Raw genomic sequence first — 72,089 nt, forward strand, 5'->3', positions numbered from 1 at the left:
ATAACAAGACATCCCCTCCATAAATCCAACAAGAATGACTTGGTGATGCTCTGCGAAGTGAATCTCACCCAATGAGTAAATTAAAAAATGCCATGAAGAGCGTTTGACAATTTTCTCTCCAAAGCATGAAGTAACCAAGTAAGAGTGAACAATAAAGTTCCTTTTTTTTCGTCAATAGAAGCACTTTTCCAAAGTGACTTATAAATTAGGTTTTTATAATTATGTAATAAATAATTGGTCTTTTTCCAAATTCAAGTAGGCAATTCCAATTAAATTGGAATTCAACTATGACAAAATAGTCGATAATGAAATCAAATAATAAAAATAATAAAAATTCGTCTAACCCATTAAAATAACTTTTAACTTTTAATTAATATTTTCTACTACCATTGCAAATTTCTAAATTCATAGACATGCTTATGGATCTAGACACATATGCATCATGGATATGGATTTACCAATTACCAGAGGGTTAAAGTAATCAATATAAAGATACATCAACCATATAGGGATGGCATTAACTCAACATGAAAAGTTTGATCACTAACTCCATGTGCCATTGTTGGGGATATAATTCAAGCATAGTAAACTAACACAATGAAGTGTAGATGCATAATATATAATAGCTTAAGAAATGATCACACAAAATCATGTAATAAAACATCTAATTAATCTCATTTAAATAATCATTAATCAATCCATTTGCAAAAATTTATTGAAGAAGACAAGATAAATATTTGTAGAACATAACTTCATAAATCCAATGTGGATAACTCATTTTCTAATTATTTTAAGCATTTGATAATAGAAGTAATAACAAATTTTCAACAACATAAATAACACAATAAACATATAAGTCAACATGGTCAAACATATGAGTAAACATTGTTGCAAGAACTCAATAAGCTACAATAGACTAATAACACACATTACAACAATTGTTCACATCTCAAGGGTAGTCATGAAAAATATCATGATACCATATGAATCCAAGTAACCACTGGTGCAAACCACAATGAAACCATCAAATAGATCATAATCTCATGAACCAAGCATAAGCATAATTAATCCTATTGATACAATAACATAAAAAATCACCCCACGGGTGTAGACCACTCATGGGTTCTAACAAGATCACTCACAAAGCACAAGCATCACAGTTGCATCCTTCTAAATGACTTACAAAAACCAAATGGGAGAGGCACTACATGAAGTCAAATTGTGCACAACTACCAAAAATAGCTCTCCAAAATATGAAAAATCCAATGGGTCAAATGGAATTGAAAAATCCCTAAAAATAAGGGTATGACCAATATTGGCTTATGTGTATCTCCCAAAAAAGTTTCCTCAAGACATGTACAACCAAAAATGAACTCAAACTACTAATAAATCTACTCGTAGTCACCATAACTAGCTCCATCAATTGTAAGAAAAAAGAAACCATCCTTCCCTAATTAAGCACATGCACAAAAAATTCACTCCCACCTTTACACATTCTACCTTTTAATCAAACTCTTTTAGGCAATACGTTCCAAATCATGTAAAATCCAAAATCTCCTTCCTTTATCTCTTGAAGTCTACTTTATAATCAAAGATCATAAAAATGATTATTATTGCATCTTAATTTAATACTTACTATATATTATTTAGAAAAATATTTAATAAGTATTAATTAAAAATATAAATTAATGCCACAATAAAATAACTATCAACTTGTATTAGTATTTATTTAGTGATTTATCATCTATTATTCAATCAATATAAATTAATATTTATTAAGTAATAGATGTTTTTGATTGGTAAAACAAGTTTTACAGGGATCCTAAAACCCAAAGTTTTACAACAAAGAGAGCTAAAAGAAACAGACTAAACAAACAAAAGGCTGCCCCAAAAGGCTAGAGACAAAAGCAAGCCTGAAGCCAAAGAGCAAAGACCAAATACAAAAAAACAAAAGATAGGTGAACAGGCTAGTGGTTGTCCATGTCCATAGCCTGCAGGGTTTCTCCAGCATCATTATCCTTTTGACTGGCCTCGCCCTCTTGAATCCTGGTAGGAGTGTTCATCTTGTTCCCCTGATTCACCTAGTCGCTGGCCTCTTTCTGAAATTCATCCTGGTTAAATCCTTGCTCTGTGTTCTGCTCCGCATCCTTGTCAAGGCCACTTATAGTCAGATGTGAAAATATTCTCATTCAAGGTGTGAAGGGTGTCCACTATCTATTTGGTGATTATCTGGTGGACAAAATTGAGCCTCTGGACCTTCTGCTCAAGCTGGGTGAGTCTTTCATCGTGATGGTCTCTGTATTGCTGACCTCTGTCTTTCTCCTGGCTGCCCACCTAATTGTTGCTTCCTCTGCCTTCCTAGTCCTTATTGGTACTCTAGCTGTTGGGATGGTTTTTCCTATCCTTCAGAGCCTCAATTTCCTGAAAAAGTCACTTGATGGAACAAAAGTTGTCAATCAGACTGTTCTTTGCATTGTTCAGGAAGTTGAAGCCAATTTCATGCACATTGTCAAAGATAACTAGAAGAGCCGGGTCAATAAGCTTTTCGTAGTGGGTACTTCTATCAAGGTCCTCCAGCACCTAAATTTTAGTAGGTTCTCTAACAATAACCAAACTAACCTTGTCCTCATAGAAGTTCCTCCAGGCCCTCCTCTTGTTCTTTCTGATTACCTCCCCCCCTTTTTCAACCATAATTTCAATCATCTCCTCTGAAGGCGAAATGGGAGCCTCCTGAGGAGAATTGGGCAGGATAGGGCTAGGGGGCAAAACAACATGGTCACTGGGATATTCCTAGGGCAAGGCTTGGTCCACTTTTCTTTTCTTGGGGTTAACCTAGGGGTCCATGGGGGTCATCACTTCCTTGTCATTTTCTCTCCCCTTAACTTCTTCCATCTCACTTTCCTTCCCCGTCTCCTCCTCCTCCTCCTCAAACTCCATTTTAGACTTCATATCATCATCAATGGCCTCTTTCACCACCTTGGGATGAGGAGAGGGGGGGATAGGGGAGGACATCTGGGACTCTTCCTACTAGGGATGCAAGGATCATGGGTAACTAGGATAGCTTTGCCTGGGGTGTTAATTTTCTCTGATTTCACTACAAGCTCATCCCCAGAATTAGAATTGGCAGTGTCCTTCAAGGCACTTCCTAACTCCCCAATGGTTTTACCTCTAGTTTGGGTTTTCAAGAATTCATAAATCAGAATCAAGACACCCTCGTGGAGGGAAATATTTTTGACAGGGCATTTCTTAAATCCCTCTATATTCTTAGCCATAGAGGTGAAAATGTAAAAAGGAAAATAAATTTTCACTTTGTGTCTAAAGTGATTTAACAGAACAAAATGATGAGTCCTGATTCTATCAAACCTGGGGTCAAGAATGACATATTCAATGATAATCCTGAGAACCTACCTCCATATCTTTTTGATGGATTCAATGTCGTAGTAGGTGTCAATCTTGACTAGTTTTCTTTTCTCCTCTTCATTCTTGACAAAGTTGTTGACAGCGTTGGCAGACATCTTCTTGTCCCTGTAGAAGTTCAAGCCATCCTGAGAAAAGCCAGTCACCTCCGCAATAAAATCCTCAGTGATTTGGTGGGAAACACCATCAATTTTGACCCTACCATTTTGCCAAGAATCAACCATAACTTTAGTAACCCCTGCATCAAATCCATGAAGCTTCTCCATGAATCTGGTTATACTACCCTTCTGGAGCTTTCTCTAGACCTTCCTCTTCTCTTTCCATTCCTTCGCTTTGCCCTATGGCTCTCTTCTGATTCTTTCTCCCACCATTGCAATTTTTGGCTCAAACAACCCTAAACCACTAGCAGTATTGCCAAGTTCAGAGTAGCAAAAAGCACTGAGATCGAAAATAAAATTGTGCATGTATATGGGTTTATTTCTGGCTTGCTTCTGCTTATGTCTTCTGTACACATGATTATGGAATGGAGAGGGTTCCGCATAACTCCAAATAATTCCCTTTTTGAAGTATGATTTTGCAAATCCTATCATCATTAGAAAGACATTATGTTGGTGTCGTAGATTTGCTCCTTTTGGATTAGCTTAGTTGCCACCACTAAAAAATCATTTTTACTTCCCCACGCCATCATTGAGTTGCTAGCAACCGCTTCGTTGGTGAACCAATTAGCAATTGTGTTTGCTTCACGGTAAGCATGGTTGACATGGTAGTTTTTAAAGTTGCTCAAGTCCAATTTTAGGTCCTCTATTATGTTTTTGATGGTCCAGGAGGGTTTAGTGATTCCTAAAATACAATTTATTATATTTAAGGAGTCACCTTCAAGCCACAACTACTCAATCCCTGAGGCCAGGGCAATCTTAACAATGAGCCTAGCAGCACTAGCTTCAGCTAGATGATTGGTTTGGTGACCAATAGGGGAAGAGATAGCAGCAATGCCACCTCCTGAACTATTTCTTATGATACCTCTGCATCCAGCTGGACCAGGATTCCCCTTGGTTGCCCCATCAAAATTGGCTTTATGCAAGTTCTCAAGGGAAAAAGACCAAATAGCCTCCTGTCTTCTTTTGATCCTATCTTCTTTCCTGGCTTTACTATTCTCTCCAACCTTTATGTCTCCTTCACTAGTTGTGACATAGTTCTCTGTCATAAGGCTTTTAGTTTTCTCAGCTATTATAACCTTAGGAGCTTCTCTGTCTCTGAATATCCTATTGTTCTGCTCCTTCCAAATTCCCCAACAAAAGTGTGGGAGGATCCAGGAGCTCAATAACTGAGATTTTAATCCTTGGTGGTGGCTTCTCCACTGACTAAAGAAATCCTAGATGCAAGCTAGAGGGCACCAGTTGAAGTCCAGATTAGTGGTGAGGTGGCTCCACACCCTAGAAGAGAAGGGGCAGTGGATTAATAAGTGATTAACCACTTCTAGATCTTGCTTACATAGGTAGCATCTATTGGGTAAGATATGGCCTCTCTTGGCTATGTTATCCTAGGTAAGGATTTTGTCTTGTAAGAGGAGCCAGAAGAAAATTTTTATCTTAGGCGTGAGCCTAGGGATCCAAGCTTTGGCTCAGGTAGGTTTCTTCTCTTTACTTACAAGGGATAGATAGCCAGATGCCATAAAGTAAAGGCCCCCTAAAGAATCTCCCCAAACTAAAGAGTCACCAATCTGGTTTATGATGATGGCATTCAGAGAGAACATTAAAGGCTTGAGGTCCAGTGAAAGTTTAGCCAGATTGTGCCATCCATTACCATTTCTATAGTTCCTTACCTTCAAACCGTATCCTCCAATACACTGATCAGCCCACCTACCAAATATGGGGTGATTAATGAGGGGTTCCTAAGCCAGCCAGTTGTCTTGCCAAAAAAAGATTTTGTCTGCCATTCCAACTTTCCATTTAGCCCTGGATTTAGCAAGGGGGAGGGCCTTCAATATCCCATTCCAAATGTAGGATCCCATCAGCAACTTGACCCCTTGAAATATGGAATTAAGAGACAATCTACCTAGGTATTTCTCAGCCAGAATATCCCTCCAAACACCTGAGCTTTGGAAGATGCACCAAGGATGTTTAGCTAAAAGGGATTGATTGAGATGAGAAATTTTTATAATACCAAGACCTCCCTGGCTTTTGGGTTGGCAGAGTAGGTCCCAAGTGACCAGGTGGTATCTCTTGTGGTCATCACTCCTTGACTAGAGAAAATCTCTTTGAATCCTCTCCATTCTTTCCGCAAACTTAACCAAAATCCCAAAAAGACTGAGGGCATAGATAGGGAGGTTTTGGAGAATAGAGCTAACTAGAGAGCATTTGCCAGCTTGACTAAGGGTGGCCCCTTTCTAACCTGCAAGTTTCTTGTTGAAATTGTCTATAATGTTGATCCAGAAGGAATCCAGAGGTTTAGTTCCAAGAGGTAGCCCAAGATAAGTCACTGGCAGGGACCCGATGCCACAACCTAGGATGCGAGCGATTTTCCACTGCCTCTCCAAAGGGGTATTGAGGAAGAAAACTGAGCTCTTATCCAAATTGATGGCCTGTCTTGAGCCCCTAATGTAGGAGTTTAGAATGCTTTTGAAAGTCCTGGCCTCCCAGATAGAGGCTTCATCCCCCAAGATAGTGTCATCCACAAATTTCTGGTGGGTGAAAGTAGAGGGTCCCGAAGAAGGCTTTAGGCCTTTCAAACTCTTGTCCCAGATCTTCTAGATGAGACTGCTCAAGCATTTTGCTAAGATAAAAAAAAGGATAGGAGAAATGGGGTCACCCTGTCTTAAACCCCTTGAGGGGGAGAAGAAAGGAGTGGGGATGCCATTAACCAAAATAGACAAAGAGGGAGAAGACAACAGCTAAGAGATGAGCTTGCAAACTTTAGCATCGAGACTAAAGGATCAAAGGATAGCAAAGAGGAAATTCCAGTCGACCCTATCATAAGCTTTAGACATATCTAGTTTGAGAAGGAAGCCTTCCTTTTTTCTTGCCTCTAGAGAGTGGATGACCTCATGAACCGAGACGATGGAATCAAGGATCTGCCTACAGGGACAAAGCTAGTTTGCTGGGCAGAAATGATCAGGGGAAGAATGCTGAGGAGTTTGGAAGAGAGAACCTTGGAGATGATCTTATAGAAGGAATTGCAGAGGCTAATGGGCCTGAATTTGTCGAAAGAATCAGCTCCCAAAATCTTGGGGATGAGGACAAGAAAAGTAGCATTTAGTTCTTTTAGTAGATTCCTAGCCCCAAAGAATTCTTGAACCACCTTAACCACATCCTTCTTAACCACATTCCAAAAAGTATGAAAGAAGAAGGTAGGGAAGCCATCTGGGCTTGGAGCTTTATCCCCCGGAAAGGAAAAGAGGGCCTGGTGAAATTCGTCCAAGGTGGGGATAGCTTTCAGCATGGAATTATGGTGATCTTACAGCAGGGTGGCTTGATCAGACGCAGAGAGTGAGGGATCAGTTGTGAGGAGATGTTAATTATAGGTTATAAACATTAATACGAGCTAATTAGTAGTTACAAGAATGTCCCAAATCTTAGCATTTTGTAGGTGCTACATGAATATTTACTTTATTTTTAACTAACGCTAAAAAAAATTACATTTCACGGGGTTACTTAGGGTACCACAAACCCTAAAAAAATCTTGACCATTTCATTTTCTTCATTTCACATTTATCTCTTTGCCTAGTTCTACCTATAGCATTGACTTGTGAGGCTAGAGTTTCATTGTTCTAAAGATTTTATGGATCACTATAGAGATTCTAGCACAATTTTTCAATTTTATATGTAATTAATTCTTATTTATTGTATTGCATCAAATAGAAACAAACCTTTCAACTCCTGTCTAGGCCATTAAGGTTTCTTAGCTGTATTTGACAATTTTAGTAAACTTTTCTGTAGAAAACCTTGACACCTTATGATTCATCCCTCTGCATAGAGTTTAGAAGCTCATATGAAGATTGTAGCTCTAAAGAATTAAGTATAATCCATGGGTTTCAACTAAGTTCTTAAAATTCTTGCATTATCTTTGTGTCTCATGGGTACTCTTTAAAAATCTCAACTCTTTACATAGAAGATAATGAATATAATTCCTTTCACTACTTATTCTCAAAAATTATGTAGGCATAATAGAAATTTGAAACCTAGTTTTATTTTCCCATATTTGTATATTTGTATCTTAAGTGGGATTGAATTGATTTTACAATTAACATAAGATCATGGCATCATTTAGACATGAAATGTGACTTAATAATACTTTGAAAGTCATAACAAGTCTTCAAGGTTTTACTATTATGTGACCATGCTTTTCAAAAATTGCATTTATTTGTTATCCAAATAACCCATATCTATAAATAAAGATATAAATAAAATTAAGAGACAACTAACTTTCTATATGACCCTCAAATTTCTTTAAGGATTTCGACTTTCACATCATATTGTAGCTCCTAATTACTTATCTTTCCAAATTTCTATTTTCATTCACTTTGAGTTAATGAATGTTATGACATGGAATTTATAAATCCACTATTATATTTATTTGTTTTATTATCATTATTTTGTACACCTAGATTTTTTTTGTTCTAATTATAAATAAACATTCAACATTTATATAATTGTCTCTACTTAAATAATGTTTGTGACCATCCATACCTTGTAAATAGCTAATCAATGCAATCATGTATCATCTTTAATCCTCTTCTAATTTCCTAAAGATTGAACTATATAAACTACATTACATTAAACACATCTAGGCTATTCTATTAAATGAGTGCAATGTTACTCAAGAAAAATATAATGTTCACCAAGTATGAGTTGGAAGAACAAGTTAAGAAAGATGGAATTTGAGGCTAACTGATAATAAAGAATGTTAGAGAAGTTAAAAGGCTAAAGTAGAAGTTTGTTACAAGATCTACTACTAGAATAATGCAATGAAGATATGATGATGAAGATTAAAGTAGGGTAAGCATAAGCACACAGTGCAATAAAAGTTCTATTTACTAAGTTACTAAATGCAATGAATCTAAGATGTATGATAGTTGTTAAGCAACAAAATCTAGAGGATTACAAAAGGTGGAAGATTATGAATAGTGAAAATTATTTGGGTCACCGATCCTGGGTGATTTTTTCCTTTATAGGGTTTCCATGTTAAACCATGGTGATAAATGTGTGATTATTTTTATGTTGTAAGTTAATTTTCATGTTATTTTCTTAATATTGCAACTCAGTAAAAGCTAGGTAAAAGATAAGTTATATCTCTGTTACTTGGTAAAGCTATGAATAATGTAATAACAATTTGAATATGAATTGTGAAGTTGATTGAGATCTCCAAGCTATTGTTAATAAAGTTAATGAAATTTGAATTGGTACTAAAGTATTTGAAAGGCCTACAGGATAACTAGACATAATGGATTCACCCCCTCCCTTGATCCTCAATTATCTAACATCATATATATTATTATTGTGTTGTGCTTTAATTTTTGTATTCTTACTTCCACGTCAAGAAATCTTGATATCAACCTTGAGCTTATGGTCTGTAGAATTTTATATCTAAACTATTTAATATCTCCTAGACTTTTCCATTCATAACATTTTAAAACCTTTTATCAAGTTCATATCTACATAGATATCTCATGTTGTTTTTAGAATCCTTTATATTATAACTTGTAATTATTTTGACTAAAAATGCTACCCATTCCAACAAAGGCTAGCATTGTTACATTCCATTTAATGATAACCAACTACAAGATAGTTAGTGACATCTTTCCTCCATCCAAAACATCATTACGATAAATCCATTTTTCTCATTTCTAAACTCATAATGATCATAACAAGTATGTTTTTGTAACATCGTCATGTTTTTTCTTTTGGATTTTATTGTTAGTGCTAAAAGATAACAAATACCATATTAGATATGAACTCCATAAGAAATACCATATCATATGGAAATCACAAAGTAATGTTTTCGAATATACACTAAATGACAACTTAAAATACTATGAAATTATTTATCAACACCCTTGCAAAAAAATAAAATTGTTTGACATTTTAATGATTTGTAGCACCTTCAATCACTATGAAGTAAAGTTAAAAAAAATTATTGGATCACTTTATGAATTAAAAACCAATTCCCAATAATATCAAACAAAATAAAATTGTTCTCAAAGAAATCTATGTAGAAAAATAAAGGAAAGGGAAAATATGCCATCCACATAAGAAAAATAACAAGAAGTTTTGGCAAGAATAACTTTAATACATAATTATTCTCACCTCACAGAATAAAGTTCACCCAAGCTACCCAAGTGGGAATCAATTATGAATTGTTGTCTGAATCAACAAATGCCCATTAGAGTGTAGTTCTAACACACCAAGCACTACAACATTTGGGGTCAAACTATGATGGTATTTTGTAATGACAGTCTAGTTTTTGGTGATTTTTATGTTTTTTTGGCAATTTTCCTTGATGTTGTCACAATACCAATGTTAGAGTCATAACTATGACATCCGCGTAAGTATAAACAAAAAAAAGGAAAATATGACATAAATCATTCCCCATTTGTTTTGATTGTGGAGAGCTAGGCATGAAAGAAGTAGGTGAAGTGCTCTGAATGAAAGAAGGTGGAGAACTGTGTGCAAAAGAAGGTGGAGAGCTCTAAATGTCATTGTTGTGCATTTTCTTATCCCTCCATTTTGTTGATATTCCTTTTCTTTGCATTTCATTTGTATGCCCTTGCTCTGAAATTTCAGTGCCTTACCCTTGCTCTACAATTTTGGCGCCGTGCCCTTGCTATGTGATTTTGTTGCAATGTTGTGCCCTTGCTCTATGATTTTATTGTTTTTTTGTACCCTTTCTCTTTGATTTTGTTGCCATGCCCTAGCTCGATGATTTTCTTCAAGGGTTATGTAAATGTTGGTTTCTTTTCCTTCAAAATAGTTATCTCTTTATATCTCCTTCTGAACATGTATATTTATAGATCTATTTATATGTAAGGTGTTTATTAATCTTAGCACAATAGAAAAATTGACCCAACTCCATACATATTCTAGAATCCAAATAATAAAATAATAAACCTCACTCAAGTTGTGCTAAGTGACTTACCTCAAGATCCTCCGCAAAAATAATGCAGACTAGGAAAAATGGGCAGAGTTCGCAAGAAATTTTACAAAGACATATCATAACAGATATTTAAAAAAAGAAACTAGCCATAACTAGTTAAATGGATCTAGTTGATGATTCACTAGGTTGATTACAAATTCTTGTAGAGCTACCATCAGATTAGGTACAATAAAATGAACAATCATTTTTTCCCAACTAGCAGGATCAAATATAGTTTTCCAAGGTGATAACATTGCATATGCAAGGAATTGAAGAATAACTTCAGTGAAGAGTTGAGTGTAAGGAGTTGAAGAAGCAAGTTCTACTTTTGTATAAATTCCATAATCATGAGGCTCATTCCCTTGTAGAAGCCTTTGCCACAATGACATGACCCCTAAACCATGCAAAGGATGCTGAATTGGTTCCCAACCTTGAAACACTCTTATAAGCATTTTATATTTGGACTTTAAGTTCTCAAAGACACTTGCAAGTGATTCCAATGTCATAGTACCTACCACAACACTTTCCTGGATTCTATCTTGTGGATCTTATAATGTCTTCTATGTTGTCTACCTATTATTTCTTTTGTGCAGTCTCTTTATAAAGCCACTTCTTCTCCTTCTCTTTCTAAAGCCGCTCCTTCTCCTTCACTCCCATGTCTTAAATTTTGATTATCAAACTTTTGAACATCTGCCTCTACCTTATCTAAAATCAACTTCACATTTTGTTTTAAATCTAGCATAGGTGTTTGATCATTGATAGCTTTCATTTGAACATTCAAGTTTTTAAGATTGGTCAACACCCTCACTTGCAAACCTCTCATGTCAAGTACTTTCTGTACTATTTCAACACCATGTTCTTGCTTTTGAGCTAACAGTTCTTCAAGTGCATTTTCTTGTAAAACATTAACTTTTTTGAACAATTGTAAACTCTTAGGAAGTGCATTATTTTTTTCATGTATGTATGTATATATAATAATGAATAATAATAATTTTTTTATGTATTTCAAAATGATAACTAAGATTACCATTAGATCATATAATAATGAAGTAATCAACCCAGTTAATCAACAACTATACCAATTTAACTGTTGTTTCCAATGTCATAGTACCTTTAGATGCATTTTCTTGTAGAATATTATTTTGTTGAACAATTGTAAACTCTTAGAAAGTGCATTGTTGTTTTTAGGTATGTATGTGTGCATGTATATATATATATATACATATATAATATATATATATACATATATATATATATATACATATATATATATATATACATATATATATATATATACATATATATATATATATACATATATATATATATACACACACATATATATATATACATATATATATATATATACATATATATATATATATATATATACATATATATATATATACATATATATATATATACATATACATATATATATATATATATATATATATATATATATAGAGAGAGAGAGAGAGAGAGAGAGAGAGAGAGAGAGAGAGAGAGAGAGAGAGAGATCCTGTGGATTATGGATTATAAATTATAAACAAAAAAAAGAAAACATGACATTAATCATTTCCCATTTGTTTTAATTTATTTTGGAGAGTTGTGTGTGAAAGAGGGTGGAAAGTTTCGAACAAGGGCAGAGAGCTCTAAATGTTGGTGGAGATCAATGGAGATCTAAGATTTTGTTGTAGTTCCCTTGTGATCTTTGTGCCCTTGCTCTTTGATTTTCTTCAATGGGAGAAGAGGTACCTTTGTAAATGTTCTTTTCTTTTCCTTCTAAACATGTATCTCTTGTTCATATATAATAGCTTTGGTTAGATTCAAGGATAACTGATTATGATGATTGCATACATATGTGCATGTATGTATGTAAATTAGTTCACTATGTGAATTGCTTTACATTCATAAACACACACACACACACTTGCATAGTACTTGTGCTAAATTAAATTAATCATTCATGTCTTCAATTCAAAAAATAAATTATCCTTGCACTCAATCGAATTTATTCATACCAAATTAAGTATGCAAAAATTTGTACTTATAGATTATATTATCTCTTGGTGATTTAGTAAATATCTCATGCATAATATCATCTAGCTAATGATCAAATGCATTCACATTAAGTCATAATAGGATTGAGTAGATTATCTATTTATGTTACTTCATACTTTTTTTATTGGACATTTTGTTTAACATACTCAATAATACAAGAATTATATAGCTACAACTAGTACTCTTGTTTATTTCATTTAATCATATACATTTAAGACTATTATTTTTCTTAAAATTAGACTGTATATTTTTTATCACTAAAACATAGATATAGATCTCTAATAGTTATCTTTTTTAATTTCAAGATCTTCATATTTAACATGAAGAGTTTCCACTACTGGATAGTGGAATGGCCACAATGAGAAGCAACATAGCTCATGGCTTTTTCCACCAAATTATATTTTTATTCTATTTTTGTCCTTCAAAAATATTATAGGTGAATGATCTTCTGATTTTCCATATATTTAGTAATTTCTCACTTGTCATTTGAGATAATTTTTTGTTATGAGATAGAGACATCTATCATAAGGATGGACTACCAATTTTGATCATCCCACTTTCAAAATTGATTCCCTTATCAAATTAATGAAAGTACTTGCAATTGACACCTTGATTTTCCACAACTTTCCTAATCATCCATTCACACAACCGTCTTCCTCCTACCCCACCATCTAATCTTCTATAAGTCTCTCTCCTCTAAAGACCCAATAAATGGAGTCGTTATCATCATGACTAGACTCACTCTCCTTAGGTGAATTCAATCAAAACTACTCATACCAAACTAAGTATGCAAAAATCTATACATACAAATTATATTATCTCTTGGCGATTGAATAAAGATCAAATATAGTTTTCCAAGGTGATAAAATTGCATATGTAGATGTATGTATGTATGTACACTTGTATGTATGTATGTGTATATGTATGTATGTATGCATGTATGTATGTATATATGTATATATGTATCTCTGCATCCCATTGTCATGCCCTTGTGATCAACTGCTAGGGGAAATATAAAAAGATACATGTTTAGAAGGGAAAGAAAATAACATTTACATAGGTACCTCTTCTCCCCTTAAAGAAAATTGTAGAGCAAAAACTACTACATTTGTGCCCGAACACCACAAATTACACCTTGTTGCAATTTGACCCCAAATGTTATAGTGAGTTGGAAAGGGCACAAAGATCATAAGGGCATGACATGAAAAAAAAATCATAGAGAAAGGGCAAGGAGATCACAAGAGCACAACAATGAAATGCAGAGATCACAAGGGCATGACAACGAAATCCTAAAAATCCATTGATCACCACCAAGGGCACGACAAAAAAATGCATAGAGCATAAGGGAACAACAACAAAATGCATTGATCACAAGGGCATGGAAATGAAATATTTACCAACATTCAGAGCTCTCCACCCTCTTTCACATGCGACTCTCCACAATCAAAAAAAATGGGGAATGATTTATGTCATGTTTTTTTTTGTTTATATCTAAAATCAACTTTACATTGTGTTGTAACTCTGCCATAGGTGTTTGATCCTCAATAGCTTTCATTTCAACATTTCAACATTCAAGTTTTTAAGTTTCCTCTTCATTATATAGTCCTTTCCACCCTAAAAACCACTTTGTTACTTCATTAAAATCAGGACTCGAACAAAGCCAATGATAAAATAAAGCCCATATTCCAAAATCCAAATTATAAAACAATAAAACTAACTCAACCCATGCTAAATGACTTAGTTCAAGATCCTACACAAGAATAATGCAAACCAAGAAAAATGGGTAGAGTTCACAAGAAATTTTAGAAAAACATATCATAGCAGATATTTTAAGAAAGAAACAAGCCATAACCTAGTTAAATTGGTCTAGTTGATTAGCTGGGTTGATTGCAAATTCATGTAGAACTATCATCAGATTAGGTACAATAAAATGAACAATCATCTATTCCCAACTAGCAGGATCAAATACAATTTTTCAAGGTGATAAAATTGCATATGCAGATGTATGTATGTATGTATGTATGTATGTGTATATATATGTGTGTATGTATATGTATGTATATGTATGTATGTATATATGTAGGTATGTATATGTATGTATAGAGAGAGAGAGAGATCTTGTAGATTGTGGAGATTAGTGGAGATTCAGGATTTCATTGACCTGCCCTTGTGATTGCTTCATTTTATTATCGTGCTCTTGTGATCTCTGCATCTCGTTGTCGTGCCCTTGTGATCTATGTATATGTATGTACATATGTATGTATGTATGTATATACATACATATATATACATATGTATATGTATATATGTGTATATGTATGTATGTATGCATATAAATAGAGAGATCTTGACACAACAAAAAAGCAATAAAACTCACTCAACAAGTAGCATGGCCATGAGTATTGTCACTAGTGGTTTGAATAAAGTCCCTTGGCTCCCAAGAATTTGTAGCATAGGTTTAGGGTAGTAACTCCTTACACTCAACTCTTCACCAAAGTTATTGTCATTGCTACAATGACATTACACTCTAAACCATGCAAATTACCTCTAAACCACAATGATATTACCACTAAACATGAAAAATTACCCCTAAAATAGAATAAAATTACCTCTAAACATGAAATTACCTAGTATACTTAGCTATTGAAAATAGAAAGCTAAACTCTGTGTTTCAGCATTAACTTGACTGGTCTATTTAGACCCATTGATTATTGTCACAAGCTTTTAAACATAACTATATAAGGAGTGAGTTAGGATGTATATAGGTCAACCTTACATTAACTATAAACTAGAACACAAAGATTGCACTAGGGTATTATAGTATTGCAATTATAGAAAGCCGCCTAATTCACCCGAGTGGGTGTATGATGGCAAAGAGTTGTATTAGGTGAGTAAAGCTCACCAGTGATTATAGGAATACAACTACATCAAAACAATTAGAAACTAGAACAACATATTCATTAGAGGGAGTAGTTCAAGGGTCTTAATCCCATGGCTACTAGTATGTAGGCAACTTGGTAGGTGGAGTATGCCTCCTGTGTGTAGATGCCTTGGACACAGTTAGGTAGTTAAGCTTGCACCTTCAATACTTCATTTTCATATTTTACCTATAGAGGCTCATCAGAATGATTAACATGACTTCTCTTTTATTTTTTTTATTTTGGTTTTAATTTGAATGAGTTTGAGTACTCGTGTAGTAGGTAATGCCTCTATATTCATTAAGTTCTAGTTCTTCTTTGCCATCATCTATTTCATGTGGTCTCATCATACATTTGCTACAACTTTAACTTTTTGCAAGCCAACAACAATAGATATTATTTTATATTTATGATTATGTAATAATAACCTTTGTACTTCTCCATGCTTTTGCAGATGAAATGTTTTAACAATCATTGTCTTCTTGTCAATTATTTGGGAGCATGTTGTAAAGTTTTTCCATATACTTGCTTGCTCTATTTTTAATTTAAACATTTTAGTAGTACACAACCTTCTATCTGAAAATGAATGAGATGCTATACTTAATTAATGTCTGAGGAGCATTGCTATTAAGGGTCTAAGTTGGTAAAGAGGATTTTTCAATCATGGAAATGGAATGATTGGCTCCCAAGTATCTTGAATCACCTTTGGTCTTTTGACAATTTCTAGCTCCAACATATTTTTCAAGAGGGTAATAGGGCTACTGACTTCTTGAAAAATGGGGATTGATTCAAATGATGAGATGGATTTGATGAGTCAAGATTGCATTCCACAGAGTTTGCTAGATATTTTGTCAAAAGATATGCAGGCATTTTTCAGTAAAGGCATTGGTTAAAATCTGAAAGAATCCCCTTGTATATGGTCAATGGTGCTCTCATAAATTTTTGGTGTTGTTGTTGTCCTTAGATTTGAATAATCTTTCTCTTAGATATTCTACATTACTATTTTGTCAGTAAAGACATTGGTTAAATTTTGAAAGAATCCCCTTGTATATGGTCAATGGCATTCTCATGAATTTTTGGTGTTGTTGTTGTTGTCCTTAGATTTGAATAATATTTCTCTCAGATATTCTATAGTACTATTCTATCAATAAAGGAATTGGTTATAATATGAAAGAATCCCCTTGTATATGGTCAATGGTGTTCTCATGAATTTTTGGTGTTGTTGTTGTCATCCTTAGATTTGAATAATCTTTCTCTTAGATCTTCTGCAGTATTTTGTTAGTACTGCTGGGATTGACAGTAGATTGTCACATTTTTTTCTAGATTGAGTATACTTCCTCCTTCTGATGTGCCAAGAATGTATTTGGTGCACTCCTTTTCTATTTATTTGGGCCTCTATTTTTTTAATCTCAAATAAAATGGCATTCTTGGGAATTTAGTGTAGGTCTGCATAGGTTGCAGTGGTGGAGGAGGTGCCAAAAGCTCAAGTGGCCAGGATCTTCAAGCAGGCCAATGAGCAAGAGAAGGATATAATCATTGTGCTACTAGGAATAGATTATTGGTCTGATGGTCACATTCACAATAGTAGGGTGGTCGTTGACTTATTCTAGCCTGTAATACAAATTTTGGGCCATCCTATTTTTGCATATGGTGTGGTTAGGAGGATGATTGTTGAAAGTCTCTATATGGAGGTGATGAATGCTTTGGATCCAATAGATACAAACTTGGCTGGAGGGGGTCTTCTAAGTGTTTTCTTTCTTGAAGTTGAGGGAAAGAAGAAAAAGATGAAGAAAGTTTGGTCATTTTTCAAATCTAGAGTTGTAAAAAAATATGATTTGAGTAAGTTTGAAACATTTTGCCAAGAAAATGATGATCTTTTCCTAGCTAAAGTCTCTGCCAGGTTTATTTCAGTTGACAATTTGGGATTGGATACCTAGTTCATTGATTTGGCAGGTTTGGTCTATTGGGATGATATGTAATGGAGTGTTAGCTCCTTGATATTATGTATTTTCTTTCTTAAGTAATTCAAAGGGTACAACCCCATAGGTAGAGCTTACCAAAAAAAAAAACTTTGTGAATATATGTTGTGAGTGTATATGGTTCCCAAAAATTTTATATCCATTGTTAAGTAAAAAAAATTATTACTGTACAAGTGATTAATGTGGAAAGAAATGATGAAATTTGGGTTTAAAAATTATGGCTTCAAACTAGATCCTACAAGTTCACACACATTCTTAAGTAGACATTCATAAGCACTAGGTGTGTGAAGGTTCCATGCAAAAACATGTAGAAGCAAAAAAGGTCACGATGAACATTTTCGATGACATGTTTTCCAAGAGCATACAAAAGTTCCTCAAAGTTACTTGGCATTACTAAATTTTCATGTTTGCCAACACCACTGCTCTTCCTCTATATCCTGCACAAATAAGAAGTGTTGCCTCCAACATTGCAACCATATGATAAATGGGAATAGCACATGCCTGAGCCATAACCTAGTTAAATTGGTCTAGTTGATGATTAGCTAGGTTGATTACAAATTCTTGCAGATTAGGTACAATAAAATGAACAATCAACTATTCCCAGCTAGCAAGATCAAATACAATTTTCCAAGGTGATAAAATTGCATATGCAGATGCATCACTTGAATGACAAGCATGAAGCACATCCCCCAATTTATAATGAATGGGTGGATATAAAGGCTCCATATGCTAGCCCAACAATGGAAGCCAATGATGTAACCATGCATGCATTGGCAAAGTTAATATCATTGTTAATGGGCATTATATTTCTCCTACATAAATACATTATAATATAATGCCCATTAACAATGATATTAACTCTTCCAATACATGGATGGTTACATCCTTGGCTTCCATTGTTGGGCTTTGTACAAGATCTTGAGCTAAGTCACTTAGCATGGGTTGAGTGAGTTTTATTGTTTAATTATTTGGATTCTAGAATATGTATGCAGTTGGATCAATTTTTCTATTGTGCTAAGATGTAATAAGAACCTTTTTAAAAAGATCTCTCTATATACATACATACATACATACATACATACATATACATGTATGGATGTATCATGTGGAGATCTAGGATTTTATTGTCGTGCCCTTCTGATCTTTGCATCTCATTCATCTTATTGTACCTAATATGATGACATTTTTATAGGAATGTTTTTTCATGCCCTTGCAATCTCTGCATCCCAAGTATCTATTATTGTTATTAATTTGGACATCACTATATGATCTAGAATGTTATGAAGTACTAAAGCCGGTAGTAACTTCTCCCATGTCTCCAGAAAACGTAGCATAGGTTCAGGGTCCCTTGGCTCCCAAGAATTTGTAGTAGCTATTCTCAATGCTATAATTCAACTTTTTTCTTTCTAAAAATGTCTGCTATGATATGTTTTTGCAAAATTTCTTGTGAACTCTGCCCATTTTTCCTAGTCTGCATTATTTTTGTGGAAGATCTTAAGGTAAGTCATCACTTAGCACCTTAAAAAAGATCTCTTTGTATATACATACATACATGTATATATGTATGTATGTGATGCAGGAGCATCCTGGGTTGATGTGTTATCCTACACATTTGTGTTCATTTTGGCACTTGTTGCCAAGTTTCAGTCATTGCCAAGTTGCAGCAATTGCCGAGTGCCAATAATTTTGCAGTTTAAGTTGAGTTGAAGTTATCCCATGTCATGTTAGAACTTGGGTTAGCATGTTATCCCATCTCACTCTACAATGTGTGTCGAGTTCCATAGTGTGTGCTGAATTATTCTTCTTGTGCTGAGTGATTCTTCATGCGTTGAGTGATCCTTCATGTGCCAAGTTTTCCTGTTGATGCTGAGTACCAACATTTTGGATGTCTTTTCTACATTTTTGGTGCGAGCCAACTTGCGGGATTTTTTTCGATCACACATTTATGATAAAATCTTGTCTTAGGATGTGTCCAAACCATTGTTTGGTTGGCATTTCTATTTTGTAATGTTCTAGAATGTTCTGTAAGCCATTTTGGCAAGTATAAATAGGGGGCCTTGTGAAGTCTTTTGGTCAATTGATTTTTTTTGACGAAATGATATTCTAGCTTGGGAAGGAAATGAAATGTAGATGCAAAGTTTGAAGAGCTAGGGCTGCAACTTAGAAACCGAAGGATTTCTTGGTGGACCAGAGGGTATAAGTGTGGATTCTTCTTGATGTTCTTATCTAGTTATATATTTGGACTAGTTGAGATTGGGTTTGTAAGTTGGATCTCGTTGGATCTTGCAATACTAATTTTGTAATTGTTGTTTTTATTTGGCCCTAACCTAGAAGGCCTTATAGTTAGGCATATTGCATGTAATCAGTTATATCTATGAATAAAGACTTGTGATTTGGTATCAAATCTTACATTATTTCTTCTTCTTGTTGTGTTTTCGTTGTGTACTTATTTGTTGGGGGCTAGGACATCTCCTTTAGGGATTATCTTGCCTTGCACTGCATTAATATGTATGTATGTATGTATCATGTGGAGATCTAGGATTTTGTTGTCATGCCCTTGTGATCACTACATTTCGTAGTCGTTTCCTTGTGATCTCTATATATGTATGTATGTATCATGTGGAGATCTAAGATTTCATTGCCATACCCTTGTGATCACATTGCATTTCATTTTCATGCCCTTATGATCTCTTTATATGTATGTATGTATGTATGTATGTATGTATGTATATGTATGTGTGTGTGTGTGTGTGTGTAAATAGAGAGATCTTGGCATAATAGGAAAACAATAAAACTCACTCAATAGGTAGCATGGCCACAAATATGATGACAGTGCCTATTGGTAAGTATATTCCTCTTTTTCTCTATCATTTTTCATGTGTTTATTTCACTTGAACTATTATTTCTTAGGGGGCATTTTCTAATATTGGATTCATTTTATGCTGGAGGCAATGAGGACATTCCTGGATGTACCTGTGTGATGAATTACTCATTAGCAATGAAGATGTTCAAATGCATGGACAACTGGTGGAGCTAAAAAACACAAGTTAATGTTTTTGGTAGAGGTCTTTAATTAGGTATTAAATAAATGTAAGTGTGTTATGTTTTATCAGCTTTGCCTACTATCCATGCATTTGAACGCAACATGCATTCTTGATTCAGAGTGACATAATCTTATTTTGGATATGATGGAAAAATGACATGCACCAGAAGATGGGAAAATGATGTCACTTTTGCAAGTATGGAAATTTTTTTGTACTTTAAACATTGATCCTTTGTTAAACATTTTAGATGTTAACAGGGAATTTAGATGTTGGGGGTGGGAGTGGTGCCAAATGAGCTTCCACCTTTATGTGGTTGGCCTTGATTAATAGAGAATATTAAACTATTCTCAAAACTATGTGAAGCTCAATATTAACCTATTTTGCAATCGTAGTAGAAAAAGAATATGGAATATCTAACATTAGAGAGAGTTCTTTCCTAACAAATCTATTTCTAAAATTCAACTTTAGTTATGAACATTATCAGGACACTGCAACACTCTTACCCGTATAACTGGTTTTCCTGTTATGTTTATCTTTTGGGAGAAATCAAATGATTCTTGTGATTGTCAAATTTGAACTTTAACTTGAGTGTTGTAGTGTCCTGATTATGTTTATAACCAAATTTGAATTTTAGAAATAGATTTGTTAGGAAAGCGTACTCCCTAAGGTCACACATTCTATATTTTTTTCCTACCACATAGTCGTCACAACACCAACGACTAGCTGTCAGTTCCACGACATTACTGCCACATGTCTGCCAATATTGTGATGGATGTGTATGATGGCTAGTCGTTAGATCCACAACATTTTTTTTGTCTCGACGTCGCACATGAGACGAGGATTTTGATGGTGTATTGCCCTCTATGGATTCCTTTTATGATAGTTTGGGGCATCGTAATTGCAATGGGAGACCTTGTCATCGCAACTTTTGACAGCAAAAGTTTGACGCCTATCTAATAGGAGCCAATTCTTGTTAGAGTTGCTTGGGTGACAGGTGGCCATTGCCATTGCAACGTCCTACCATTGCAATTCAGGCCCAAATGTAGTAGTGAAGTGATCTCATGGAATCAATGGGTATGTGGGCAACTTGGAATGTAGTCAAACCTTCTAGATTGCACCTTTCTTAGATGAAGATTAATTTTTTAATAATGGAAAACCAACATATTCAATAAAAATGATTCAAGTTGAACATAACTTACACAAGCACTATACACTAATTAAACCACAACATTTGCTAATTAGTAATCACACTTTTTGTAGCTTTCCTCGTTTATCTTTCCTTGCAGGTTCTAACTTAGCATAAAAAAATTCAATTAATCTCTACACCAAAAGTACGGGCTCTATTGTTTTCCAAGATCAGCACACTACATCTATAGTAGGTCACTAGTTGCTACTTCCTCAAAATCGTTATTCACCTCCATTTCCAAGTGTTTTCTTTAATGTTTTTTTGTTATCCTTTTATTGCAAGTACTAATGTCAAGTACATGTTATTTTCATGACTACTTGTTTCCTCCACATTTTCTATGACAACTCCTTATTTCCTTCACGTTTTCTACCAATATGAAAGGTGGATTCATGTGTGAATCACTACTCATGAAATATGGGTTAATGAGTTTGACTAAAAAATTATACAATTAAATCATGATAGCAATATCGCAATACCAATATGATGTTATGCAAATAACTAATAGTAATCATTTGATCTTATAGGTTAAACTCCTTTCATCTGTTGTGCACAAATTAACCTCCCATCACCTCATTGCAACAAGTCCATTTTGAAGACCTAACCACACCTCCACTCCTTATTGAGAATATGCTACTTGATTTGAAAAGAGTCTTTACAATGTAACATTGTTTTTCCATGTAATCACAATTAACACTTTTTCAAAGTACCAAAAAAATGTATTTTTTAATCTCAAAGATTTATTATTATACATAAATTCTTTGCAACAACATTAATCTGCATAACCCATTGCAGAGCAATTCCACATTTTTCTTTGCACCCAGTGAGTCTCTTAGGGATCAATTGAATGTCTTTCATCTTACGTTCTACAAATATATGTTAATTGAAAAAACGTTTGTTCATAATAGGTTGATAGTATTATTGATTGAAAAAATGATAATTAAGTAAAAAATAAAAATCTAAATAATATATAGAATATTTATACATAGAGAAACTTTTGTTTAGAATAAAAATAATATACATTTACAAAATAGTTATAAATTAATAATATGTAAAATAATTAAATTAATTGAATTTGTTTAATAAATACTATATTCGCTTCTGGGTGTGATTGTGTATGTTTTTTTTAACATCAACGTTTCGGATCATACTCTATGATCCATCATCAGGATGATAAAGAGAGCTAAGAAACATCATCAGGGTTTCTTAGCTCTCTTTATCATCCTGATGATGGATCATAGAGTATGATCCGAAACGTTGATGTTAAAAAAAAACATACACAATCACACCCAGAAGCGAATACAGAATTTTATGGATTGTGGAAATCTGTTACAATTAATAAATACTAGTTAAAAATATTACATGTCTAAAATTTATATATTTTATATTAAAAAGAATTAAAATTAATATAATAATATATTATAAAATATTATATATTTGTATTAATTAGTAAAATAGTATATTATTTTAAATAAAATTTGAAGGATCACAATAAAATTCTTAGTTGTCATATAGAGAAATCGTCAAAAGTAAAAAAATGCCTTTTCAAATAGAATTGAACTCAAACGGCTATTTTTTTGAAGTTTTTTTTGTTGATTTTTTTTCCTTTTTTATGGAACTCAAACGGCTACTTTTTAAAGTTTTTTTCAATAGTACCGTTAAGAAAGAAAATCACTGCGTCGACTCAACTATTTATGTGCGTCACATAGCACAGCAAAATTAAAGAGTTTCTGCAGCCATGATGTCAACGGCTTTCATGTAAGAATTTCTCCATTTCTTTCAATTTGCTTTCAATTGCTCCATTTCTGTTTCTGGTTTGGGTAATGGCGGCTGTTAGTTTTGAATAGAACTTTTCTTTCTCATTTCATGTTGGAATTTATAAATTTGGGTAAATATCATTTGATTTCAATATCTTTTTTCAATTTCAATTTGGTTAAATATCATTTCATTCCAATATATGGGTAAATTTCTAATGAAGAGAATGGCTGCAATGAGAATGGGTAAGAAAATTGGGGTTGAATATACGTGGAGAAAGAAAATTGGCTATGAAAATTGGGATCCATCAATTTGTGGGCTGGGAGCTGGAGATAGATGACAACCCATTTTTCTTGTGGTGTCTCTTGTATCATTCTAAAATTCTCTAAAGATATGAATCATTTACCATTAAACCCGTTTTTCTTGTTTACAAATGCTCTGTTCTGTTTTACAATGCTCTCTATTTAATTTTGGGTAAATATCATTTCATTTCAGTGTCTGCTTTCAATTTCAATTTGGGTAAATTTCTAATTGATTTTTCATCCATTTCTTTCTCAGGTTTTCATCTGGAATTGATTTTTCTTCCATCTGTAGAACCAGAGGACTTCGTTTGTGTTGACGATGTGAAATATTTTCCATCAAGAGTGGTGCAATTACTAAAACAACATCAAAGAGATGTCAAAACATATCGTGCTGGGAAAATGACGAGGAACAATGGCAATTTGTAAGAGCAAAAACACTGAAATTAATATCCAGCAAACTAGAGGCATCTCAGGAACCTGGAGAGACTTCAAGGATTTCCTCTAAGGGGAGTTCAAATGTGTCGTGCCAATATGAAAAAGTTTGCTATTGAGGCTTGTCATCTAAATCTTTTTCATATTGGCACGGCACATTTGAACTCCCCTTAGAGGAAATCCTTGAAGTCTCTCCAGGTTCCTGAGATGCCTCTAGTTTGTTGGATATTAATTTCAGTGTTTTTGCTCTTACAAATTGCCATTGTTCCTCGTCATTTTCCCAGCACGATATGTTTTGACATCTCTTTGATGTTGTTTTAGTAATTGCACCAGTGCTGGTGGAAAATATTTCACATCATCGACACAATATTTCACATCATCGACACAAACGACCATTTCTGATCAAGAAAATGTCTTCAATAAGTCTAAAACTGGAAATGAGGCTAAGAAAATTGGTCACTGATGACAACAGGTATGAAAATTCTCACTCAAACTTTCTAACAGTTATTTTATTAATAATAATTATTATTAAAAGCAAAAATATACAAACGAATACGTGCTCTTTCCACACTCGAATTCAAATGCTTTTTATCATATAATGACCGTTTATTTTTGTTTTTTGAAATTTATACTACCGTTAAAAGCAAAAATATACAAATCAACACTCTCTCTTTCCACACTTCAAATGCTTTTTATCATCTAAAGACCGTTTATTTTAGCTTTTTTAAATTTATATTACCGTTAAAAAATAGCTCGATCCCATCTCGTATATTTAAGGGGAAAAACAAGGCACATTGTGTTCTCTTTTGGGTTTTGTTCGTCGTTCGTATTTTTCTGTTTGAGTTTTGCACTTTCAATTTTTCATTCTGATTTTTAGTTTTGTTTGCGGGAGAAAGGAGGGCAAGAACGAGCAGAACTTGAGCGGAAATTGCTGAGTTTTCACAAAATCAAGAGCTGAGATATGTTGTTATTGAGATACTTGTTGTCTCAGAAAAACAGGATCTTTCTCGCTTTGCAGATAAACAGTGATCATGGCTTCTGATCTTCCAGTCAGTGATAAAGCTGAGAGAGGCTTGTGAGGGATTTGGTTTCTTCCATGTAGTAAATCAGGCCCGGCTTAAACTCCAGACACTAAGCTTTTGACTGCTTAGGTGGATAAGATGGGGCCCAGCCATACTCCGTCTACCTCTGTTTCCGTTAACGGTGCTGGTTCATGATGCATCGATGGTATTATGAACCAACGTACATCTCGTTCAGTACTATAGCGCTTCCATCAATCGATTGTCAGTAACATAATTATGTTATTTTCAAATTTGACCTTCTCCCGCCTGATAACTAGGCCGATCAGGACACTGTTCTTGACGACAGTGGAAGGCATTATTTCAAGAACTGTTTCATTCGAGGTGCTGCAGATTTTGTATGCGGTGATGGTCAATCCGTCTATGAGGTAGATTATATTGAACCAAACAAAATACCCATCTGTTAAGAAATCTGCTTCCCATTTATAAAATCAGCACCCAATTCATAAAATGATGTTGTGATCAATGAATTGCTTCCAGAAATGTCATCTGCAGACAATTCCTCTGCTGAACGGAGCCATTACAGCTCAGAGAAGGCTTTCTGCAGGGGAACAAACGGGGTTTGTTTTATTGAGCTGTAAAATCACAGGAGGTGGATTAATGTTTTTGGGAAGAGCATGGGGAGCTTATTCCAGAGTGATATTTGCTCGCTCTTACATGGATAACGTCATCTTCCCTCAAGGGTGGGATGATTGGAAAGATGATTGGATAGACAAAAGTGAGTTTATTCAAACCCTAAAATGAATTCTTTGTCAATCCAACAAAATCATTTAACCTATATTTTCATTTGCTTCATTCTTAGACTTTTGAATATAACATCAATCTTTGGATTTTTTTTTGGGTATGTGCAGGACTGTAACATATGCGCAGTATAAATGTTCAGCACCAGGCTCAAACGGCGCGGGAAGAGTTGCATGGTCATTTGAGCTGAGTGATAAAGATGCTGCCCCATTTCTGAGCAGCAGCTTTGTTAATGGTGAGTAGTGGATCAGGAAAATGCCAACTCATTTGACAAAGGCTACCAATCTTATTCCCAAAAATGGTTGATGAGAATTATTCTACACATTTCTATCAAATTGGAATTTGTTCCTCCTGGAATGTTAATTGTTGGGGTGTAAATTGTCATAGCCGACATTAGTTAGTTTCTGTTGAATCATTTTTACTATATTTTATTTATTGAATTTGAGTTTGTAGTCTACAGTCACATCAAAAATTATTTATCCTTTCCCAAGGATTTTGTTGGGTCCACAGTTAAATGAAATATTCTCTTCCATCTAGCGAAAACTACAGCTGAATTATAATTAGTATATTTGTTGTCTAAGGACGAAAAGTTTAAATAATAAAAATACAGTATTCTCGGTAAATTCTGGTTTTAAATTGTTGTCTTATTTTAAAAATGTAATTCAACTTATATTTCATTTCATTTGGGATTGTGTAATTTTTTTTTGAATAGTTTTAATTGTTAAGCGAGGTTGGTATATTATCAATTTTAATGATAAAAAATAATTATTTAATTTTTTTAATGAAATAAAATTATTTAAGATTTTTTTAATTATCTTTGTAATCTAGATGTACATTTTATCAATTAAGTTGTTATTTAATATATTAAAAATGAATTTAATTTTTTCCCTTCGTCTATATAGCATTCATAGATTATATTATTATATAATATATATATTTTATATATACTATTGATGTCTAAAATAGTTTAAATTTTTTTTAAAATTTTTTTAAAGCAACTTTAATACTTTATTGTCAATGAAATTTTTAATTATATACAGTATAATTAAAAAATAAGGTAATCTTTTTTTGGCTTTGTGCAAAGGGATTAAACTTTCCTAGATTAATGAAATAGGAGAAAATGGGCACACAAATGGAACCTCTAGCCTTCTAAATAACTAACAACAATAATGGGTCTTCAATAAAGCAACTCAATCATTCAAATTGCTTAACTAAACATGGCACAAGAAATTGTCTAATATGTTAATTTTAGTAACAAAACACCAATTTTGATGTGTTTGCGATTGCTATTATTCATAATTTTGAGTTTAACAAGGTATCTTTGCGTATGAAAGAGTTCTGTAGTAAAATGTTAACTATGATTAATGTTAAAGACGTGTTTGGATGTTGAGTTGGAATTGATGTGAATGTTTTGGATGTGTATTTGTGTTTTTCATTTGCATTCTTAGGCTGTGTGATAATTGTATTGTTGGTCTATACTAATCGAGGAAATCAAAATTGCTATTTTGGTTGTGTGTGGGTGATTCTTTTGTATCACATTGATGCATGAGTATCCTTTTTGGTACTACATCAACTCCCATAGCTAGTGGATGTTTGTTTTTTGTAATTAGTATAAATGAGATATCATTTTCTAATTGAGAGTGTGGGATGAGAGAGATGTGTATGTGAGGATGGTATGAGAAAGGTGAATGTGAATTATACTTAATTTGAACTTTATAGGCATAGGAGAGGGTTAGTTTTGATAATGTAATTTTCATAGTGTTTTCTAAGTATTAAGCCTTGTAAATTGAGATATGATTTTTGGAAATAAGGTTCATGATTAAAATTTTAAACTATCATTGATTCATTATTTTATGCCTCAAAAATTTCTTGGATCATGTTTTGTTTTCATGATTATTGGCTCGAAATTAATTGGTTCATTATTTTATGCCTCAACAATTTCTTGGATCATCTTTTTTTTCATGGATCCTATGTTTTGAATTGATTTTTTATGAATAACATCATTATTGTTACATATTAGTTGGCTATGTAGTAATTATCATTGCCACTATGTCCAATGATTCAAGTTTGTTCATGATTATTGGTTCAATGTAAATTGATTCATTACTTTATGCCTCAAAAATTTCTTGGATCATGTTTTTTTCATGATTATTGGCTCGAAATTAATTGGTTCATTATTTTATGCCTCAACAATTTCTTGGATCATCTTTTTTTTCATGGATCTTATGTTTTGAATTGATTTTTTATGAATAACATCATTATTGTTTAGTCCCAACAGTTACTCATTGTGTGTTCATCACATCCATTGGAACCAATGCTTGCTAAAGTATTTTGGCATGCTCAATAGTCTTCACATTGCTTGAGGTGGTGTATCCCTTCATTAATATGCTTTGGACAATATATTTATGGCAAGAGTTTGGGATATATGCATTGTTTAGTTGTGTGTGCACCATGTCAAGCATGAAACTTTGGTAATTTGTATTTATTTATAATAAAAGTGTGTAATCATAAACAAGTTCATCAAGGAATTGGAGACATTTAATAATTGGTAGTTGCAAAGGCTTGATTTTATATTATATTTTTGGTTATATTTTTCATTCTGGGACTGATCCTTCATTTTGACAATGAGTGTTTCTATATTTTGCGACATATCTAATCAGGAACCTAGCCTACCCACAATAAAACTTATTCTCAGAAGCTATCCTTGTGTCAAATAATCTAATTGTTGTCACCTTAATAAGTGTTTCTATTCATTTCATGAGAATTACTTTCTCTGTGTTTTTCCCCAGTTTGAGATTTCACATTAGTGTCCATTATATTAGTGTACCTATGTTCTTAATAATTATCATTTGATGGTGTATTGTTACACATTAACTAGAATATCTCTAGTAATAGTGGATGTATATTTTTTCTATAACCAATAGTTTTAAAAGTTTTTAAGATTATTTGGAATAATTATTTCACCCCCTCATTTATTTGGCCTATTCAACACCTTGTAACAAGCACACTTCCTTGGTGTGAACCTTAAGAGCTTGAGGTATATCTAATGGTGCAAAAATTGAATACCCCCTATATTTTATGGATATAAATATGGTTTATAGAATAATTAGATGAAATGATACCTAGCATTGGTTGGCATTTATAAGACACATAAGAAAATTAATATAAATTATGTGTCCCTAAGAGTGGATTGTAGACAAGTGATGAGATTGAAGCATTTAAAAAAATAGAAGGAAAGGTATGTTATTACAAATGTTGTATCTAAATCACAACTTGCTAACTTCATTGCTAAGGAATCACACCTTGAGCTAGGAGAAAAAACCTTGATCTAATAGGTCAAAGGTATTCTAAAGCTTATATGAAAAATCAAGTTAAAAAATGGCAAAGCCAGAGTGAGGGGTTCAATGATATCTAGGTGAGTGTCATCGTACCTTCTAAAGTGTTGGGATCAACCTCTCGAGCCTAAGGCCATCCTACTGCACATAATGCCTTTACCTAAGTACCCCTATAGGGTGATGAGAATGACCTATTTATTTCTATTAGTACCAAGTTTTAATGATATCAATTGAATGATGGTTCTTTAATACAACCTATAATTACCATGGTCTACAACCACGTGTCATCATAGCAGTATAACTTGAAAAACATGATCTTTAATTCTTTTCTTTTCTAATCTTGTATGATAACTATATAGAGGTGCATCACAGTCCCCATAACATATTCTTTAGTATATTTTGTATGAAGTAATTTTGTGATAATGATACTTTGACCTACTCACTAGTATTTGTTGTATGCCATATTTGGTAAGAATGAGGAAGGTATTTAAGGAAATCATATGTTAAATATCTCATTATTAATAGAAGTCTCCTAGGATGCACCCAAAGCTAGTGAAGCCACGTGAATGGGTAAAGAGGAGAGGAGTCCTACAAGGAAGAAAAAACTGACCAGATTCTCAATTGCATAAACATCTTTAAAATAAATTGCTAAAATCTAAGTTATCTCATGATTGTCCAAACATACTCAGTTGTCAAGTTGAGTGGTGAAATTAAGTACTAGGAAGCTTAGTAGCTGGACAAAGTGTTCCATGTCTATTTTTGGGTAGGGGGGGCCTTTCTCAAATGAGATTTTGTGGGGATAGTAAAGGGTCCATGGTTGGAAGGTTAATCCCCTGACAATGTTTCCCCTCTCCAGTAGGTGCCAAGATATGCACAAGAGAGAGATAAGTTATGCATTTAACATCTATTGGTAACAAGTATTTTACTTTTATGATATATGAAATTACTAGTCTAAGATATGATAGATTGATTTATACCATTGAATAAGTTAATTCCTTCAATAAAATCAACTTTCCTTGTCAATGTAAATTTTAACCAGTTAGATCAATTGATCTTCAATTTTAAACATGAAATGTATCTATAGGAAAGAGATAGGCTTATCTTATGGTTTTTATTTCTATTTTTCATTTTTGTGAATAATTATTATGAGTATTGTTGGAAACTAGCAATTGGAACAGTTGTTGTTTTATCATTGATGCCAAATCTATTTGATAAGACATATTGCTACCTAGACTAAATGTCATATCTATTTGATTGGTGAACAGGATTTTAGAAATTACTCATAATTATAACACCTAGAGGAAAGGTTGAGTTATGAAAAGGAAGCTACAATGGACATTTTATTAGATAGACTTTGATGAGATAAAGTGATTATTTATATCAAGAAAGTTAAGCCAAGCAAAAAAAAAAGAGTAAAATGGTTAAGGAATGTCGAGTGATGCTATTGTCAACCAAGCTATAGTAAGTGCCAAGAAAATCTAGTGTTGACCAAGCATCAATATCGACTGACCAAGATAGTTGATGCCAAGACAAAAAAAATTATAGTGACTAAGTGATTAAGTGATGAGCGAGTGTTAGAACTTAGTGATTGTTGAGTAATAGTGTTGAGAACAAATTTGAGGAAATTGTGAATCCTAGCTAGATTAGTTCATTTCTTGGGAGATGTAAATTGTGTTGAAGATGGATTAGCTAAATACCTAGCAGAAAGATTCCATAGAAGTTACTAGAGGAAGATCAAGAAGATGGATAGATAAAAGTAATTATTTTCAACCTGATTCTAATTTAATCTATGACCTATAGTGATAATGGAAAATAATAAAGCAAGAATTTCCTATTTAAGGAGACACAAAGATGGATTAATGGGTGTGTGTATAAGTGCGTGTGAGACGTGTGTATAAAAGAAGGTTGACCAGAGATGCACAAGTGTGAGAGTGAATGTGAAGGTAAAGAAAATTTCTTACGCAGACGCTACTAATATTGATAAGTAAATCTAAAAAGATGGCTTGAGTGTTTTTCAAAGGAGATGATTGATTTCTTGAAGGGTTTCCAAGTGAATCAAGAACAAACATGATAATTGAGAGCTTATCATTGGATCAACACATGATCCAAACTTGCTAAGTGAGTTGTAATCATACAGATCAAAACCCTACTATTTTCTTTCTAATCATTATAAGTAGTTTGTATTGAAATCCTTTTAACATAGCCTAATCCAATAGTCATTTGAAGGACTTAACAACCTATGTAAATCCTTTAACAAGGTGACATTATAAATGAAATCATTAAAGTCTTCTGAAAAGACCACTCCTAATAGGGTGATTAAATCCTCTAACCAGGTCACATTATCATTGTGTATTGTAAACCTTTAATAGGGTTGGATCCTAATAGAGCTTACTTTGAAAGAATGAAAAAGTGGTGAGATGTTGCTAGTGGTTTTTCCCAAATTGAGTTTCTATGTAAAGTCCTATTGAAAAAATTGTGTTGAATTATTCATATGTTTTATAATTTATATCTAGTAAAGTATGTTATGATTAGGACAATAATTTTGTTTATCAATACAATAGAGACTAAGTAACAATAAGATAAGCAGAAAAAATGAATGTTCTATGTTTAATTTCTGCAATGGTACTTATGAACCTTGAGTAACTTATTCACCCCCTCTCTGTTATTCTAAACAGTTCTTATAATTGGTATCAAACCACCATGCTTACAAAGAAAAGCTTGAAAGTACTTAAAGCCAAAGATCATGACTCACAAAAGAGATGTACTAAAGATGAACAAGGAGAACTTTCTTGCATGGAAAACCTTGACGAGTTTTCATATATCCAGTATTAGTGATTCTTTTATCAACTTTGTAGACAACTAATATGTAAAACTAACAACTACTCCTCTGATAGTTGATAAACTAAAGAAAAAGCAAGAATACAATCAAGAAATGTTGGAGATTTCCTTAGCCCTAAGCTATGTCAAGTTTGATGACTTGAAAGACTATGATAGTGCAAATAAAATATGGGGAAATTGCAAACCATATATGGAGGTGAAGATTTCAAAATATTTTAGGAAAGCATTTTAAACCAATCTTTATATTCTCTATAAGACGTACCTCCAACTATTGACAATAAAAACTTAAAAAACAATAACAACATGGGTGACGGTCCTTCTCATCATTCATAATTGTTTTCTTTATTGCAAAATGTAATCACCTCCACAACCAGAAGAAAATGAAATGGTGCAATTAAGAAAAACATATAATGTTACTGTATAACTTATATTTTAAAATTCATCATGCACATTCTATAATAAAATTGGGAGACGAATACTGCAATACAATTTATCAAGACTTGAATGCTTTTAACACAATATGTCAATGGTGACAGTTATAAAATAAAATATTTTTTCATTGTAAATATTACCTATAGATGCATGTCTCCTCTTGGGTCAAATTTTTCTTGCATGGGTAACAAATATACAAAACCCCAACATATTCGAAGGAAGGGAAATCGCAAAGCAAACAATTAATTTTTTTAAAAATGTTTACAACTACATAATCTAGTTTCTCCATTCTTCTTTTTAATAACCAATCTAGTTGAAGATAACACTTTGACAGACATCATGGATGTGGCCTAAATTTTTTCAATATATTTTTTATTGTGATCAAGTATTTCAAGGTATATTCCTGTAAAATATCTAGTAGAAACTTTAAAATCGAACAGAGATGTTGCGGCTAAACATTCTCTTCCATTCCTTCACAAATTTTATCATATTAAATACTAGATTTATATCTAGTTGTCACATTCCATATTTGCAAGCCGTATTATTGTTTTCCTTTGTGTGTTTTTTTCATTCTCATAATTTGGAAAGGCATATGTCACAATATGATGTATCCTCTAACCATAAGATCCATGAAAAAAAAGATGATCCAAGAAATTGTTGAGGCATAAAATAATGAACCAATTAATTTCGAGCCAATAATCATGAAAAAAAAACATGATCCAAGAAATTTTTGAGGCATAAAATAATGAATCAATTAATATTGAACCAATAATCATGAACAAACTTGAATCACTGGACGTAGTGGCAATGATAATTAATACATAGCCGACTAATATGTCACAATGACCAATGTAGCACTAGAATAATCAAGGTCCAATTAAAAATGTTGAGGATAATGACAACCATATTGACATCAATGATAATATAAAATGATAATCACGAACCTTACTTCCAAAACTCATATCTCAATTTGCAAGGCTTACTACTTAGAAGATACTTCTTACATTACAATATCAAAATTGACCAAGCTCAAGTTAAAGATGTTGAGGATAATGACAACCATGTTGACATCAATGATAATATAAAATAATAATCATAAACCTTACTTCCAAAACTCATATCTCAATTTGCAAGGCTTAATACTTAGAAGACACTACTCAAATTACAATATCAAAACTGACCAAGGTCCAGTTAAAGATTTCGAGGATAATGACAACCATATTGACATCAATGATAGTTTAAAATTTTAATCATGAACCTTACTTCCAAAAATCATATCTCAATTTACAAGGCTTAATACTTAGAAAACACTACGGAAATTACATTATCAAAACTAACCCTCTCCTATGCCTATAAAGTTCAAATTAAGTATAATTCACATTCACCTTTCTCATACCATCCTCACATACACATATCTCTCATCCCACACTCTCAATTAGAAAATGGTAGCTCATTTATACTAATTACAAAAAATAAACATCCACTAGCTATGGGAGTTGATGTAGTACCAAAAAGGATACTCATGCATCAATGTGATACAAAAGAATCACCCACACAACCAAAATAGCAATTTTGATTTCCTTGATTAATATAGACCAACAATACAGTTATCACATAGCTTAAGAATGCAAATGAAAAACACAAATACACATCCAAAACATTCACATCAATTCCAACTCAACATCCAAACATGTCTTTAACATTAATCATAGTTAACATTGTACTACATAACTCTTTCATACCCAAAGATACCTTGTTAAACTCAAAATTATGAATAATAGCAATCACAAACACATCAAAATTGGTGTTTTGTTACTGACATTAACATATTAGACAATTTCTTATGCCATGTTTAGTTAAGCAATTTGAATGATTGAGTTGCTTTATTGAAGACCCATTATTGTTGTTAGTTATTAGAAGGTTGGAGGTTCCATTTGTGTGCCCATTTTCTCCTATTTCATTAATCTAGGAAAGTTTAATCCCTTTGCACAAAGCCAGAAAAAGATTACCTTATTTTTTAATTATACTGTATATAATTAAAAATTTCATTGACAATAAAGTATTAAAGTTACTTAAATTTTTTTTTTAAAAAAATTTAAACTATTTTAGACAACAATAATATATAAAAATATATATTTTATATGATAATATAATCTATGAATGCTATATAGAAGAAGGGAAAAAACTAAATTCATTTTTAATATATTAAATAAAAACTTAATTGATAAAATGTACATCTAGATTACAAAGATAATTAAAAAAATCTTAAATAACTTTATTTCATTAAAAAAATTAAATAATTATTTTTTATCATTAAAATTGATAATATACTAACCTTGCTTAACAATTAAAACTATTCAAAGAAAATTACACAATCCCAAATGAAATGAAATAAAAGTTGAATTACATTTTTAAAATGAGACAATAATTTAAAACTAGAATTTACCAAGAATACTGTATTTTTATTATTTAAACTTTTCATCCTTATACAACAAAAATACTAATTATAATTCAGCTGTAATTTTCACTAGAGTGGAAGAGAATATTTCATTTAACTGTGGACCCAACAAAATCCTTGGGAAAGGATAAATAATTTTTGATGTGACTATAGACTACAAACTCAAATTCAATAAATAAAATATAGTAAGAATGATTCAACATAAACTAACTAATGTCGGCTATGACAATTTACACCCCAACAATTAACATTCCAGGATGAACAAATTCCAATTTGATAGAAATGTGTAGAATAATTCTCATCAACCATTTTTGGGAATAAGATTGGTAGCCTTTGTCAAATGAGTTGGCATTTTCCTGATCCACTGCTCGCCATTAACAAAGCTTCTACTCAGAAATGGGGCAGCATCTTTATCACTCAGCTCAAATGACCATGCAACTCTTCCTGCGTTGTTTGAGCTTGGTCCTAAACATTTATATTGCGCATATGTTACAGTCCTGCACATACCAAAAAAAAAATCCAAAGATTGATGTTATATTCAAAAGTCTAAGAATGAAGCAAATGAAAATATGGGTTAAATGATTTTGTTGGATTGACAAAGAATTCATTTTATGGTTTGAATAAACTCACTTTTGTCTAGAAGTATCTTTCCAATTATCCCACCCTTGAGGGAAGATGACGTTATCCATGTAAGTAAGAGAAAATGTCACTCTGGAATAAGCTCCCCATGCTCTTCCCAGAAACATTAATCCACCTCCTGTGATTTTACAGCTCAAGAAAACAAACCCCATTTGTTCCCTTGCAGGAAGCCTTCTCTGAGCTATAATGGCTCCGTTCAGTAGAGAAATTGTCTGTAGATGACATTTCTAGAAGCAATTCATTGATCACAACATCATTTTATGAATTGGGTGCTGATTTTATAAATGGGAAGCATATTTCTTAACAGTTGGGTATTTTGTTTGGTTCAATATAATCTACCTCATAGACGGATTGACCATCACCGTGTACAAAATCTGAAGCACCTTCAATGAAATAGTTCTTGAAATAATGCCTTCCATTGTCATCAAGAACAGTGTCCTGATAGGCCTAGTTATCAGGCAGGAGAAGGTCAAATTTGAAAATAACATAATTATGTTATTGACAATCGATTGATGGAAGCACCATAGTACTGATAGGATAAGATAGGAAGATGAATTACTTGACGAGATGTACGTTGGTTCATAATACCATCGATGCATCATGAACTAGCACCGTTAACAGAAACAGAGGTAGACGAAGTATGGATGGGCCCCATCTTACCCACCTAAGCAGTCAAAAGATTAGTGTGTGGAGTTTAAGCCGGGCTAGTAAATCATGGAGTGAACAAAGATTCCATACCTATTACTAGTTATTACCCACCCACTTTAGGAGCAGATGGAAAAGATTCAATGCCTAAGAGCATGCATGTTCTTCCCAATTTAATTGATCATGGAAACCCCCATTCCAGGTATGTGCATTTTCATTCACCACCTTTCAATACCAGCTACTTTGCACAAAAGAATATTGCAATGAAACACTAAATTCAAATAGAAATGGTCAATCAAAGGCCTCTCTGATTATTCTCAACTATATTCCCTCTTCTTTTCAATACACATAAATTGCAGCTATAGGAGCTCAAAATTTAAGAAATATGAAATACAATTTTAGCCCAAATTAAAAATCCTATTTCTAAATACAATAATAGAACCAAAGATCTTTTAAAAACATTTCCAGCAATTATCTCATTAGCATTTCAGGTTTGATAAATTTTCAGCAATAATCTCATTAGTCCAAATCCTTATCAAAAGTCTCATCACTTTTCAGAGACCACTTTTCCTCTGTCCTTGGTATTTTATCACTTTTATTCACTTGTGTCTGATGTCAATCAATTTGGACTTTTTTCTTTCTGTTCAAATCTTGTAGGGAAAGGGCTATTTTTGAGTTTAGATTTATTTGTCATAAATATATTTTGGAATTTGTTTCTGTAGATTTTTGTCATAAATGTTCCACATAGAATTTCTGATTTATAAGCAGAATATGAAAACAAGAAAAGATAGTCTAAATTTAAAATTAAAAAAGTCTTGGCTAGGAATCAACATATGAAATGTCAAGTGTGGTGATTTTGAGAAAGATTGCACATAATATAAGTGTTAAAGACAGACATGGAAACAGATATAGTTTGATTTCAATGTGATAATGGTTTGTAGCCGATAAATCTTTAAATGCATTGGTTGTCTAAATGCACTTCAATCACAATCATTTTGCATCAATTACTTTAATGAATGGTTGAAATGTTCAATTTTTTCTTTATTCAATTTTATTTTTATTTTCTTGTATTTATAATTTTTGTTTTTTTTTTTTCATTTTAATGTTTTATATTTTATTTAGTTTACTTAAGATATTATTTTTTAATAATTTCATTTGTTAATAAGGGAGGGGAAGGCAGAGGGGGAAAATAGAGAGGGGGGAGGGGAAGAGATGGAGAGGAGTGAAGGTAGGAAAGAAGGGGAGTGAGGGAGAGAGGAGGAGAGAAAGGAGGAGAATGGGAGAGGCAGGGAGAGGAAGTGAATAGATAAGGAAGGAATGATGAAAGGAGTGAAGGTGGGAAAGAAGGGGATAGGGAGAGATAGGGGAAGAGAAAGGAGGAGGAGATGGTGAGGGAGGGGCGAGAAGGAGAGGGAGAAAGAGAAAATGGGGGAGGGTAATATGGGAGAAGAGAAAGGAGAATGGGAGAGGTGGGGAGAGGAAGTGAAGTAGATAAGAAGGAAACAATGGTGAAATGAGTGAAGGTGGGAAAGAAGGGGAGAGAGGGAGGGGGAGAGAAGGAGAGGGAGAAAGAGAAAATGGGGGAGGGAGATATGGGAGAAGAGAAAAGAAGAGAAAGGAGGAGAAGGGAGAGGCGGGGAGAGGAAGTGAAATAGATAAGAAGGAAGGAATGGTGAAAGGAGTGAAGGTGGGAAAGAAGGGGAGAGAGGGAGAGATGGGAGGAGAGAAAGGAGGAGAAGATGGTGAGGGGGAGAGGGGGAGAGGGAGAACAATAAAATGGGGGGAGAGAAAGGAGGAGGTGGGGAGAGGAGGAAAAGGAGAAAGGAGGGAAAGATGGGGAGGGAAGGAAGGGGGAGAGGTGGGAAGAGGAAGTGAAATAGAGAAGGAGGAAGGAATGGTGAAAGGGGGGTGGGGAGAGGTGGGAGATGGGGAGAGGAAGTGAAATAGATAAGGAGGAAGGAATGGTGGAAGGGGGTTGGGGAGAGGGAGGGGAGAGAGAAAATGGGGGAGGGAGATAGGGAGAGAGGAAGGGAGAGAGAGGGGGAGAGAAGGAGGGGAAGAAAGAGGGAATGAGGGAGGGAGATAAGGGAGAGGGAGAGGGAAAGCAAGAGAGGAAGGGAGGGAGAGCGGGGTGGGAGAGGGGGAGAAATAGGGAATATGGGAGGGAGGAAGAGGGACAGGAAGGAGAGAGGGAGGGAGGGGAAGGAGAGAGGAAGGGGGGGGAGAGGGAAGAAGAGGGGAAAGGAGGGAGAAGGGGAGGGAGAGAGGGAGAGGAAGTGAAATAGATAAGGAGGAAGGAATGGTGAAAGGGGGTTGGGGAGAGGGAGGGGAGAGAGAAAATGGGGGAGGGAGATAGGGATAGAGGAAGGGAGAGAGAGGGGGAGAGAAGGAGGGGAAGAAAGAGGGAATGAGGGAGGGAGATAAGGGAGAGGGAGAGGGAAAGCAAGAGAGGAAGGGAGGGAGAGTAGGGTGGGAGAGGGGGAGAAACAGGGAATATGGGAGGGAGGAAGAGGGACAGGAAGGAGAGAGGGAGGGAGGGGAAGGAGAGAGGAAGGGGGGGAGAGGGAGAGGGAGAGGGAAGAAGAGGGGAAAGGAGGGGGAAGGGGAGGGAGAGAGGGAGAGGAAGTGAAATAGATAAGGAGGAAGGAATGGTGAAAGGGGGTTGGGGAGAGGGAGGGGAGAGAGAAAATGGGGGAGGGAGATAGGGAGAGAGGAAGGGAGAGAGAGGGGGAGAGAAGGAGGGGAAGAAAGAAGGAATGAGGGAGGGAGATAAGGGAGAGGGAGAGGGAAAGCAAGAGAGGAAGGGAGGGAGAGCGAGGTGGGAGAGGGGGAGAAAGAGGGAATATGGGAGGGGGAGGAGAGAAAGGAGAGAGGAAGGGGGTGAGATAGAGGAGTGAAGGGTGGGAGGGGATGGAGAGGAAGGGGGAGTGGGAGAGAGGAGGGAGATGGGGAGGAAGAGGAAGGAGAGGGGAAGGGAGGGAGAGAGGGAGAGGGAGAGGAAGCGGGGAGAGGAGGGAGTGGGAGTGGGAGTGGAAGAGGCAGGGAGGGGGAGGGACACAGAGAGGGGGGATGAAGGGAGGGAGATGAGGGAGAGGGAAAGGGGGAGAGGAAGGAGAGAGGAAGGGGGTGAGATAGAGGAGTTAAGGGTGGGAGGGGAGGGGGGTGGGAGGGGAGGGAGAGGAAGGGGGAGTGGCAGAAAGGAGGAGGTAGATGGGGAGGAGGAGGAAGAGGGAGGAGAGGGAAAGAAAGGTAGACAAGAGGGAGAGGGAGAGGAAGGGGGGAGAGGGAGAGAGGAGGAGGGAGTGGGAGAGGAAGAGAGGAAGGAGAGGGGAAGAGAGAGAAGAGCGGGGAGAGGGAGAGGGAGGAGAGGGGAAGATAGAGAAGGAGGGAGAGGGAGAGGGTGGAGAGGTGAAGAGAGAGAAGAAGGGAAGAGGGGGAGAGGGAGAAGGAGGGAGGAAGGGAGGCAAAGGGAGTGGGAGAGACATAGAGGGAGAGAGGAGAGGAAGAGGGAGGAGAGGGAAAGAGAGAGAAGAAGGGGGGAGAGGGAGAGGGAGAGGGAGAGGAAGATGGAGAAGGAGGGAGGAAGGGAGAGAAGAGAGGGAGGAGGAGAGAGGGAGAGAGGGAGGAAATAAGAGGAATGTGGAGAGTAAGATAGGGGGAGAGGAAGTATGGAAAGAAGGGAGGGGGAAGGGAGGAGAGAGGGAGAAGGAGGGAGGGAGAGGGGGAGAAAGGGAGAAAGGCAAGAGGGTGAAAGGAAGGGAGAGAAGTAGAGAGGTAAAGGTGGGACAAGAAGGGGGAGAAAGTGAGATGGAGGGAGAGGGGTGGGGGGGGGAGAGAGAGGAAGGGAATGGAAGAGGGAGAAAATGGTGAAGTGGAGATGTAATGACTGAGAGGAGGAGAGAGGTAGAGGAGATGGAAGGAGATCCAAGGATCAAGAGGGAGAGGGAAGGTGGAAAAGGAAGAGAGAGAAGAAGACATGGAGAGAGGAGAGAGGAGGGAGGGGTTGATGCATTAACTTTTTGAGGTCATAAGTTTTGATTCGGACCTAAGTTTAAGCACAAATTTTTATAGGAGTTTCAGGAAGAGGGGTTAGGTGGTCTGCCTATTCAATGCTTCTCTATTGTGGCTAGAAAATTTTACTTTAAGTGCCATAAAATTCGTTTAGACACCTAAAACTCACTTTTTCCTATTCTTTCTAGCTTCGAGGTTTTTGTGCTATTTAAAAAGTTGTATAATTGTGTAAAAGAATGGTTGGTGAATGGAAAATATGTGAGTTTTTAAATATGTGTATTAATCTATATTTTATTATTTGGTTTCCTTCTATAAAACTTATTACTAGGCATAGATATCAAGATGTTGCATTAGGGGCAAAGGAAGGGAGAGGGAGAGGGGGTAGGGGAAGAGGGAGGGAAATATGGGAGAGATGAAGTAGGAAAATAAGGGAGGGGATAGAGAAGGGAGGAGATAAAGAGGGATATAGGGGGAGAGGGAGGGAGTGTGAGAGGGATAAAGGAAAAGATGGGGGAGAGGGAGATGGTTGGATGAAGGTAGGTAGGGAGAAATAGAGGAAGGGAGAGAGTTATTGAGAGAGAGGAGGAGGAGAGAGGGGGGATAGGGAGGGAGATAAAGAGGGAAGGAGAGAGGGTGACCATAAATAGCTCTCCAAAATATGCAAAATCCCATGGGTCAGATGAAATTGAAAATCCTCAAAACAAATGATGGTGTAATTGATGTTCAAGTGTATCTTCCACAAAAGTCTCCTCAAGGCATGTACAACCAAAAAGGAACTCAAGTTACTAATAATATTACTCATAGTCACCATAAATAGCTCCATCAATTATAAGAAAAAGAAAACCCCTCCTTGCCCAATTAAACACATACACAAAAAATCACTCATCTTCACACAATCTGTCTATAAATAAGACTCGTCTATGCGATACACTCCAAATCATACAAAACCCAAAGTCTCCATCCTTTATGTCTTGAAGTCTACTTTATAGTCCAATCTCATAAAAATCATTATTATTGCATTTATTTTTATATGTACTAAATAGTTCTCTTAATTAAAATATAAATTTATGCAACAATAAAATAATTATCAACTTGTGTAAATGTTTATTTGGTGACTTATCAACTATTACTTAGTGAATATAAATCAATATTATTAAGTAATAGATGCTAATTATTATACCAATAAAAAAAAAGATATTGGTTATAGGTTGTCAACATTAATATGATTTGATTAGTTACAAGAATGTCCCAAACTCTTAGCATCCCATAGGTGCTACATGAATATTTAATTTAGTTTTAACTAAGGATAAAAGCCTTATGTTTCATGGGGATACTTATGGTACCAAAAACCCTAAAAGAATGTTGACCATTTCATTTTCTTTATTTTGCATTTCTATCTTTGCATAGTTGCACCTCTGTATCATCTTAAAATTGACACACTTCAATTTGACACCTTTTAGCCATCCTTAGTGTGGTTTTGGTCTCTCATATTTCTCCTCAATTCATCTCATGCTTCTATACTATATCTTGTCTTCCAATATGGTCCTTTAAGTGTTTCTTTATCGTCTTTTTGGTCATATCTTATGGAAAGCTCTATATCTCCACATTCCATCTTCACTCCCTCTAAGGCTTCTAAAAACCCTATTTTTTCCCTCCTCTAGGAAAAATTCAACCCAGGATGATTTTTTATGGAAGAGGTCGACCCCAGGTCAACCTTGTCCAGTGGAGGTTGACCTCTTCCCTATTGATTATGGGGTTTAGGGCCCAAAATGCCTCAAGGTTTAAATCAATAACTCTATGCTTCCTAGTCAGCTTGTATTATTTTCTTGCCTAAAAACTATTATATAAGGAGGCTTGGGGGCTTGATTTTTGCATCATGCATTCACAAGACTTCCACAAGAAATCAAGTAATCAAGGCAGGAGTTCAAGCAAGCAAACAATTTTTTTTAGCATTCATCAAGTCCTAGCATTTCCCCTTTCCATCAATATTCTTCCTTCAAGGTAATAGTGGAGTTGGCTTCAAAGGAGGATATTTATCATGCTAATCCATCCAATTTATTCTATCATTCATCCATGACATACATTCATATTCATGAGGTTTTGGTTTCTTTGAGTCAAGGCTATTATATCGACACACTTGATCACATATTAAATTCAATTTTATAAAAGAATAGGATCTCTAATAGAGATCAGATGTAATATCCTAGTACATACACACATATATGTATGTATATATATGTGTGTATGTATATATATGTGTATATATATCAAACTGATATATATGTGTGTGTGTGTGTGTGTGTGTGTGTGTGTGTGTGTGTGTGTGTGTGTGTGTGTGTGTGTGTGTGTGTGTGTGTGTGTGTGTGTGTGTGTGTGTGTGTGTGTGTGTGTGTGTGTGTGTGTGTGTGTGCAACTGTTGTGTATAATTTCCAAATATAATATAGATCAGAACAATATAATAATGATTATCTAATGATAAGCTTGACTTCCTTAAGATGCTTGAATGTTGTTGAGATCGAATATACCTTGTGAATGATATCGACCTACAATAGAAATATTAACTATAAATACTAGAGATCATGTCCCTATGTGGACATGGCTACTTGAGAGTATTATTTTACCACCAAGATGTCAATTAGCATTCAACATATTATACAATATAAATTCTAGAAGCTTGATAGAATAAATAAGGATCATTATATATGCGTGTGCATGCACACATGTGTGTAACTATTGAATTAGAAGCATTAACACACATAAAAATTGAAACTTAAATTCAAAATTCAAAATTACAATTTGATCATACCAAGTTTTCCTTTCAAATATTCCAATTTGAGTTTGGCAAGAGGTTTGGAAAGAACATTCATTGTTTGTTCATTTGTACTTATGAAGTCTAGTTTGATAACATCTCAATCTACCATATCCCTAATATAATGATAAGGTATCTCGATATGCTGAGATCAATTGTGGAAAATTGGATTTTCCAAAAGCTTGATACAACTTTGATTAATGTAGTGAATGATAGTTGGCTTCAAGGGTTTCTTGAACAACCCAACTAGGAACTTTGACAACCATACTTCTTCTCTAGTTCCCGTAAATGAGGCAATATATTTTTCTTTAGTGGAGCTTAAGCCAATTGAATATTGTTTTCTATTGAACCAAGAAATCATTATAGACCAAAGAAAGAAACAACATCATGTGGTACTCTTATGTTCAGTAGAGTTACTTGCCCAATTATAATCCAAATATCCATGAAGATTGATTTCAACTTGATCATATTTGAGTCCCATGCCAACTGAACCTCTTAGATATTGTAAGATTTTGTTAGCTTTCATAAGATTTATCTTCTTTGGTTCACACATGAATTGACTTAAGGTATTAGTTTCATAATAGATATCAAGATGAGTATTAACCAAGTACATTAGTGACCCAATAATCTACCTATAGTAAGTAGGATTAGTAGGTTCTGATTCAAATTCATCATTCTTCAATTTGTGTAAGTTAGCTTCCATAGGAGTAATTACTGGTTTATAATCAACCATCCCAAACTTAGTCAAGATATCAATAGTGTATTTTCCTTGATTTAAGAAAATGTAGTTCTCCTTTTGCCGAACTTGTAGACCTAAAAAGTACTGAAGTCTCACATCTTTCATGTCAAACTCCCTTGTTAGTTCTTATTTGTATTTAGCTATAAGATGTTCTTCACCTATTATTAGTAAGTCGTCAACATATAATACACTAACAATCATAGCATCTTCATTTATTTTCAAGTATATGTTAGGACCAACTTAATTCTTAGAATACCCCAATTTTGAGAGATAGTTGTCTATTCTTTCATACCATTCCATGGGTGCTTGTTTAATACCATATGGTGCTTTCTTTAATTTGCATACGTGAGAAATTTTGTGATGAGTGATAAATCCTTCTGGTTTCTCAATGTATACTTCTTCAATTTCACCCTTTAAAAATGTTTTTTTGACATCCATTTGATGTATCTTCCATCCTTTGGATGTTGTAATAGCTATGATTGACCTAATGGGTTTGTATCAAGCAATTGGTACAAATGCTTCTTCATAATATATTCCTTCCTTTTGGGAGAATTCGTGAACCACAAATCTACCTTTGTATTTTTCAATGTTGTCATTTGGTGTGTTTTTGATTTTGTATAGCCATTTAGAAGAAACAATTGATTTGTCTTTGGGCTTGGGCATAGCATCCCACACATCATTTTTTAATATGGATTGATATTCTTCAATAATTTCATCTTTCCTAGATTTTCTTGATAAGGCTTCTTGGACATTTGTGGACTCTATTTTGATGAGTTTAGAAAGTAGTGCTACATAGCTTGAATGATTCCTTGTTCTATTGTTTTCTTTGACTACTTCATTAGGTTCTATATGGTTTTCTTCTATCATTTTTCTAGCCCAAAGAGGTATTTTTTTATTGTTATTATTTTCCATATTTTATGAATTTGGGATATAGGGTGTAATATGTTTAGTATCATTCTCCCTCTCATTCTCTATAGAATGATTCTCATCTAAATCAGTAGTAGGACTATCTGAGTATGTTTCTTCAATGTTCTTGGAAAGATTAAATACAAATTTTTCTTCAAATTTTACATCTCTACTAATTTCAATGGTTCTTTGTCTAGGGACATAGATCCTATAACCTTTAGTTGATTCACTATATCCAATGACTATAGCCTTCTTTCCAAATGGTTCTAATTTGGTTCTCTTTTCTTTAGGGACATGAATAGAAACATGACACCCAAAAATTCTTAGATGACTTAAGTTAGGTTTGTTTCCTGTAAATACTTCTTCTAGAGTAGTATTTTCCAATATTGATTGAGGTCAAATATTTTGAATATAAATTGTAGTGTTAGAAGCTTCATCCCCAAAAGAGGTATGAATATACATTTTTCCTATAAATGAAAAGGCATAAAAAATGAAGGTGATCTAGTCTTCTATGCCATTTTTCATTTGTGTTTGATGTTTCATGATTTAGAGCTAAATTTTGATGGTTACAAAATTTATATATACTTTCATCTCTCTATTCAATGGATATAGCTCTCTTGATATTAGAATTCTTTGTCCAAGATAGTAATTTATCTTCTTGGGAGGTAATTTGATACCTTTGATTAGAAAAGCCCTATGATGGAGACCAAATCTCTTTTTATACCATGTACAAAAAAAAACATTTTTAAGTTGAAGAGTAATACCTAAATTTAGTTGAATTGAACATGATCCAATACCTTTTACTAAGCATGTCGAGTTGTCTCCAATGGTTACTTTTTTAGATGAGTATTCTTTAAAGCTTTCATATTTATCTCTAAAGCCTGTGATATGACATGATGCTCCAATGTCAATAATCCAAGTATTTTTGTTGGAACTTAATTTGCTTGAGAGTGCTAGATAGAATGAAAAATTTTCTTCTTTTTCATCTTTGATTTCTACTAGGATGTTGGAATAATTTAGAATAACTTAGAGGAGTAAGGATGAATCAGTTATCCAATGTCCAAATGTACAAATACAATTTTTTAGTACTCAACAAACATATATGTGCATGCATTGATTAGATCATCCAATATCTTCAAAACTTTCCAGATTATTGTCCTAGGTCAAATAAAATTTGCAAAAATGTAAACATGAAACATCACAAAATCAATCACACAATTGGACATTGGGATTTAACATGGAAACCCAATTTGGAAAAAAAACAGCAGTAACATGCTACCAATTTTCACTCTTCTAAAGTGAGCTTTGTGGGGAGAAAACCTTGTTAAAGGTTACAATGCACACTATTAAATGTGACCTTAATTAAAGGATTTCAATTGCCCTATTAAAAGTGAGCCTTGTTAGAGGACTTTAGAACATTCCATTAGAATGCCATCCAGTTAAAGGATTTACTCAAGACTATTGCGTCAACCTTAATCCAAAGGATTTATCTAGACTAATACAATTGTTAGAAAGTAGCAGTAGGACTTGATCTAATAATAAAACACCTCACTTGCAAATTTCAGATCTCTAATTCAACTCTCCATTCTGCTTGGCATTCATTCCCTTTATCTCTGATTTCTTGTTCACCCTTAAATATTTCACCTCCTTAAGCCTTCATGTGTAGTATGCTAAGAACAAGTTCCTTCCTTTGGTCACCAGATGAAGCAACACCTCCAAATTTCCTCTTTTTCTCTCACACACTAGATCTCTGACCCTTCACACTATTGCTTATGGCCTTGTATCTCCTTAAATAAAGAATTTTGATATTTTGTCTTTTAATCAAAATCATCCATCTTAGGGCTAGGTTAGATTCATTAAATCCTCCCTTCTTTCCATTATGTTTCATCTAGAAACTTCTCTTGTAATCCTCATTAAATTTTTCTAAAAATGGTTTATCTTGAATTTTGTGCCACCAGCTCATCAAGCTTATCATCAACATGATTCACATAATTCAAGAAATCAACTTTGTTAGCTTAGATTTGTTAAAGCTTCATTCTAACTCTTTTTTCTTATCACTCAGTAATTATGTTGATCACTCAACAATAACTGACTGTTGATGCTCAACACATACTAGATTTCTTCTTTGCTTGGCACATCCTAAATTCTTCTCATCCTAAGCTAAGTGGTCAACTTATACTATTTGTTTGGTCAGGCTTGGAAAACACATAGTGCAAACTATTCTTCTTGTCTTTTCTTTAGTACCCTTTCAACATAGCCTTAAGTAGATAAACAATACATCATATCATCAAATTCTTATTTGGTTTAGTGCTCCTTTTATACACCATATAACTCAACCTTTCTCTAGGTACTCTTGTTATCCTTTCTTTTCAAATCCTCTTCATCAATCAATCAAATGATACCATTTAGACCAAGGTAGCAATAGTCTTACCAGTAAGTAGAAAGTTTGACATCAGTGACAAACTAATGATTGTTCCATGATAGGTTCCTATACTTCAACAATCTTCTTTTTCAACATAGGGTTGCTTGAATTTTCTTTTGTTCTGGGCAGAAGTTACGAGTGTGACCAAATTTGTCATATTTGAAGCATTATACTTTTGGCCAATCTCATTTCTTGTATGATTAGTTGAATTCCTTCCTATTTCGTTTGAATTTTCCTTTCTTTCCTTTATTGTTAGTATTGGTTGGAAGAGTTTGAATTCCTCCCTCTTGACTTAAATTGATTCCTCAAGATATTAATCTTCACTCTTCTTGAGTGCATTCATTTTTAAGTAGCTCAAATTTAGCAAGATTGGTTCAAGAGCTTAGACCTTTTAAATCAATCATACTAAGTTCTTTGTCATCTACTTGATTTCCAATAGTCACAAGTTGATCTTTCAATTCAGAAATTCTTAATAAATAAGACCTAATTAATTCTCCATTATTCATTTTGATATAGAGAAGATCTTGCTTCAATGTTAGCAATCTACTAGTGTTATTAATTTTGAAGGTATTCTTGATTGTGGAAAACATCTCAAAGGTTCTCTTGAGACTAGAAATAGAAGGGAGAATGTGATCATTTACAAAATTGATGATAATCTTCATGGCTTTATTGTTGTGTCTTTTTCATGTTTTCTTGTTTTTCCCTTGTTACCTTGTCTGGATCATTTATTGTGGTGTATCTCCCATATTGTCTTGTTACAATGTCTCAAGAAAATGACGCCCTTATGGAAATTATTCTTAAACTATTACCACCAAGTAAACCTATTCTCTAGTCCTCGACCAAAAAATTAATTTCTAGGTTTTTTGGGGTTTTCATTTTGTTTAGGGATTTATACTCATATCATTAGTTACAAGACTAAATCTGCACTTTTTAGAGCCAAATCACAACTACCTCTATGCATTTCAAGGTAAGTCTTCTATCTTTCATTTTTATTCATAATTGTAGAATTAATATGTTACTTAATTGGGCTGATTGTATATACTTGGAATCTAGATTTGCCTTTATTAATAAATTAGTTCAATTTTGCATACACATGATCATATGGAGAATGGTTTGAACAAAAAAGAGTAAGCTAGATCAAGCTTCTAAAAATAATCATTGACATGACTCTCAAAGGAAAAACATTTCTTAGTGCACAAGTTAAGAGGAGATGAAAGTGCAATATGCCTTGTTCAGTGGATGTTTTTCATTGTACATCTAATTTGCTTTGAGGCTAGTTGTATTTATTGGGGTAGAATATTTAGTGATAAAATACACCACTTAGTCAATTAATTCACCTTAATCAATTATTTTATATTACTTTGTATATTGTTTATGTTTCTCTTGTACACAATAATGGTCTAATCTAGAGTATGTTGAGGAATTCGTTGATGACATCCAAATTATGATTTTTACTCTTGCTTGCACCTGCATATGAGATATGTTGATTTTTGCAGAGTTGACAACACTTCCACTATGAAGCTAACTTGAGATTATTGGGGATGTTCTAAAGAGATAATTTCCCCTAATGCCACTACAAGGATCTTAGAGCGTGACAACTATTTTATATAGTTCTCAACATTTACCAACATCAAGGTAGGAATATTTGATAATTGTCCTCACAAGATATCGAGGTATGTTGATGATAAGAAGATTATGATAGAATTGTATAGATAGATTGGGGAAGTTAATAAGAGGTGTGCTAAGAAATACAAGGCCACCATTTCCTTTATTGTTCTAATTGGTGCTTAGTCATTCTCTTCAAATTCAAATTCCATTAATGCTACAAAATAAATCAGTAAGTATTAGTTTAACACATGTGATGTTTTTAGGCAGCCTTTCTTTTATGCTACAAAATTTGTGAAGAATAATCTACAATTGGGCCTATATTACCACCGTGCTCCTTATATGTAATGGATGGCCAATTTCTCAATGGAAATTCTAACAATTATTTTATTATTAATAATAATAATTAAAAGAAAAAATATACAAATGAATACGTTCTCTTTCCACACTAAATTCAAATAGAAATGGCCAATCAAAGGCCTCTCTGATTATTCTCAACTGTCATCCCTCTTCTTTTTAGTTACAGGAGCTCACAATTTAAGAAAATATGAAATACAATTTTAGCCCAAATTAAAAATCCTATTTCTAAATACAATAACAGAACCAAAAATCTTTTTAAAACATTTCTAGCAATCATCTCATTAGCATTTCAGGTTTGATAAATTTTCAGCAATAATCTCATTAGCCCAAATCCTTATCAAAAGTCTCATCACTTTTCATAGACCACTTTTCCTCTGTACTCAGTATTTTATCACTTTTATTCACTTGTGTTTGATGTCAATCAATTTGGACTTTTTTCTCTCTGTTCAAATCTTGTAGGGAAAGGGCTATTTTTGAGTTTAGATTTATTTGTCATAAATATATTTTGGAATTTGTTTCTATAGATTTTTTTCATAAATGTTCCACGTAGAATTTCTTATTTATAAGCAGAATATGAAACCAAGAAAAGATAGTATGAATTTCAAATTAAAAAAGTCTTGGCTAGGAATCAACATATGAAATGTCAAGTGTGGTGATTTTGAGAAAGATTGCACATAATATAAGTGTTAAAGACAGACATGGAAACAAATATAGCTTGATTTCAATGTGATAATGGTTTGTAGCCAATAAATCTTTAAATGCATTGGTTGTCTAAATGCACTTCAATCACAATCATTTTGCATCAATTACTTTAATGAATGGTTGAAATGTTCAATTTTTGCTTTATTCAATTTTATTTTTATTTGCTTGTATTTTTAATTTTTGTATTTTTTTTTTTTCATTTTAATGTTTTATATTTTATTTAGTTTACTTAAGATATTATTTTTTAATAATTTCATTTGTTAATAAGGGAGGGGAAGGCAGAGGGGGAAAATAGAGAGGGGGGAGGGGAAGAGATAGAGAGTAGTGAAGGTGGGAAAGAAGGGGAGTGAGGGAGAGAAAGGAGGAGAATGGGAGAGGTAGGGAGAGGAAGTGAATAGATAAGGAAGGAATGATGAAAGGAGTGAAGGTGGGAAAGAAGGGGATAGAGAGAGAGATAGGGGAAGAGAAAGGAGGAGAAGATGGTGAGGGAGGGGAGAAAAGGAGAGGGAGAAAGAGAAAATTGGGGAGGGTGATATGGGAGAAGAAAAAGGAGAATGGGAAAGGTGGGGAGAGGAAGTGAAATAGATAAGAAGGAAGGAATGGTGAAAGGAGTGAAGATGGGAAAGAAGGGGAGAGAGGGAGAGATGGAAGGAGGAGAGAAGGAGAGGGAGAAAGAGAAAATGGGGGAGGGAGATATGGGAGAAGAGAAAAGAAGAGAAAGGAGGAGAAGGGGAGAGGTGGGGAGAGGAAGTGAAATAGATAAGAAGGAACGAATGGTGAAAGGAGTGAAGGTGGGAAAGAAGGGGATAGAGGGAGAGATGGGAGGAGAGAAAGGAGGAGAAGATGGTGAGGGGGAGAGGGGGAGAGGGAGAAAGAGAAAATGGGGGGAGAGAAAGGAGGAGGTGGGGAGAGGAGAAAGACGTCATGCCCAAATTTCGAGGGCATAAACACACACCAAATTTTTATTTATTTTTATTTCTAAAGTTATTAATTAAAGATACTCTTAAGTGATATAGACCTTAGTTTCACTATTACATTTCTGACTCATAAAAATAATTTGCAACAAACATTCCATCAATGTTTATAAAAAATTTAAATTTAGAATATAATTTTAAAAACAATAGCACTAAAATTACTATCAAAATAACACTTAATTAAATTTAAAACTTCAACTAAATTAATAACCAAAAATAGCTAATAATAAAAATTCACGATTAAAATATACATGTTAAAATCCTAACCACAAGAACCTAAGATTGAATGAATGAATTTTAAACTAAAACATACTAAGACACTAATATAAAAACATTCCTACTAACCAAACTTATACTTACAAAATTTCAAACCTATACTAATATTCCAACACCTATCCTAAATCTAAAAATTAATCATAAAATTTTAAACTAACTAATCTTAATATATACTAACTAAATTTAACATATACAATCTAGCTATTTAACTAAAGCTTTAAACTAACTTTCTAACTAATCTATAATCTAAAACCAACAATACACCCTAACATGCTCTAACTACACATATATACAAACTAACAACAATTACATACTAACTTAAATAACTAACACACTAATTAAACTATAAAATAAACTATCCTAATTACTAACTATACTTAATAACCTAATCTATAATTAATAAATTTAACTAACAAGAAAACCCTACTAACTTAACCCTAACTACCTACCATCCTTACAACTCCCACTTGGCCACTTGGCCTCACGAAAACCCAAACCCCTTGGGCGGTCCCCAAGGCTCACGCCACCCAACACTTGCCCTGGTAGGCCCTGTCCCCCCCCATGCATGTAGACAAAGGCTAAACTATTGCTAAGGGAGATGCAAGGAAGAGTGTTAAACTCTCATGAAGAAAAACTTGGTTTAAGCGCGCTCCTCTCCACCAATAGCCCACTTACCTTGCCAACGCATGGTCAAAATGAACCTATGAAAATCTTGGGGGGGGTACAAGAGTCACATCCAACAATAAACTCATTGGCTTAACCTCCCAAAGTACAGATCTGCTCCTCTGTCAAAATTGATGCCAAAGGAGAAGATTGAGTGGAGTGATAAGTGAAAAAATGTTATTGCAAAAAGATTTGTGGGTGACTATGGGATAAGCTAATGAGGGTATTAGTGCTTCGGATAAGAATTTAATTATATATATATATATATATTTCTCACTTTTCTTTTATTAATATCTTTTTTTCTTTTTTTTTTTGAAACATAAGAGTATAAATAGGGGAATATTCTCCATCTCAAATCAAGAATTATTACATTCTTTCATACAAACTCTAGCATCCTATAGATGGATGTTTGAAAATTTTGTTTTCTCTTTTCTCTTTTTTATTTTTTTTGGAAAGTCATTGTATATTCTTTGTAGCTATATTTCAACAATAAGTGTATGCATTCTCTTATGAATTCTTGGTTAATAATTTCCATGATCTTCAAATGCTATGCATTTCAATGATACCCTATTTACCTAGTATAATCATCTACGTATTCATTTAACTATCTATTTTAACTGATGGAGCACATAATTGAATAACATTGTAACTAAACTAATCTTAGGGAAATTAAGAAAATGAGAAGTTTAAAATGATAATGTTTCATTCATTTTGAAGGGAGTATCCAAACACACAAAGTTCTTTCCTCTATCATGTTTCAAATTTAAGTTTGGATATCTTGACATAATTCTTTCCTACATGTTCTTGCAAATTTACTTTCAACACAACCAACCATGAACTAAATCATTTCAAACTCAAAGGAGATACCATACATTTACATGGATTTGCAACATCCCTCTCTATGGCCCATATGAATGGAGACAACACCACACTTTACAATTTGAATCTTGCATAATTAAACATCATCATTTCATCTTATCTTTGATATACATTCATATAACAAGAAAAATAAATACGAAAATCTCAAGAGAAGCAAAATTACTGAATCACTTATTTTATTGGCAAACCTGTTTCAAAGGCTCAGCTAGGAAAGAACCAGGAAGAAAAATTGGCTTTGTTGCCATTACAACAAAGTTTGAAATAAAAATTGCATAGGATTTCAATCCTAAATTACAACAATTTAATTGAATTTCCTTCATGACCCTCATCAAGGATTCCATACCAAATTCTGCAACACATTTGTACGAATCGTGGAGGAAACAAAATCTGATCAGGTGACAACAAGCATGACCAAGAAACAAATTAAACATGCATATTCATACAAGGTTTTCACAGTAGGATTCACAATGAATCAAAACTAGGGAAAGGTGGATTTTTTCAATAGGAGATGTCAGACACAACACCAAACTAGGTGCCCAATTGGGGCTATAAATCAAGAACTTCCATTCTTACATGCCAAAACTCATATGTGGTTTGTGCTGATAGGTAGGGGCTCATAACACCCTACCCTCTCTCCCTCTTCTTGTTTTGAGAAGAGACTCTACACTATTGGAGTCCAACTAAAAAGGACCTTTCCTGAAATTGGCCACTTCTACCCTCTCCAAGGGTGAGTAATGCCAAAACATCCATACAAGAAAAAATTGAAATTCAAACAGAAACATGGAAGAAAAGCATTCAAGAACATGGTTTTCAAATCTTCCCAACATACCCACAAACATACAAACATTCAAACAGCAACAAGGTAGCATAAGCATGGGACAAACATGAAAATCTGAACAAGGGAGATGAGAATTCCTACTTGCACAAAGAGGTAATGGAAATTGAACAAGTTTGAGTAGAGCTTTTCCCTTCTTTGCTTCAATCTTCCAAGACTCCTCTCTAAATGTAGAGATTGGGTAACAAACTAGACTACTCCAAGAAGGGCCTCTAAATAAGCCTCAAACACAACCACCCAAAAGGATTAATAACTTCTCCCACCCACTTACAATTCTAGAAACTCCTAACTCAACCCACACTATGGTTAATCACTAAATGGAGGTGAGGTGATGAAACTCATGGTAGCCATAGTCAATTTTTGCACAAAGGCAAAAAGAGACTTTTTGAGTGATCTCAAAAGTCAAAAAAAAGGGGCTTAGGGGTTGGAAAAGACCCCCAACCCATACCCATACCCCTTGGGTATAAATATTTCATGATTTAAAGCCTTAGGAATAGGTTTAGAGCCAAACAAAAGCTAGGAAAATAATTAGGACCAACTAACAACTCTAAAATGCAGATTAAGCACTAATCTGGATTAAGGATGATTAAACTCGATTAAGAACCAAACTAGCAAAAGATACTAACTTAAACCAACTTAGGTCCATGGGTTACATAGCTAGCCCTAACTAGCACGCTAAAGAGCACAAACAATTCACGAGTGTCAAGTGACACTAAAAGAACATAGATACAAACATTAACATTTACTGATCATAGAAAGATACATACGTACATCTCACAATAATTTTATTATGAACAACAAGGTTTCCATAATTAGCACATAGAGATCAGTTTTGTTCCTCCATCAATTTTCTCGGCTAAAATATCTGCACACTCATTGCACACATCAGTAGTCCCATAAAATCACATGTATATATATATATATCTCTGTGTGTGTGTGTGTATGTATTAGAAATTCACATAAATTGAAACATACATCAACCAGGGTTTCTTTCATCCTACTTAATTCTTAACCATTTAAAATCTCTTAAATCAAAGTATCAATCCTACATTTACTGATTTCATAAACATACATATACATAAAACATTAAATGACAAACATCAAATATCTGAAAATAACATCACATAGCATGAAATAATATAATATGTTCTAAGCATTAGATAATGTCTCGACATCTCAAGTCATGAGTATCAAAATAATAAGGTAACAACTAAGGCTACAAAGGGTCAGGGTGAGGCCTCATAGAAAAGGAGAAAGGAGGGGAAGATGGGGAGGGAAGGAAGGGGGAGAGGTGGGAAGAGGAAGTGAAATAGAGAAGGAGGAAGGAATGGTGAAAAGGGGGTGGGGAGAGGGGGGAGAGAGGGGGAGGGAGGAAGAGAAAATGAGGGAGGTGGGGAGAGGAAGTGAAATAGATAAGGAGGAAGGAATGGTGAAAGGGGGTTGGGGAGAGGGAGGGGAGAGAGAAAATGGGGGAGGGAGATAGGGACAGAGGAAGGGAGAGAGAGGAAATGAGGGAAGGAGATAAGGGAGAGGGAGAGGGAAAGAAAGAGAGGAAGGGAGGGAGAGCAGGGTGGGAGAGGTGGAGAAAGAGTGAATATGGGGGGGGGGAGGAGAGAAAGGGGAGAGGAAGGGGGTGAGATAGAGCAGTGAAGGGTGGAAGGGGAGGGAGAGGAAGGGGGAGTGGGAGAGAGGAGGAAGACGAAGAGGAAGAGGAAGAGGGAGGAAAGGGAAAGGGATGCAGATGGGAGGGAGAAGGGAAGGGACAAAGAGTGGGAGAGGAAGGGAGGGAGAGGGAGAGGGAGGAGAGGGGAAGAGAGAAAAAGGAGGAAGTGGGAGAGGGAGAGGAAGAAGGAGATAGAGGGAGGAAGGGAGGAAAAGTGAGTGGGAGAGGGAGAGAGGGGAGGAAGAGGGGGGGAGGAAGAGGGAGAGGGATAGGGAGAGAAAGTGGGGAGAGGAGGGAGTGGGAGTGGGAGTGGAAGATGCAGGGAGGGGGAGGGACACGGGGAGGGGGGATGAAGGGAGGGAGATGAGGGAGAGGGAAAGGGAGAGAGGAAGGAGAGAGGAAGGGGTTGAGATAGAGGAGTTAAGGGTGGGAAGGGAGGGAGAGGAAGGGGGGAGAGGAAGAGGAGGGAGTGGGAGGGATGGGGAGGGAGAGGGAGAGAGGAGGAGGGAGTGGGAGATGAAGAGAGTTAGAGGAAGAGAAGAGGGGGGAGAGGGAGAGGGAGGAGAGGGGAAGATAGAGAAGGAGGGAGAGGAAGAGGGTGGAGAGGTGAAGAGAGAGAAGAAGGGAGGAAGGGAGGCAAAGGGAGTGGGAGAGACAGAGAGGGAGAGAGGAAGGAGAGGGAAAGGGAGGGAGAGGGAGGAGAGGGAAAGAGGGAGGAGAGGGGAAAGGAGGGGGAGGGAGGAGATGGAAAGAGAGAGAAGAAGGTGGGAGAGGGAGAGGAAGAGGGAGAAGGAGGGAGGAAGGGAGAGAAGAAGGGGGGAGGGGAAAATGGAGGGGAAGAGGGAGAAGGAGGGAGGAAGGGAGAGAAGAAGGGGGGAGGGGGGGAGGGAGAGACAGAGAGGGAGAGAGGAGAGGAAGAGGAAGGATAGGGAGAGGGAGAGGGAGAGGAAGGGGGAAGAGAGGAGGGAGAGGGAATTGGAGTGGGAGTGGAAGAGATGGGGAGGGGGAGAGGGAGAGGAAGAGGGAGAAGGAGGGAGGAAGGTTGAGAAGAAGGGGGGAGGGAGAGATGGAGAAACGAAGAGGGAGAGGGAGAGGAAGGGGGGAGAGGAGGGAGAGGGAATTGGAGTGGGAGTGAAAGAGATGGAGAGGGGGAGAGGGAGAGGAAGAGGGAGAAGGAGGGAGGAAGGGAGAGAAGAAGAGGGGAGGGGGAGATGGAGAGAGGAGAGGAAGAGGAAGGAGAGGGGAAGGGAGTGAGAGGGAGAGGGAGAGGGAGAGGAAGGGGGGAGAGGAGGGAGACAGGGAGGAGAGGGGAAGGGAGGGAGAGGAAGGAGGAGTGGGAGAGAGGAGGAGGGAGATGAGGAGGAAGAGGAAGAAGGAGGAGAGGGGAAGGAAGGTGGATAGGAGGGAGAGAGGGGGAAGAGAGATGGGGAGGAGAGGGGAAGGGAGGGAGAGGGAGAGAGGAGGGGGGAGTGGAGAGGAAGGGGGGAGAGGGCAAAGAGGGGAAGAGAGAAGAAAGGGGAGAGGGAGAGAGGAGGGAGACAAGGAGGAAGAGAAAGAGGGAGGAGAGGAAATGGGGGGGTGGGAGGGAGGGGGAGAGAAAGGGGGAAGAGGAAGAGGTAGAGGGGGGAAGATAGACAAGAAGGGGGGAGTGGGAGAGGAAGAGGAGGACTGAGAAGGAGGGAGAAAGGGAGGCAAAGGGAGTGGGAGTGAGAGAGATAGAGAGGGAGGGGGATAGAAGAGGAAGGGAACAATAGGGAGAGGAAGAAGGAGGGAGATGGGGAGGGAGAGGGAGAGGGGAGGTATAGGTAATGGGGGAGAGAGGAGGAGGGAGACAATGAGGGAGAGAGGAAGGGATGGAGAGTGAGAGGAAGGGGAGAGAAGGAGAGAGGAGGGGGGAGAGGGAGAGGGAGAGGGACGAGAGGGGAAGAGAGGGAGAGAAAGTGGGGAGATGGATAAGGAGAGGGGAAGGGAGAGGGAGAGGGAGAGGATGAGGGAGAAAGAGAAAGGAGAGGGAGAGAGGGAGAGGGAGAGGGAGAGGGGGGAGGAGGGAGAGGAAGATGGAGAGGGAGAGGGAGAGGAAGAGGGGGAGAAAGAGAGAATATGGGAGGGAGAAGGAGGGAGGAAGGGAGGGAGATGGGGAAGGAGAGGGAATGTGAGAGAGAGGAGGAGGGAGATAGGGAGGGAAATAAGCAAGGCAGATAGGGGAGAGGGGTAAGGAGAGTGCAGGAGAGGGGGAGGTGGGAGGTGGGAGGGAGGAAGAGGGATAGGAAGGAGAGAGGGAGGGAGTGGAAGGAGGGAGGAAGTGGGGGAGAGGGAGAGGGAGAGGGAAGAAGAGGAGAAAGGAGGGAGAAGGGGAGGGAGAGGGGGAGAGGAGGTGGAGAGAATGATGAGATGGGGGAGGGAGAGAGGGGGGGGAGAAGGAGAGAAGGGGGAGAGAGGAGGAGGAGGGATAGGGGGTAGAAAGAGAGAATGGGGGAGGGAGATAGGGGTGAGGGGGAGGGGGAGATGTGTAAGGGGAGAGCAAAGAGAGAGGAAGGGAGGGAGAGGGAGAGAGGGGGAGGGAGAAAGGAAGTAGAGGGGGAGGGAGATGAGGAGATGGGGCGGGAGAGGGAGAGAGGAAGGGAGGGAGAAGGGGAGAGGAGAAATAGGGATGGGAGAGGGGGGAGAGGAAGAGGATAGGGGGAGAAAGAGGGGAGGGGGTATGGGGGAAGGGAGAGGGAGAAAGGGATAGTAAGAGATGGTGAGAGAGGGGAGGCAAGGGGGATAGGGAGAAAGGGGAGAGAAGGGGGAGAGCATGTAGAGGGGGGAAAGTAGAGACGGGTGGAGATGAAGTGGAGGAAAGGAAGGGAGGAAAAGGTGAAGAGAGGAAGGGCATAGGGAGTAGAGATGGAAGGAGGGGTAGGTGGAGATGGGAGGGAGATAGCAAGAGAGGGAGTGGGAGAGGAAGGGATGGACAGGGGGAGAGGGAGGAAGGGATAGTGGGGTGGAGAGGAAGAGGGGGAGGGAGGAGAGAGGAGGAGAAGAAATATAGGGGGAGGAAGGGAGATAAATAGAGAGGGAAATGTGGGGAGAGGAAGTGAGAGCAAGTGAGGAGAGATGAATAGAGAGGGAGGAAGGGAGGGAGAGTGGGAGAGAGGGAGGAAGGGAGGGGTGAGGAAGAGGAAGATAGGGAGAGAGGGAGTAAGGTTGAAAAGGGGAGAGGGGGAAAAGGGGATAGAAGGATGAGAGATTGAGGAAGGGCGAGGGGATAGTGGGGTGGAGAGGAAGTGGGAGAGAGGGAGGAAGGGAGAGAGGAAGGGAGATAAATAGAGAGGTAAATATGGGGAGAGGAAGTGAGAGAGTGAGGATAGATGAATAGAGAGGGAGGAAGGGAGGGAGGTAGGGAGGGGTAAAGAAGAGGAAGATGGGGATAGAGGGAGTGAGGTTGAAGAGGGGAGAAGGGGAAAAGGGGATCAAAGGATGAGAGATTGATGGAGGGAGAGGGGAGAGTGGGGTGGAGAGGAAGTAGGAGAGAGGGATAATAATATAGAGAGAGGAAGGGAAAGGGGGGAGACAAAAGTGGGGAGGGAGGTTGAAAGTGATGGGGGAGATGAAGAAGGAGAAGAATGAGAGGAATGAGGGAGGGGGGAGGGGGGAGGGAGGGAAGGGTAGAGGGGGGGAGAGGAAGAATGAGGACATAAAGGGGAGAGGAGAGGAGGGGTAGAGAGAGGAAGGGGTGGAGAGGTGGGGAGAGGAAGTGAATGGAGTAGGATGAAGTGAGGGAGATGTGGAGAGGGACATAGTTGGAGAGGAAGGGGGAGTGGGAGAGAGGAGGGATATGAGGAGGAAGAGGAAAGAGAGGGTAGGGAAGGAATATAGGAGGGATAGAGGGAGAGGGAGTGGGAGAGAGGGGGAAGGGAGATGGCAAGGAGAGGGGAAGGGAGGCAGATGGGAGGGAGAGAGGGAGAGGGATGGGGAGGGAGTGAGAGAGAGGGGGAGGGAGATGGAGAGGAGAGGGGAAGGGAGGGAGAAGGAGGGAGAAAAGGAGGGAATGGGAGAGGAAGGGGGGAGAGGGAGGAGAGGGGGAGAGGGAGACGAGGAGGAAGAGAAAGAGGGAGGAGAGGAAATGGGGGGGGGGGGGGGGGGGAGGGAGGGGTAGTGGAAGGTGGGAGAGGAAGAGGCAAAGTGGGGAAGATAGACAAGAAGGGGGAAGGGGGAGAGGAAGAGGAGGAGGGAGAAGGAGGGAGAAAGGGAGGCAAAGGGAGTGGGAGTGGGAGAGACAGAGAGGGAGAGAGGAGAGGAGAGGAAGGGAAGGATAGGGAGAGGGAGGGAGGAGGGTGAGACAGAGGGAGGAGAGGAAATGAGGAGGGAGAGGGAGAAGGAGGGAGATGTGGAGGGAGAGGGAGAGGGGAGGCAAAGGGAATGGGGGAGAGAGGAGGAGGGAGATGGGGAGGGAGAGAGGAAGGGAGGGAGAGGGAGAGGAAGGGGAGAGAGGGAGAGGGGAGAGGGAGGACAGGGGAAGAGAGGTAGAGGAAGTGGAGAGATGGAGAAGGAGAAAGGAAGGGAGAGGGAGAGGGAGAGGGAGAGGGAGAGGAGGAGGGAGAAAGAGAAAGGAGAGGGAGAGAGGGAGAGGGGAAGGGAGAGGGGGGAGGAGGGAGAGGTAGAGGGGGAGGAGGGAGAGGGAGAGGGAGAGGGAGAGGGAGAGGGAGAGAGATGTAGAGGAAGAGAGAAGGATGGAGAGGAAGAGGGAGGGGGAGGGAGAGGGAGAGGGAGAGGGAGAGGGAGAGGGGGAGAAAGAGAGAATATAGGAGGGAAAAGGAGGGAGAAAGAGAGGGAGATGGGGAGGGAGAGGAAGGAGAGGGAATGTGAGAGAGATGAGGGAGACGGGGAGGGAGAGAGGAAGGGAAATGAGGGAGGGAGATAGGGGAGAGGGGTAGGGAGAGAGGGGGAGGGGGGAGGTGGGAGGGAGGAAGAGGGAGAGGAATGAGAGAGGAGGGAGGGGAAGGAGAGAGGAAGGGGGGAGAGGGAGAGGGAAGAAGAATGGAAAGGATGGAGAAGGGGAGGGAGAGGGGGTGAGGAGGTGGGAGGAAATGATGAGATGGGAGAGGGAGAGTTGGGATAAGAAAGAGAGAGGAAGAGGGGGAAGGGAGGAGGAGGGAGAGGGAGGGTAGAAAGAGAGAATGGGGGGGGGGGGGATATAGGGGTGAGGGGGAGGGAGAGGGGGGTAGGGGGGAGAGGAAAGAGAGAGGAAGGGAGGGAGAGGGAGATAGGGGGAGGGATACAGGGAATAGAGGGGGAGGGAGATGGGGAGATCAGGAGGGAGAGGGAGAGAAGAAGGTAGGGAGAGGGGGAGAGGAGAAATAGGGATGGGAGAGGGGGGAGAGGAAGAGGGAGAGGGAGAGAAAGGGATATAGGCAAAGAAAGAGGGGAAGGGGAATGGTGGAGGGGAGAGGGATGAAGGGATAGTAAGAGATGGTGAGAGAGGGGAGGAGAGGGGGAGAGGGATCAAGGAGGGAGAAGGGGGAGATGGCATAGAGGGGGTATAGGAGGAGGGGGGAAAGTAGAGAGGGGTGGAGATGAAGTGGAGGAAAGGAAGGGAGGAAAAGGGGAAGAGAGGAAGGGCACAGGGAGTAGAGATGGAAGGAGGGGTAGGTGGAGATGGTGGGGAGATAGCAAGAGAGGGAGGGGGAGAGGGAGGGAGGAAGGGATAACGGGGTGGAGAGGAAGAGGGGGAGGGAGGAGGGAGGAAGTGAAGAAATATAGGGGGAGGAAGGGAGATAAATAGAGAGGGAAATGTGTGGAGAGGAAGTGAGAGCAAGTGAGGAGAGATGAATAGAGAGGGAGGAAGGGTGGGAGAGTGGGAGGAAGGGAGGCATGAGGAAGAGGAAGATAAGGATAGAAGGAGATGGGTTGAAGAGGGGAGAGGGGGAAATGGGGATAGAAGGATGAGAGATTGAGGGAGGGTGAGGGGATAGTGGGGTGGAGAGGAAGTGTGAGAGAGGGATATATATATATATATATATATATATATAGAGAGAGAGAGAGAGAGAGAGAGAGAGAGAGAGAGAGGGAGGGAGATAAATAGAGAGGTAAATGTGGGGAGAGGACATGAGAGAGTGAGGAGAGATGAATAGAGAGGGAGGAAGGGAGGGAGATAAATAGAGAGAGAGAGAGAGAGAGAGAGAGAGAGAGAGAGAGAGAGAGAGAGAGAGAGAGAGAGAGGTAAATATGGGGAGAGGAAGTGAGAGAGTGAGGAGAAATTAATAGAGAGGGAAGAAGGGATGGAGAGTGGGAGAGAGGGAGGTAGGGAGAGGTGAGGAAGAGGAAAATGGGGATAGAGAGAGTGAGGTTGAAGAGGGGAGAGGGGGAAAAGGTGATCCAAGGATGAGGGATTGAGGGAGGAAGAGGGAGAGGAAGAAGGAGAGGGAATGGGAGAGAGAGGAGGAGGCGGATGGGGAGGGAGAGAGGAAAGGAATTGAGAGGGGAAAGAAGGAGAGAGGAAGGGAGATAGGGGAGAGGTGTAGGGATAGTGAGGGAGAGGGGGAGGGGGGAGGTGGGAGGCAGGAAGAGGGAGAGGAAGGAGAGAGGGGGGGAGGGGAAGGAGAGAGGAAGGGGGGGAGAGGGAGAGGGAGAGGGAGAGGGAGAGGGTGAGGGAGAGGGAAGGAGAGAGGGAGGGAGGGGAAGGAGAGAGGAAGGGGGTAGAGCGAGAGGGAGAGGGAGAGGTAAGAAGAGGGGAAGGGAAGGGAGAGGGGGAGAGGAGGTGGGGGAGAAGAACGAGAGAGGAAGGGGGAGAGGGGAAGAGGAGGGAGAGGGGTGTAAAAAGAGAGAATGGGGGAGGGAGATAGGGGTTAGGGGGAGGGGGAGAGGAAAGAGAGAGGAAGGGAGCGATAGGGAGAGAGGGAGAGGGAGAGAGGGAGATGAAGGGAGAGGGAGAAGAGGTGGAGGGAGATTGGGAGATGGGGAGGGAGAGGGAGAAAGGAAGGGAGGGAGAGGAAGAGAGGTGAAAGAGGGAGGGGAGAGGGGGGAGAGGAAGAGGGAGAGGGAGATAAAGGGATATAGGGCAAGAAAGAGGGGAGGGGGGATGGGGGAGGGGAGAGGGAGGAAGGGATAGTAAGAGATGGTGAGAGAGGGGAGGAGAGGGGGAGGGGGAGCAAGGAGAGAGAAGGGGGAGAGGATGTAGAGGGGGAAGTTAAGAAGGGATATATAGGAGGAGGGGGGAAAGTAGAGAGGGATGGAGATGAAGTGGAGCAAAGAAAGGGAGGAAAAGGTGAAGAGAGGAAGGGCACAAGGAGTAGAGATGGAAGGAGGGATAGATGGAGATGGGAGGGAGATAAAAAGAGAGAGAGGGAGAGAGGGAGGGGTAGAGGAAGAGAGGGATGTGGGGAGAGGGAGGAAGGGATAGCAGAGTGGAGAGGAAGAGGGGGAGGGAGGAGGGAGGAGGAGAAGAAATATAGGGGGAGGAAGGGAGATAAATAGAGAGGGAAATGTGGGGAGAGGAAGTGAGAGCAAGTTAGGAGAGATGAATAGGGAGGGAGGAAGGGAGGGATAGTGAGAGAGAGGGAGGAAGGGAGGGGTGAGGAAGAGGAAGATAGGGAGAGAGGGAGCCAGGTTGAAGAGGGGAGAGGTGGAAAAAGGGATAGAAGGATGAGATATTGAGGGAGGGCAAGGGGATAGTGGGGTGGAGAGGAAGTGGGGGAGAGAGGGAGAGGGAGAGAGGGAGAGAGGGAGAGAGAGAGAGAGAGAGAGAGAGAGAGAGAGAGAGAGAGAGAGAGAGAGAGAGAGAGAGAGAGAGAGAGAGAGGATGGGAGATAACTAGAGAGGTAATTATGGGGAGAGGAAATGAGAGAGTGAGGAGAAATGAATAGAGAGGAAGGGAGGGAGAGTGGGAGAGAGGGAGGTAGGGAGGGTTAGGGAGAGGAAGATGGGGATAAAGGGAGTGAGGTTGAAGAGGGGAGAGGGGGAAAAGGGGATCCAAGGATGAGAGATTGAGGGAGGGATAGGGGAGAGTGGGGTGGAGAGGAAGTAGGAGAGAGGGATTATAATATAGAGAGAGGAAGGGAAAGGGGGGAGACAAAAGGGGGGAGGGTAGTTGAGAGTGATGGGGGAGAGGAAGAAGGAGAAGAGTGAGAGGAATGGGGGAGGGGGGAGGGAGGGAAGGGTAGAGGGGGGGGGGGGGGGAGAGGAATAAGGAGGACACAAAGGGGAGATGAGAGGAGGGGTAGAGAGAGGAAGGGGTGGAGAGGTGGGGAGAGGAAGTGAGTGGAGTAGGACGAAGTGGGGAAGATGTGGAGAGGGACATAGTGAGAGAGGAAAAGGGAGAATGAGAGGGAGGTTGGGAGGATAAGAGAAGGGGGAGGGAGGGATGTGGGAAGAGAAATGATAAAGAGAGGAAGGGAGAGAAATAAAGAGGGAGAGGTGGGGATAGAAAGGGGAGAGGAAGTGAGAAGAAGAGAAATAAATAGGGGAAAGTGAGGGGGAGAGAGAAGCAAGGAGAGAGAGGGGAGAAGGGAGAAAGAGAGAGGGAGAGATGGGGGAGACAAAAGAGAAGAGGGAGAGGGAGGGGAGAGGAGTAGATAGAGAAAGGAAAGGAGGTCGAGAGAGGGAGGAATTGAGGGAGATGTGGAGGGGGGGGATGAGAGGGGTGGTAGGGTGGAGGGGGAGTGAGGTAAGGAGAGGTAGGGATGAGAGGGTGGAGAGGGAGAGGGAGAGGGAGATGGGGCAAGAGAGTAGGGGAGATGGAGATAGGGGAGAGGGAGAGGGGAAGAGGGAGATACGGGAGAGGGAGAGGGTAAGAGGGAGATAGGGGAGAGAAACAAAGGGAGAGATGAAGATATAATATATATAGAGAGATAGAGGGGGGGGAAGAGAGTAGGGGAGAGGAGGAGGGAGAAGGGGAGAAAATGGGAATGCACAAGGGAGATAGGAGGGAGAGAGACAAATTAAGGGAGGAGGAGAGAAGGAGAGAGGGAGGAAGTAAGAGGAATGTGGAGAGGGAGATGGGGGGGAGGAAGTATGGAAATAAGGGAGAGGGAGGTGAGGAGGTAGAGGAAGAGGGAGGGGAGAAGGAGGGAGGGAGAGGGGGAGAAAGGCAGGAGGGTGAGAGGAAGCGAGAGAAGTAGAGAGGCAAAGGTGGGACAAGAAGGGGGAGAACATGAGAGGGAGAGAAATAGATAGGGAGGGAGAGGGGTAGAGGGGGGCAGGGTTGAAGAGGGGAAAAAAGAGTGGAGGAGAAGATGAAGGAGGAGGAAAAAGGTATAGAGGAAGAGGACAAAGGTAAGAAGAAAAGAAGAGTTAGGATGAGGGAGGAAGGGAGAGGGGTAGACAATGAGTGGGAGAGAGGTAGAAAGGAAGTGGGGGAGATAAAATAGAGAGGGAGTAAGGGAGGGAAAGATTGAAAGAGAAGAAGGGTAATGACATAGATAGTGAGGGGGGATGGATAAAGGGGTGGAGAGGAGGGGTAGTAGAGGGGGAGAGAGGAAGGGAATGGAAGAGGGAGAAGATGGTGGAGTGGAGATGGAATAACTAAGAGGAGAAGAGAGGTAGAGGAGATGGAAGGAGATCAAAGGATCAAGAGGGAGAGGGAAGAAGGTGGAAAAAGAAGAGAGAGAAGAAGACATGGAGAGAGGAGAGAGGAGGGAGGGGTTGATGCATTAACTTTTTGAGGTCATAACTTTTAATTCAGACCTAAGTTTAAACTCATATTTTTATAGTAGTTTCATTAGGAGGGGTTAGGTGGTCTGCCTATGTAGTGCTTCTTTATTGTGGCTAGAAAGATTTATTTTAAGTGCCATAAAATTTGTTTAGACCCCTAAAACTCACTTTTTCCTATTTTTTCTAGTTTCAAGGTTTTTTTTCTATTTTAAAAGTTGTATAATTGTGTAAAAGAATGGTTGGTGAATGGAAAATATGTGAGTTTTTAAATATGTGTATGCATCTATATTTTATTATTTGGTTTCCTTCTATAGAACTTATTACTATGCATAGATATCAAGATGTTGCATTAAGGGAAAAATAAGGGGGAGGGAGAGGGGGTAGGGGAAGGGAGAGGGAAATATGGGAGAGATGAAGTGGGAAAAGAAGGGAGGAGATAAAGAGGGATATAGGGGGAGAGGGAGGGAGTGTGAGAGGGATAAAGGAAAAGATGGGGGAGAGGGAGATGGTTGGATGAAGGTAGGTAGGGAGAAATAGAGGAAGGGGGAGAGTTATTGAGAGAGAGGAGGAGGAGAGAGGGGGGATAGGGAGGGACATAAAGAGGGAAGGAGAGAGGGTGACCATAAATAGCTCTCCAAAATATGCAAAAGCCCATGGGTCGGATGGAATTGAAAATCCTAAGAAAAAAAATGATGGTGTAATTGATGTTCAAGTGTATCTTCCACAAAAGTATCCTCAAGGCATGTACAACCAAAAAGGAACTCAAGTTACTAATAATATTACTCATAGTCACCATAAATAGCTCCATCAATTATAAGAAAAAGAAAACCCCTAATTGCCCAATTAAACACATACACAAAAAATCACTAATCTTCACACAATCTATCTATAAATAAGACTTGTCTATGCAATATACTCCAAATCATACAAAACCTAAAGTCTCCATCCTTTATGTCTTGAAGTCTACTTTATAGTCCAATCTCATAAAAATCATTATTATTGCATTTCGATTTTATACATATTAAATAGTTCTCTTAATTAAAAATATAAATTTATGCAACAATAAAATAATTATCAACTTGTGTAAATGTTTATTTGGTGACTCATCAACTATTACTTAGTGAATATAAATCAATATTATTAAGTAATAGATGCTAATTATTATACCAGTCAAAAAAAAGGTACTAATTATAGGTTGTTAACATTAATATGATTTGATTAGTTACAAGAATGTCTCGAACTCTTAGCATCCCATAGGTGCTACATGAATATTTAATTTAGTTTTAACTAAGGATAAAAACCTTATGTTTCATGGGGATACTTAAGGTACCACAAACAATAAAAGAATGTTGACCATTTCATTTTCTTTATTTTGCATTTCTCTCTTTGCGTAGTTGTGCCTCTGTATCATCTTAAAATTGAAACCCTTCAATTTGAGACCTTTTAGCCATCCTTAGTGTGATTTTGGTGTCTCATATTTCTCCTCAATTCATCTCATGCTTCTATACTATATATTGTCTTCCAATATGGTCCTTTAAGTGTTTCTTTATCATCTGTTTGGTCATATCTTATGGTAGCTCTATATCTCTACATTCCATCTTCACTCCCTCTAAGCCTTCTAAAAACCCTATTTTTTCACTTCTCTAGGAAAAATTCAACCCAAAATGACTTGTTATGGAAAAGGTCAACCCCAGGTAAACCTTGTCCAGTAGAGGTTGACCTCTTCCCTAGTGATTATGGGGCTCAGGGCCTAAAATACCTCAAGGTTTCAATAAATAACTCTATGCTTCCTAGTCAGCTTGTATTATTTGCCCACCTAAAAAGTACTATATAAGGAGGCTTGGGGGCTTGATTTTTGCATCATGCATTCACAAGACTTCCACAAGAAATCAAGTAATCAAGGTAGGAGTTCAAGCAAGCAAGCAATTTTTTTTAGCATTTGTCAAGTCCTAGCATTTCCCCTTTGCATCAATCTTCTTCCTTCAAGGTCATAGTGGATTTGGCTTCAAAGGAGGATATTTACTATGCTAATCCATCCAATTTATTCTATCATTCATCCATGACATACATTCATATTCATGAGGTTTTGGTTTCTTTGAGTCAAGGCTATTATATCTACATACTTGATCACATATTAAATTCAATTGTTTTGTATAATTTCCAAATATAATATAGATCAAAACAATATAATAATAATTATCTAATTATTCTCTTGACTACCTTAAGATGTTTGAATTTTGTTGAGATCGAATATACCTTGTGAATGACATCGACCTGCAGCAAAACATATTAACTATCAATAATAGAGATCATGTCCCTATGTGGACATGGCTACTTGGGAGTAGCATTTTACAAACAAGATGTCAATTAGCATTCAACATATTATACAATATAAATGCTAGAAGCCTGATAGAAAATATGAGGATCATTATATATGTGTGCACGCGTGCGTGTGTATGTGTGTATCAACTCTTATTAGATATAAGTGTATAATATAAATAGTGGAAAATGTATATGTGTGTGTGTGTGTGTGTATAATATTCACAAATTATTATATATATATATATATATATATATATATATATATATATATATATATATGAATAATGTGTACTTCACTTCTACTTAAGCTATACTTTAACACTCCCTCCTAACAAGAGAGAAGTGAAATATAAAAAAATTCTCATGAAACCTTAACATGATATCAATATTAATAATATTCATTCAAATAATAGATAATCTGAATTTAGCACTTTGAAATAGTGACTTGTCAAATAACTATAATCACAATGTTATGAGCATGATCATAAAATGTATTATGATATCTAAAATTTTGGATCAACAATTAGATTGACCATAATACATTTGTTATCAATGACTTCCAATGTATCTGGAACAATAACATAATCTGTCATGATAACGGGCCTATCATTTTTAAGATTGTCATCTTACAATGATTACCTTCTAAAAATATATGTCTTTGAAATATTTTCACCTTTCATTACATATCTGATGTAACTATTGAATTAGAAGCATTAACACACATATAAAAATTGAAAATTAAATTCAAAATTCAAAATTACAATTTGATCATACCAAGTTTTCCTTTCAAATATTCCAATTTGAGTTTGGCAAGAGGTTTGGAAAGAACACATGTTGTTTGTTCATTTGTAGTTATGAAGTCTAGTTTGATAACATCTCGATCTACCATATCTCTAATATAATGATAAGGTATCTCGATATGCTAAGATCAATTGTGGAAAATTGGATTTTCCAAAAGCTTGATAAAACTTTGATTAACGTAGTGAATGATAGTTGGCTTCAAAGGTTTCTTGAACAACCCAACTAGGAACTTTTGAAACCATACTTCTTCTTTGGTTCCCATGAATGAGACAATATATTTTTCTTCAGTGGAGCTTAAGTCAACTGACTATTTTTTTCTATTGAACCAAGAAATCATTGCAAACCAAAGATAGAAACAACATCATGTGGTACTCTTATGTTTAGTAGAGTTACTTGCCCAATTGGAATCCAAATATCCATGAAGATTGATTTCAACTTGACCATATTTGAGTCTCATACCAACTGAACCTCTTAGATATTGTAATATTTTCTTAGCTTTCATAAGATTTATCTTCTTTGGTTCACACATGAATTGACTTAAGGTATTAGTTGCATAATAGATATCAAGACAAGTATTAACCAAGTACATTAGTGACCCAATGATCTACCTATAATAAGTAGGATCAGTAGGTTCTGATTCAAATTAATCATTCTTCAATTTGTGTAAGTTAGCTTCCATAGGAGTAATTACTGGTTTACAATCTACCATCCCAAACTTAGTCAAGATATCAATAGTGTATTTTCCTTGATTTAACAAAATGTAGTTCTCCTTTTGCCAAACTTCTAGACCTAAAAAGTATTGAAGAAGTCCCACATCTTTCATGTCAAAATCCCTTGTTAGTTCTTATTTTCATTTAGCTATAAGATGTTCTTCACCTATTATTAGTAAGTCATCAACATATAATACAATAATAATCATAACATCTTCATTTATTTTCAAGTATATGTTAGGACTAGCTTCATTCTTGGAATGCCCCAATTTTGAGAGATAGTTGTCTATTCTTTCGTACCATTCCATGGGTGCTTGTTTAATACCATATAGCACTTTCTTTAATTTGCATACATGAGAAATTTTGGGATGAGTGACAAATCCTTCTAGTTTTTCAATGTATACTTCTTCAATTTCACCATTTAAAAATGTTTTTTTGACATCCATTTGATGTATCTTCCATCTTTTGGATGTTGCAATAGCTATGATGGACCTAATGGGTTTGTATCAAGCAATTGGGCCAAATAATTCTTCATAATATATTCCTTCCTTTTGGGAGACTCCGTGAGCCACAATTCTGCCTTTGTATTTTTCAATGTTGTCATTTGGTGTGTGCTTGATTTTGTATAGCCATTTAGAAGAAATAACTGATTTATCTTTGGGCTTGGGCATAGCATCCCACACATCATTTTTTAATATGGATTGATATTCTTCAATCATTTCATCTTTCCTAGATTTTCTTGATAAGGCTTCTTGGACAACTCACTTGCAAATTTCAGATCTCTAATTTAGCTCTCCATTCTGCTTGGTATTCATTCCCTTTATCTCTAATTTCTTGTTCACTCTTAAATCTTTCACTTGCTTAATCCTTCATGCACAGTATACCAAGAATAGGTTCCTTCCTTTGGTTACCAAATAAAGAAACACCTCCAAATTTTCTCTTTTTCTCTCACACACTAGATCTTTGACCCTTCACACTATTGGTTATGGCCTTGTATCTCCTTAAATAGAGAATTTTGATATTTTATCTCTTAATCACAATCATCCATCTTAGGGTTAGGTTAGATTCATTGAATCCTCCCTTCTTTCCATTATGTTTCCTCTAGAAACTTCTCTTACAATCCTCATTAAAATCTTCTAAAAATAGTTTATCTTGAATTTTGTGCCACCAGCTCATCAAGCTTATCATCAACATGATTTACATAATTCAAGAAATCAACTTTGTTCGCTCAGATTTGTCAAATCTTCATTCTAACTCTTTTTCCTGTCACTCGACAATTATGTTGATCACTCGGCAATAACTAACTACTGATGCTCGACCAACACTAGGTTGCCTAACATAAACTAGATCTTTGCTTGGTCAATACTGCCATTTTTTATGCTTGACACTTACTAACTTTATGATGCTTGGAACTTACTAACTTTCTAACGCTTGACACTTACTAACTTTCTAACACTCAACAAATACTAAATTTCTTCTTTGCTTGGCACATCTTGAATTCTTCTCGACCTGAAGTAAGTGCTCAACTGACACTATTTGTTTGGTCAGGCTTGGCAAAAACATACTTAGTGCACACTATTGTTCTTGTCTTTTCTTCAATACCCTTTCAACATAGCCTTGATTAGATAAGCAATACATCATATCATCAAAGTTTTATTTGGTTTTAGTGCTTCTTTAATATACCATATAACTCAACCTTTCTCTACATATTCTTGTTACCCTTTCTTTTCAAATCCTCTTCATCAATCAATCAAATGATAGCATTTAGACCAAAGTGGAAATAGTCTTACTAGTAAGTGCAAAGTTTTACATTAGTGAAAAAATAATGATTGTTCCATGATAGTTTCCTATACTCCAACAATCTTCTTTTTCAATATAGGGTTGCTTGAATTTTCTTTCATTCTGGGCAAATGTTATGAGTGTGACCAAATTTGTCACATTTGAAGCATTATACTTTTGGCCAATCTCATTTCTTGTATGATTTGTTGAATTCCTTCCTATTTCATTCGAATTTTCCTTTTTTTTCCTTTATTGTTAGCATTGGTTGGAAGAGCTTGAATTCCTCCCTCTTGACTTAAATTGATTCCTCAAGATATTAATCTTGACTCTTCTTGAGTGGATTCATTTTTAAGTAGCTCAAATTTAGCAAGATCAGTTTGAGAGCTTAGACTATGAATTAAAGTTTTCCAAGATAGTGGTAGTCCTTTTAAATATATAATATTAAGTTCTTTGTCATCTACTTGATTTCCAATAGTCGTAAGTTGATATTTCAATTCAAAAATTCTTAAGAAATAAGACATAATTAATTCTTCATTGTTCATTTTGATAAATAGAAGATCTTGCTTCAATGTTAGCATTCTACCAGTGTTAATAATTTCTAAGGTATTCTTGATTGTGGAAAACATCTTGAAGGTTCTCTTAAGACTTAAAATAGAAGGGAGACTGTGATCCTTTTCAAAATCTATGATAATCTTCATGGCTTTATTGTTGCATCTTTTTCATGTTGTCTTGTCTGGATCATTTATTGTTGTGTATTTCCCATATTGTCTCATTACAATGTCTCAAGAAAACGATGACCTCATGCAAATTATTCTTAAAAAATTACCACCAAGTAAACCTATTCTCTATTCCTTGACCAAAATATTAATTTCTCGATTTTTTTGGGGTTTTCATCATGTTTAGGGATTTATAGTCATATTATTAGTTACAGGACTAAATCTGCACTTTATAGAGCCAAATCACAACTTCCTCTGTGCATTTCAAGTTAAGTTTTCTATCTTTAATTTTTATTCATAATTGTAGGATTAATATGTTACTTAATTGGGCTGATTGTATATACTTGGCATCTAGATTTTCCTTTCTTAATAAATTAGTTCAATTTTGCATACACATGATCATATAGAGAATGGTTTGAACAAAAAAGAGCAAGCTAGACCAAGCTTCTAAAAATAATCATTGACATGACTCTCAAAGGAGAAATTTTTCTTAGTTCACAAGTTAAGAGGAGATGAAAGTGCAATATGCCTTGTTCAATGGATGCTTTTCATTGCACGTCTAATTTTCTTTGAGGCTAGTTGTATTTATTGGGTCAGAATATTTAGTGATCAAATACACCACTTAGTCAATTAATTCACCTTAATAAATTATTTTATATTCCTATGTATATTGTTTATGTTTTCTCTTATACACAATAATGGTCTACTCTAGAGTATGTGGAGGAATTCTTTGATGACATCCAAATTATGATTTTTACTCTCGCTTGCACTTGCATATGAGATATGCTGATTTTTGTAGAGTTGACAACACTTCCACTATGAAGCTAACTTGAGATTATTGGGGATATTCTAAAAATATAATTTCCCCTAATGCCACTACAGGGATCTTAGAGTGTGA

At 37.0% G+C, this 72,089-nt stretch overlaps 2 protein-coding genes across 2 annotated transcripts; one reads left to right on the forward strand and one right to left on the reverse strand.

The window, feature by feature from the left end:
- The first annotated feature begins 25,253 nt into the window (after positions 1–25,253).
- LOC149579419 (putative pectinesterase 11) lies at positions 25,254–26,665 on the forward strand. The gene is made up of 5 exons (XM_089801693.1): positions 25,254–25,297; positions 25,374–25,449; positions 25,562–25,669; positions 25,782–26,023; positions 26,153–26,665. The coding sequence occupies exons 1-5, from the start codon at positions 25,254–25,256 to the stop codon at positions 26,283–26,285; spliced, it is 603 nt and encodes a 200-aa protein (XP_089657819.1). The 3' UTR covers positions 26,286–26,665.
- Positions 26,666–35,406: 8,741 nt separating this feature from the next.
- LOC149579420 (putative pectinesterase 11) lies at positions 35,407–36,327 on the reverse strand. Its single transcript, XM_089801704.1, has 4 exons — positions 36,304–36,327; positions 36,084–36,191; positions 35,736–35,956; positions 35,407–35,602 (listed from the first exon to the last, which is right to left on the reverse strand). Exons 1-4 carry the CDS (start codon positions 36,325–36,327, stop codon positions 35,407–35,409), a joined length of 549 nt encoding a protein of 182 aa, XP_089657830.1.
- Between the last annotated feature and the right edge of the window lie 35,762 nt (positions 36,328–72,089).

The sequence above is a fragment of the Cupressus sempervirens genome, chromosome 1 (assembly GCF_028749045.1).
Source record: "Cupressus sempervirens isolate cs-2001-9-10 chromosome 1, ASM2874904v1, whole genome shotgun sequence".
NCBI classification, from domain to species: domain Eukaryota; kingdom Viridiplantae; phylum Streptophyta; class Pinopsida; order Cupressales; family Cupressaceae; genus Cupressus; species Cupressus sempervirens.

Excerpts from the sequence above, each read along its gene's own strand:
- LOC149579420 (XM_089801704.1), bottom strand. The coding sequence starts at position 36,327 with ATGAACCAACGTACATCTCGTCAA. Across the intron at positions 36,192-36,303 it reads ACCAACGTACATCTCGTCAA|GCCTATCAGGACACTGTTCT; the intron begins GTAATTCATCTT and ends CCTGATAACTAG. Across the intron at positions 35,603-35,735 it reads AAAGATACTTCTAGACAAAA|GACTGTAACATATGCGCAAT; the intron begins GTGAGTTTATTC and ends TGGTATGTGCAG.
- LOC149579419 (XM_089801693.1), top strand. The coding sequence starts at position 25,254 with ATGGCTTCTGATCTTCCAGTCAGTGATAAAGCTGAGAGAGGCTT. Across the intron at positions 25,298-25,373 it reads GATAAAGCTGAGAGAGGCTT|GTGGATAAGATGGGGCCCAG; the intron begins GTGAGGGATTTG and ends TTGACTGCTTAG. Across the intron at positions 25,670-25,781 it reads ATGGTCAATCCGTCTATGAG|AAATGTCATCTGCAGACAAT; the intron begins GTAGATTATATT and ends AATTGCTTCCAG.